Below are 60948 nucleotides of genomic sequence, written 5' to 3'. Positions count from 1 at the left end.
ACGCAATAACAAGTAAAATTCCTTATTGATAATCACGACAATTATATTTTCTCAACTTTGTTAATAAAGGAAGTGATGTGAAGAGTAGGAAAGAGAAGAGAAGGGATGGGAATTAAAGTAGAAAAAAAGATTTTTGGAAAGACAATATTTGATAAATTAGAGCCCGTTGATAAATAATAAATAAATAATGTGTATAGTATGCAAAATGTCCATGATTACTGTGCACAAACATAAAACTAAGAAGGAGAAATAGAGAGTTATAAAATGAAACAAAAAACAAACAAACCAATAAGCTCACTGCCATCAAGTCAATACCTACATGTATTGACCCTGTAGGACAGAGTAGAATTGTCCGTGTGCTTCTGAGGTTACCACTCTTGATGGGAATAGCAAGTCCTGTTTTTCCCCCAAGGAGCTTTCGAAATGCTGATCTTATGTTTAGCAGGCCAATGTCACCAGGACTTCTATAGATTGACATGTTTCCCCAAAACATTTTTTTATAAATCCTAGCTTCTTTGTTAGTGGTTTTAATCTCATTTGGGAATGGATTGTCTTTGTTATGTAAATCGATCAGGATTAGTGTAGGAGTACTGTAAATTAATCTCTTTTGAGATATATGAGATTAAATAAGATTAAACAAATTAACCAAGCAGAGATGGGAGAAGAGAGAAACTAACCATATAAAGATCATCCAGGAACAGAAGCTGAAAGAAACATGTACCTTTTACCCAGAGCCAAGAGAAGACAATGTCTCCCTACAGAGCCCACTCCCTGATCTAGATTTTCATTTTTACCCCCTTAAATAATGAGTCAATAAATTTATTTGTGGAAGCCATCCACTTGGGTGTTTTTGTTAGAGTAGCCAATCAGGTGTGGTGTGTGGCTTACGGTTTCAAGTAAAGCACTAAGATGGTCTCAGAGAAGGTGTCTCTGAGGTGACCCTTACACACACTACTTATAAAGTGCAGGGAGGTCGGTGGAAAGCCATGTGGATATTTAAGGATTCTAGAGACAGCAATCAGCCAGCCAAATGGTAGGAAATAGCTAGCGTGTTCAAGATAAAGCAGAGAGGGTAGCAGCTGAAGGAGATTAAGAAAGGGCAAGTGAGTATTTATGAGGCAAGGTCAAAAGGAAGAAAGTTTTCTAGGGCCTTGTTGGTCATTTTAAGGACACAGGCTTTAACTCTGAGAGTGGAATCTACAGGGTTTCTGAACAGTAGCGACATGATGTCCTTTCTCTTTTAACATCAATCTGACCACTGAGGAAAGGCTAGGTAGAGGCAGGAGCAAAGACAGGAGACACTTGAAGATCAGTTAGAAGCGTATTTCAATGTAGGCCTAAAACCTACAATGGTAGGATGATCAAAGTCCCGAAAATTTGCCAGAATCAGAATTTATTTTGCCAGTAGAGCAAACATCATTTGTTGGCCAATTAGAAATGGGGTGAAAAAGAAAAAGCATGAGATGACCCCAAAGGTTTGACATTCGGTAATTGAAAAAAAAAATGAAGTTTCCATTTGCTGACATGGGGAGATGCAGACGTGAGCATATCCATGAATCTCTAGGACACTCCAATATCCAAAGGGTGCAAAAGGAAATGTGAGCACAGTAGTAAACCAAACTATAAAGCCATCAGTTTCATAAATATTTTTCAATGCTACCAAATAGACATTATTTTCAGTGGTATGAGAGGGTGCCCAGGTTCTAGAAATAATAAATCAGATTAAATGGTAGGAACACAAGAAATTGGTAATCTCCGCAAACAAAATCCATGACAAAATTTTCTCTGGTCAAATTCTGACGTCAACGTTTTTTAATTGAATAGACATTCAATGCAATTCTTGCTAACCCATAAAGGTGAAATATTATTTAATTAATATAGAAAAAACATTAACTTGCATACTAATAGGAAAAGTAAATGAAAATTCATTCATTTTCAAAAGTGATCTTTTTGACTTACATGTGGGGGATCATTTCAAAAAGATTCTTGTTTTGCTCCCAATATCACAAAGAAGATGGCAAAGTTCTACTTATTAAGTTTTATTAAGGGAAATTTTATTTGGCGGTTCCTAAGACTTTTACTATCAAAATCTGGTAAAAACATATTTTTTCAAGTTAGAATCTATATCTTGTTCAAGAGCTATTAATGTGTTTCCTAAGGCATTTATTTATTAGTCATCTCTCCTCTTTACAAACTGAAGAGATACAGGAGTTGTTTCATATTGTATTTGAAGAATCTCTCTTATCTGTTTTCTAATTAATTCTAAATTAATAGATTCATATGAAGAATATTTATTTTAAAAATGTGTCTGCAGTCTATGAGGAATTCTCCTAAGAGATCTTTCTGTTGTTGTTATCTACACAATGTGTGTGTGCGTGTGTGTGTATGAACTTTCATCACATGTTCGAGGTATGGTTTCATTTTTCTTACCTGCATGGAAGTAATAGAAGCTGAATGTCCCTGAATCACTACAACTGGTGCACAAGTTCGAAGACACCACACGCTTAAAATCTTATCACAGCTCTCTGTGGTTATCAATGTATTTTCATAATTCACAGCCATGTTAGATAGTTCAGCAGAATGACCTCTAAGTGTAGCAAGGAGACGCCCATCATCTGTGGGCCAGATTTTGAGTAAACAGTCATCTGAACCCTGTAGTAACACAAAAGCACAGGTTTACAGTTAAGCAGAAATTGGCCAACACAGACACACATAAGATATGCCTCCCATCACCTCCAATAATCAAACAGAGTATTGTATTAAGTTCCTTGAAAGATTTTCAGTTGAAGTTTCTTCTCTGTATAATATGGATCGAGTCATAAAAATAAACAAACACTAGATGGTAGCACTAAAGGTACTATTCAAATTGGCAATGGCATTTATAAAGACTCCTCAAAAAATATCCATAGTCCAGATAACTCTAAACTGTTTTAACTCACTTTTAAGTCATTTGGCATTAATTTACTGATTTAAAGTAGATTTATTTTAACTGCTTGAATATTTTTCTCTACAAATACTTAAAAATGTAACTAAAAGTCTACATGCATTTCTTAACAAACCTGAAGCAGTTAAATAATGGCTGTTGAAAAATCTGAATTAAACTTCCTACTGAGAATCTCAAGAGTTTTTAAAATTGTAAAAAGCAATTCTCTTCTAATGTGATCGATGCTATTTAATAGTTATCTGTTAAGATAGAGGGCAATTATCATCCTCATTATGATCACAAACATGCAAATACTGATGTAACATCTTTAGAGTCCTAAAGTTGTCAGTGGATGAATTTGTAATGAACTTTAGAGCTATACTTTCTCCAAGTACAAATCACCTCCGATATTGTAGCAAACCATTGTAAAAAGAAAATTATGACGTGCATACTTCTGTGTTAATTTAGTACTTATGCAATGAGAGTAAGCCTCTTGGGAAATGTTAGTGTGCTACAATTCTGTATTCGAAAGCATACAATATTATCTGATTAATAAAAACTTTATTTAAAAGCTAACACATACTAAAATAAAAATACATTAAACAGCTATAAGCTTTATAAGTACATAGGTTCAGGTACTTCATAGGAATAATGTAGTTAATAATAATTAAGTTTGGCAGAACTAAGCTAAAAGGAATCTTTATTTTAATAAACATTTGCTAAAATGGGATAAAATTCAGAATCTAAACTTGTTTCACATAAAGTAACCACTTCTGGATTTTCAGTTGATTGTATATAGAATATAAATATGGAAAATTTAATTTTCTTATATTGCTTCCCCAAAGATAGTAGACATTGGATTATAGTTCACCAATTTACCCATACAATATTAGAAAAAGATTTTCAGTTTCCAATCATTTTTTTCTACATCCACATATCCAAAAAGGATAAATTCTCTGTAAAGCATAATGCAATGTCATGAAGTCTAGCACCCATTGCTACAAATTTCCAATATACTTCAGTGTCATTAATGTTAAACTCACTGTGAAAATTCTTCTCCCAATGCGGTCAAAGGCTACACAGTAGACAGATGATAAGTGACTCAGAATTCTCTTATGCATCTTAATGTGCTGGTAAGCAAATGAAGGGAAAATATGGCTGAAGCGACTATATCCAGTTAATTGTATGGCAGGAGTTATATTCATTGAAAAAAACAAAAGATTCACTTCTTTTTTTTTTTTTTAAGATTCACTTCTTAATAACTAAAATTTACTTTATAAAGTTAATGAATATTAAGATGAGACAAAACAGGGTACAAAACACAACACAGCAATTCTAATCCATGAAAAGTCTAAATTTCCTTCTTTTATAAAATAAGTCCACTATCCAAAAACATTAAGCACAGCGTTCTGTTAAATCCCAGGGGTTTGACCTATCTTTTTGTCCTATTATGGTTTCTTAAGTATAATCATCTTTCTTGATGCACGCTAGTAAAAAACACTGCCAGTTAAAATGCATAGGAAAATCTTACGGTACAATGAGAAGTTTTAAAATTAATACTATATCTGGTTCAAACTCATACAAGGATTTTTTAGTGAACATGGGCCCAAACCCTGCATGTTGGTTCACCACACGTACAGCTCTCCTTAAGCATTACAGACTAGTACAAGAGATCTACACCTTGACAAGAGAAGACAACCCTGATGTCATCACGGTTATGAGTTGGACTACTAACCACAAGGACAGCAGTTCAAAGCCACCAGCCACCGCAAAGGGAGAAAGACAATATTTTCTACTCTGCTAAAGAGTTACAGTCTCAGTAACTCACAGAAGCACTCCTACCCTGCGCTATAGGGTTGTTATGAGTCACAATTGACTTGATAGCAGTGATTTCTCTGGTTTTATGATGCTATTTAGGTTTTAAGTAGTGAACAATCCTTTCTGGGATTGCCCATGTGTGCTCCACTTTTGGGTTTTTGAATCTGTAGATATTCTTCACATAAAAAATGAACTTCAGAAGCATCAACTCCTATAAAGCCATCTTGGGTTCTGCCCCATTATTTTGTTTGCTTTGCCTTGTTCCTCATTTTCTTAAAAAGACACTGAAATAAAGCATAAGTCTGCACAACTCCCAAATACAGCCTGGATTCTCCACACTCTCCTGAAATGTAAAACTTCATCCCCATGTCAGGATTTACAACCACCTACTGGCACCATAAACTTTCTCCAGACTTCCCTTATACAATGAAAATATTTAACACCCAACATTTTGTATTTGAATCAAAATGTAAGATCCCCTACATTCAAAGTTACTTTGAACCAAGATCAAACTGCATAAATACAATACAAATGATAATAGCTTTATGTTTAAGCAACGCCAATTTAAGGCAACAGTTGAGTTCTAGCTAGATTAGTACAATTAGAACCATGTCTCAGTAAAAAATATGAAATCTTTCAATGTCTCACAATCCTAAGAGCAATGGAGTCTTTCTTTCAGACAAAGGTAGATCCACTGGCCAGTTTAAACTGACAAAATGAAACAATGAATGTTGAATAGCAAAATCAGCAACACCTTGGACGTAAATCACAAAACAAGTTAGAGATCTGAGTATTTATGTGATATTGAGAAACTGAGTAAGTAATGGTAGAATGTGCATAAGCATCAGTACTATTTAAGATTTTTCTTGGTAGTGGCTACTCAACTCAACCCCCAGAAAATTTGATAGGTCAAAGGTGAGATGAGCATGTATCTCACTTTGGAACTTCAGAAATTGTCCTCTCATCAAACATAACTAGCTTTTGATTTTCTTTTGTCAGTCTAAACTTTGCAGGTGGATGGAGGAAAAATATGTTATTGTAAGGCAGAGCTTCTCAATCTTGGACCTGTTGATATTTTCAGCTGGATTATTCTTTGTTTTAGGGACTATATGGCCATTGTAGGGTATTTAACCATATTTGTGGCCTATGCACTAAATGTCATTCTCAAGTCAGAACAACCAAAATTGTTTCCAGACATTGTCAAATATCCCCTTAGAAGAGTAAAACTACCCAGGGCTGAGAACCACTACTTGAAGGTATAAAATAAACCTAAGAACAACAATATCAACAGGAAAAAGAAGAAAACAACAAAAAAGAAAACTTTCAGGAAAAGAAAGGGCCACAGGAAGGAAGAAGGGAGAAAAGAGGTAAACAGTTACCAGTGAGGAAAGACTTTCCTTCCTTCCTTCCTTCCTTCTTTCCTTCCTTCCTTCCTCCCTCCCTTCCTTCCTTCCTTCCTTCCTTCCTTCCTTCCTTCCTTCCTTCCTTCCTTCATCCAAAAAATAGCTTGAGTTTCTCAAAGGAATATAACTTGGCATGCAAACACATAGCTTATAAACTTAGCATATAAACATGATAATTTTTACCTGTAATGATTAGGATCACAGACTTTCAAATAAGGAACAATTGTGCGGTATATTGTACTTCTTTATAGTGCATATAATTTAGCTTTACTTTAAAAACATTCCTTTACCAAAAACTAATAAATAATTGAAAAGAATATTGTGAAATATTTGATATAAATATAGCAAAATCTTAATATTTAAAATGCATACAAAACTTAGCAACTATCAGATGATTGGGTAAAAGAAATGAACAATAAAGCACAGTAGAGAAAATATATATAAAGACCAGAATCACAGATAATGTTCTATTTTCCCTGTCAAAGAAATCCAATTGAGAATAAGGTATAGTTTTGACGCCACTAAGTTAATATTGAAAAATACTCTAAAACCTAATGCTGGTAATGAAAATGGAAATGGCCCACATCTGCTCGTCAACTAGCACTGTGAACTAACGTGAGCCACTTGGAAAAAAATGGGCAACACATTTCAAGAATCATGAAAATGCAACATCCACTGTCTCATCCCTGGGAACCTATCCAAGAATTACATATACCAGATTATTGAAAAAAATGTATATACACTACATATTTACTGGTGTGTTTATTAAAATAACTCTGAGTTCAGTTAACAGGAATGGATAATTAAAGACTATGCAATGGACTAATATGTAAGCATTAATAGTGAAAATATACAAAACTTTAGCAATGTAGAAATATTTAAGAACTATAAATCAAGGTATATAACATAAAATCGGATGTGGACTATGGCTTAAATTATGTAAAGTGTAAATTATGTCATTGTGTAAATTATTTAAAAATGCCCTATGGCTTCAATTATGTAAAATTATGTGTACATAAATGGACAAAATCTAGAAAGAACAGAAAGTAATGAAATGATTCTCTTTGGGTTGAAAGTGTTTAAAATTTTTCATGAAGTATTTTTTTCATATGTTTAAAATAAATTTGTTTGTTACTAAAGTCTCCATGTCATGTCAGTTTTACTTTTCCTGAATTTTGTAGTTTGTTACACAGACTAATATTTAGGTAGAATAGGTAAGGAATCTGTAGGTGTTTTTTGAGGGAGGTCGTTAAAGAAGCAGTGTATATAGTTACTAAATACTTTCAGCCATACTGTTTATCTTACATGTATGTTTTCCATTAGAGTCTTCCCCTAGTCATCAATGCCAGTGCTCTGGTGGTGTAGTGGGTCAAACACTGGGCTGCTAACCACACAGCCTGCAGTTCTAAAGCACCAGCTCCTCCATAGGAGAAAGATGAAGCTGTCTGCTCTCCCACAGACTTACCGCCTCAGAAACCCAGAGCAGCACATCTATTTGGTCCCACACGGTTGCTGTAAGGCTCAACGGACATGTCAGAAATTGGTTTGGTTTTGATTTGAGTCATCACTGAGCCACCACAGCCACTGAGTGACTCCGTCTCACAGCAACCCCTTCTATATAACTTCCCCACGTGGTAGCTGGGGACTTTGAACCACCAAACTTTCAGTCAGCAGTTCAACACTTAACCCAACAGTGCCACTTGGGTTCCTTGCTACTCATAAAAATTATAAAATGTTCTAATGTTGCACATACAGCTTCAGAAATTTTCAAAAATTTATTTATCTATTCTGTGAGATGACAAAATCTATACATTTTTCTCAGTTCAGTCAAGAGGTAACATTAGCAAAACTTTGGCTCCACTCAGTTAGGAATTCCATAAACACTTATTTTTGCATGTTTTCACCATTTAGTCACTTTCACAGTACTATTTATTGTTTTATTCAGGTATTTAATAGAGTATTGTGCATTTTACAATTAATGCACCTAGTCAAGTAACATATGTGCATGCATATTAAGTGGCATCCAAATGGAATGCCATCATTTAATTCCATTTGTCCATAAAATTTCTGAAACCCCCTTGTACAAAGCACATTCCACATAGAAGAAACTAATGTTCAAGGAGGGCCTGGTAGATAGATACATAATCTCGTGTCAATTTGAGAGGATTATGAGAGAAGGGGTGGAGTCTGACCTGTGAATGAAGACATAACCAATGAGGCCTCTGTGTGGGCATGGCATTCTCCTGAGAGTTCTGGAAACTTCCTTTTTCCTTCTTGGAGGTGGGAGACACTTTGCTCTCACTCCCTTGGAGACTCTACTGACAAGGCTGACTTCCTGTGAGACATCCCTGAGGAGAAGCCACATGACTTACCCTGATGCAGCCCTGAGAACTAGAGGAGCCACATGGAGACCCCTGCCAGCGCTGAGAAAATTCTACCGCCCTGACTTTGCACCCACTGGCCTGTGATCTTCCTGCATTCAGCATCATGCATGTGTTTCATGAGTCTGAAGAGGACGTTATAGATGGTATCAGACATATGGGCTAATGTTGGAACTATGGGCTTGGACTGGACTGGGCTGGGATGCTTTCTTGATGTATAATTACCCTTTATATAAAACTCTCCCATATACATGAGTTTCTATCGATTTGTTTCTCTAGTCTACCCAGACTAATAAAGGGGGAGTTCGAGTGCTGATACATTATTTGCATAAAAATATGACAGGCAATTCCAGTGCATTACCAGGAATCTTTTCCCCAGTTGTTAATGACTGATAAATGAATAGAAAGAAACAAGGAAAGGGCTCATTTTGACCAATATCTGAATATTCTAATAAAGAGAAGTAGATCTCATCCTTCTCGCACACGGGTCAGCAAACAGCAGCTCTCAAGCCATATGCAGCTCTCGCAATGTGCACATGAGGCTCTGACGTGAAATTGAAAATGAAAATAAATCTAACAGTTTTATTTATAACATTTAAAAGAATATTACTAGATAATGGAGATTTCCTTTTTTAAATAAAATATGTTTTTGGCTATTGAATAATTTTTAAATTGGTGTGAAAGACAGGATTGGCTTTCCCATCTCAAAAGGTTGCCTACCAGCATAATTCTCCTTTCGCTCTTTTGTGGATTGGGAGTGTTCAAAGCCACTTTTCCTTTTCTCAAAAGGAACAGTAAAAGCACACACACTGCATTGCATAAGAAAGTCTCTATCAAATGCACTATTTGAGTGACTTGTTTCTAAACACCTATTACATTATAACATTGAAGTCACATACAGTGGTTCATAATAACAAATGGTGCTACTTTGTGATATGCATAAAAACATTATTATATTGACTGTATTATGTTTAGAATATTTCAATATAGCTGAAGATGTTTCTTTAATGTTTGTTATGCATACAAAGTTAACTCCTTGCCTCAATTCTGATTCATGACTCCTTCACTGACATCAAGTTGATTCTGACTCATAGAAATCCTAAAGGACAGGGCAGAACTGCCCCTTTGGGTTTCTGACACTGTAACTATTTAGGAGAGTAGACAGCCTCTTCTTTCTCTCAAGGAGCAACTGGTGATTTTGAACTGCTGACCTTACAGTTAGTACCCCGACACATAGCATACTTCAATGCCATCATAGTAACCTTATGTGATTTGAATAGGGGCTCCTTGATGGTCAGCAGTTCGAAACTACCAGCTGCTCCTTGTGAGAAAGATCAGCCTTTCTACTGCAGTAAAGAGTTATAGCCTCAGAAACTCAAAGGAGCAGTTCCCCTCTGCCTTATAGGTTTGCTATAATAGAAAGGAAGACAATATACTAAGACAACAAACCACAAGGAACTGTTCTGACTTAATGTACAAACTCAATTTCAAAAGACAGATTTAGGACAGTAACTTGTTCACAAATGAAGTACTTTCTGTACAAATAAATGGGAACATATTCATGCATCCTTACCGTCTACTTTTATTTCATTGTACCTTTTTATTCCTACTATTAAACCAATTCATATTCATTATAAGTATTTGTAGTTATGTAATAAGTTTAAAATTTATGTCATTAGTTTAAAAGTTTTCTTATACAAGGGGGTACCCCCCAAAAACGAAAATTCCCCTCTGCCGAAGCTATGTATTTAAATTTGTTTACAAAACCACCTTATCACCTTCAATGTATTCTCCATTACACTTAATGAATTTGCAAAATCTACTATTTCATACTTGGAAATATTTTTCAAACTCATCTGTTTGGATGAGTGACAGGACACCTCTCGTTTTTTCCTTCATCTCTTCATCGTCGTCAAATTGCTGTCCTTTCATGTTCCTCATCATTCATGGAAACAAAAAGAAGTTGTATGTAGTGAGGACAGGGAAGTACGGTGTGTGCAGTAGGAGAGGCAAAGCATTGAGATGGCTGCTTGAGCAGGTGCATTATCGTGGCAGCATAACCAGTGCTCCTCTGCCACAAATCAGGATTTTTATACTGTTATGTAATCTTTTCAGAACCTCAAAATAGAAAGCTTGATTAACAGTCTGACCTGGTGCAACAAATTCCAAATGCACTGAGTCAATATTTTCACATCTATTCGGGAAGTTGAGGGACCTCCAGAATGAGATTTGTCATCAACTGCCATTTCACCGTTTTTGAAACAAGGAACCCACTCATACACTTGAGTTTTTTTTTCCCATAGCACTGTCCTTGTAAGCTGTGTTCAACATCACAACAGTTTCTGCAGCATTTTTCCCAAGCAGGAAACAAAATTTCATAGCCACTTGAATTGGGTACTACAAAAAATGAGGTTTGAGCCAAAAAGCTTTTTCAAAAAATAAAAAATCACTGTGACCAGAGAGACCCTTCCCAGGCAATGTCACTGCATGCCCTAACTCAGAGGGATTTGCTTGATGGTAGCCTAGTGGGAAAAATTCATACTTGGAAAGCTCTGCTCCACCCAGCACAATTCCATTTTGGGGGGTTACCAACTCATATGTATGCCACACTGCTATTTCATATTTCCAACTTTGAAAAAGTTCTCAGGTAGATCCTCCAAATGGACCGGGTCCTGTGTGAGGATGCCCCCAGGCCTGGGGCACCATCCACAGGCTACCCCAAAATAAGCCAGGGGCCTCAGTGACAGCCTTACCACATGAGGGACAATAGACAACCAGTCACAGAATGCCCTCTCTAGTTCTTCCATGATGCCCTGGTCAGACTAAGAGGGTACAGGCCAATGGTGGGATTATAAGACCTCATTATGCAGACAGGAAGAGGGCAGGTGAGTGCCTAAAGGTGCCTGAGTGAGGCTGTGAGGGTGAAGCCAGGGTACAGAGAAGGTAAGTGAGTTTACTGCCCAGAACAATTGGCAGACAATATCTTACTATCACCACCACTTACAGCCTTTACAAATTACCCAGTAGTAGGAAGACATGGTGGAGAGGGAATGCCCACCGTGTCACACACACACACACACACACACACACACACACACACAGAGATGTAACTGGGTTGCATGACAGATTAGTGCGGGAACTGGGTAGGGCTTGGAGGTTACTGGGTAAGAATGTGGGTGGGTGTGCGCATGGGCACTAAAGATAAGGACAAACCCCAACTTGGGCATAATGCTGACTTTGTCCAACAACCTGGTCCTTGGGACCTAATGATGTCGATAAATGAGGAATGGGTGTATAATTAATCGTAGTTTAGCATCCATTAACACCCGCGGTATGTTATGTGAAATACGGCATTACATGTTTAAACACTGTGCAAACACCATATCTAACTAGATCTAGATCTACATGCAGTCCCTGGATTACAAATAATTTCCTTTCCTAAATGTGTGTTCAAACTGAACCTGTATTTAAGTTGGGACAGGTAGGAAACCATTGTATCTAACTTCAGTTAGGCATATGCTTGTCTTAGTCTGTAGAATGTAGGGTACCATTTGATGTACAACAAATATCAAAGGAACACGTCCAGAGACATAAAATATTTTAACTTAATAATACAGCAATAATGCCTTCATGTCCACACAGAGTAGTGCCATTTACTATTACAAACCATATACTTTGAATTTTTAATGTAATAGGCTTTATGGTGGTTGGGACCACGGATGTATAGTATATGTGTTCAGACACTGCCTGAATGGAGGTTATAATGCATATGGTTATAGTTAATCAGGTCAGAAGCATCATAAAGGGTGTTATTATTCTATCCTTTATTTAAGGAATGTAGTTTTACAGTCCTAAAGTCAAATGGCAAACCAATTCCAAAATTACTGGTTACAACAGGGTAACCAAGTACGCTAAGTTTTGTTGGGTTACAAAAAGTGTACTTCTCTGTCCACTAGTGTTCAGGATCAGGCAACTCTTTTTAAACAGTATACATTAAAGTTATGGCTTTCTAATCTGGGGTATGAGATGGTCCAAGTCATGTCCCAACCATCTTTATAGAATATATTCTTTGATGTGTTGATGTGACATAACTTTATCTTTTAACTTTTTGAGAACTTCCTCTTTGCCAGAAACTTGGTGTCAAAATATATATTTTTTGTACAAAACAATGTGGACAAGTTTAACTTAGAAAAGCTAATCAAGTACATGTACAAAACATTTTTAATTTAAATTAATCCATTTCAAATTTATCATGTCTCTTAAATCCTTCGTTATAATTTTGCAAGATGTGCTTCCAAATTGTTCACTTAAAAACAGAATGATTGTGAGGACGACACAGACTGTGCAGTTTCGTTCTCTTGTGTATGTGGCCGCTATGGCTCAGAGTCGACTCCATGGCACCTAACAGAAGCATGTAACCAGATCACCATTCACTTCTTCCTAAACCTTTCTAGGGGAAAGAAAATTGATATTTCTACAGAATGTTCAATTCTTCTGTTGAACTCTGCTAAGTTCTATGAGACTTGCTGTCATATGGATGGACGGCTATCCACAAAGTTGGCAGTTTAAACCCACCAGATCTCTGAGGGAGAATGCTGAAACTGTTCGCTTAATAAATATAAAGCTGCAGAAAAGTTATATAGGGTCTCCATGAGTCAAAATCCACCATATGGCAGCCAGTTTTTTTTCTTGCTAATCTCAAATTACAGACGCAAGGACTTAATGGTAGAAATGCTTGTCTTTTATGAAGGAGACCTGGCTCTATTCCTGTCCAATACACCGCATGCACAGTCACCACCGTTGCGTGGTATATGGCATGTTTCTATGACAATGAATAAGTTTCATTTAAATTCTTTACAATGGGCTTCCAGAAACAGAAGTGTTTGAGAAAACAAATGTAATGGGAAGTTCCAGGAAAAATCTGCCCTCCTGTTGTTGTGTAAGCATCCTGTAATTAAATGAATTACAGATTCGCCAATAATTTGGTACCCTTAACCAATCATGGAAACGGACATGGTATCCACTAATCTCTGCTAAACTCTAGCTCTTAGACTTTCAGTCTATTACAATTTTCTATCCTGGGCCCCTGATTCTATTATACTGGAAAGTATGATTCTTCATTATCCAATGGAATGGCTCTCCTTGCTCTGTGAATTTTAATGTCTTCCCAAATATGGAATATTACTGTACTTTCCAATAAATCTTTTCCTTTAGAATACTTTTAAAGCGAGTGTGTGTTCATTTTAGAATATTTATATCGAATAGTCATCAGGATTTCCAAGACATGTCATTGCTGAACGCATCAGTCATTGCATGTAATAATATTAAATTCAACAGGTATTTATGCTCCAGTCACCTCTCTGGCACTCAGAAGTACAAGGCGAGTCCTCTAGTAATACTGAGCTTCCATACTATTGTGTTTGAAGCCCTTGTCAAAGTTAAAATTGATCAATTTTTAGCCTTTTGTCTAAGATCAAGTGTAGTACCAAAGTACAGATTCACTGTCAAGTACATTTCCTTCTTTCACGTTCCCCTTTCAGCCTGTCTGGTCATCACTGTAAAGCCAAGTGAGGGTCCACTATAATGACTGACATCTAGTGGCCAATAATTGTCAAAGCAGCTAAATTTGTTGCACTTTTCTAATACTCAAAACTCACCGCCATCAGGTTACGGCCACTCACAGTGACGGTACAGGACAAGGTAGAACTGCCTCTGTGAGTTCCCAAGACTAACTCTTTAAGGGAATAGAAAGCCCCATCTTTCTCCCGTGGACAGCTAGTTTCAAACCACTGAGTTTTCGGTAGCAGCCTACCGTGTAACCACTACACCGTCAGAGTTTATTATGGGAAATACACAGGCTGTGTATGAAGAAACATCTTCCTTGGGAAGATGGGGAATGCTATGTTTGAAGATTAAGCTTGACCTCCCACGAGTGTACCAGTGACATACATATGTATCCACTAAGGGAACCATGACTTTCTCAGGCAGTCAACTTGACATGCAGTTATTAGTGATTCTTTAGAACCTTAATGGACAGAGTTGGGTGGATAGTTTTAATGTACAGAGGTAATTTTCTGCGCAGTCTATTAGAATGTGAAGGTCTCTAGTTAAAACCACCTCAGGTCTCACTGTAATTTGATTTTGCCCCAACACTGCCATCTACTGGCATAAAAATTGACTAAGAGAAAAGAAGTCATTTTTTTTCTGAGCAAATTGAACTTTTTTTATTTTAACGAGTGCCATCTATTGGCACTACGATTGTCAAAAAATTGCAACCTACTACAGTACGGGCGGCCGTATCTGGAGCGGTTGGGGCGGGAAAGCAGTCGCGATGCGGGAATGCATTTCAGTCCATGTGGGCGAAGCAGGAGTCCAGATTGGCAATGACTGCTGGGAGCTCTTCTGCCTGGAACAGGGCATCCAGACGGTTGGCACCAGCAAGGTCAACGATGCTGAGTCTTTCACCACTTTTCTCTGGGAGAAGAGCAATGGCAAAGACGTACCCCGGGCCGTCATGGTGGACTTGGAGCCGAGCGTTGTGGATGAGGTTAGGGCGGGAACTTACCGCCAGCTCTTCCATCCAGAGCAGAGGATCACAGGCAAGGAAGATGCAGCTAACAACTATGCCCGGGGCCATTACGTGGTGGGCAAAAGAGCATCGACATGGTTCTGGACCGCAGACGGAAGCTGACAGATACCTGGTCGGGCTTGCAGGGCTTCCTGATCTTCCACAGTTCGGGTGGGGGCACGGGCTCGGGCTCAGGCTTCACTTCTTTGCTGATGGAGACCCTTTCCATGGATTACAGCAAGAAGTCCAAGCTAGAGTTTGCCATCTACCCAGCGCCTCAGGTGTTCACTGTAGTGATGAAGTCCGACAACCCCATCCTGTCCAGCCAACCTACCCTGGAGCATTCCGATTGTGGGGTCATGGTGATCAACAAAGCCATCTATGACATCTGCCGCCGGAACCTTGACGTGGAGCGCCCGACCTACACCCACGTCAACCGCCTCATCAGCCAGATCGTGTCCTCCATCACTGCCTCTCTCCTCTTCGATGGGGCCCTCAAAGTGGACCTCACCAAGTTCCACACAAACGTGGTTCCCTAACCCTGCATCCACTTTCCCCTGCTCACCTATGCCCCCATCGGCTCTGCTGAGAAAGCCAATCACGAACAGCTCTCTGTGGCCAAGATCCCCAGTTCCTGCCTCGAACCCAACAGTCAGATGGTGAAGTGTGACCCGAGACATGGGAAACACATAGCCTGCTGTCTGCTCTACCGGGGGATTTGGAGCCCAAGAACGTGAATGCCTGTTCTAACAACAGTGTCTCTAACCTAACTAAAATCCATAAAAGAAATATCTTCTCTGTTGTCAGACAGATGAAAGATATCATGATCTATGCTCAACAGTTCTTTCTTCCATGGTAAAACAGATGTGGAATGTAATAGTCTATGTCAGAAAGCTCTCAATATATAGCATTATCAATCAATCTTTTCAGGGGACCCTAGAATCAATGCAGGGGACCCTAAAAAGTGATATGCTTGAGAAAATAATTTTTAAAATAGTTTTCCAGAAACCATACATTGGTCTTGTCCTGTGACTATCCTGCAATTAACTCAATAGCACGTACTTGCAGCTATGTGTGCGTAACCACTTGTATAGTCATACATATTTGTCCACCAATCCCTGTTTAACCCCCTCTTCTGACTCTCCCATCTTTGCCTCAATGATTGTCATTCTACAAATTGTGATTCGGGGCTTGAATTCCTGTTTCAGCTGAAGTAGAATGCTTGCTGCTTTACTGTCCATCAGAATAGCCACCTTCAGTCTCTGAATGTGGTCAACCTCCTAGTCCACACTATCTCTAGATTTTCAATAAATGTCTTCATTTTAACTTTATAGAATGTGTGCTTTCTCTCTAGGACAAAATCTACTCAGAGGAGCTTTGGCAGAAAGACCTGGGGATCTACTTCTGAAGAATCCACTCTTGGCACCCCCAGGGAGCACAGATCTACTCTGACACACACGAGGTGCATGAATCATATTCAGTAACTGGTCTAATATTTGATCCTTAAACCTTCTCTCAACATGTGACTCTACAGACATAATTTCCTGGCACCTCTCTGTCCTACCACTCTCTAACAAAAAATACCCCTTTACCAAATCACTGCTGTAGTTATTGTCTTCTGAAAATTCTTTAGTGCATCAAGCACTGAGTCTCTTAAAATTACAATAACAACTGAACAAAATGTTCCCTTGGTATGAACAGCCCCGAAAATAGTAAATTATCTCCTTTGATCGGGAAACTATACTCCCATGAACACAGCTCAAGATTTTAGACATTGCATTAGGTTTCTTAAAATAGCTGCCTTATAGCATTCAATTATAAAGAGGAAATAAATTTAGTTTGACATTATCCTAAGGATGTTAACTTCATTAAATTTGACAGCCTTCAGAGACGATAGTTTTGTGAACTTACCTTTGTTGTTGTTGACTGCTAACGAGTGAGGTTTTGATTTAGGAACCTCCACGTAAAAGAGTAGAACTGTCTCATAGGATTTTCTGGGCTGTAATCTTTTTAGAAGCAGATTGCCAATTCTTTCGCCAGCAAAGCTGCTGCGTGGCTTTGAATTGTCAGCCTTTTTATTAGCAGTCAAATATTTAACTATTGCACCACGTGAATCATTTGAATTTACCTTTAACCCAGACCAAAATTTCAATGTTTAGAAAATGATGATAGCAACATATGTAGATAGCCAAAAATACTTGATACAATTGATGTCTTGATTGTTATAAGAGTTGTAAGAGGCCCCAATAAAATGATTTTCTAAAAGAAATTTTAAACAGCCCTATTTAAGAGGGAGTTTGTGTGCTCAGTCAAAACTCCAAATATAACTTTTAACTCCCTCAAAACTTAACGACTAAGAGACTCTCACTGAAAAAAACCGTAGGAAGCATGTAAACAATTAACACATTTTGTATATTATATAAATTAAAACTACTGCAACTACATAAAAGCTGCATTTTCAATATGAAATACAATTTTTTTCATTAAAAACAGAAAGGTTTTAATGCCTGCCGTCTTAAAATTCTCTTTATGTCATTTAAACGGTTTACACTAGATTCAGTTATTTTGACATGGCAGGCAACCGGCCGATGCCGATCTCAGTAGATCAATTTAAATTTACTTACAATGTCATGGGTTTTATCTACTTCTTGGGAACATTTCCAGTATTAGTGTAGTGCCCTTTTGCACCAATTAGGGAGTTAGAGGTCCTTCATCCTTTCCAGGAAGCCTTGGCCACAAGATGCTTCATTCAATTTCCCTAGGTTGGCAAACTTAGCTGCGCCAAGGATTATGTGGTGCACTATTCCACCATAACCCCCTACCGGGGGCACTTAAACTTTCCCGATTCATAGACCATGAAACCTTCATGGCTGTCTCCTGGATCTGCTCCACTCCTGGTGCTGCTTTCCTGCAACTACTACTCATCATGTGTCCAGCATTACAGCTCTTCCTCCTCGCTAGTGGTGGTTTCCAGTAAAGATTCTGGGCCAAATGATGCGCCCCACCCCTAGTTCTTCTTCCTTGATGGTTGTGTGATCCCCTTTCTGCTTCTTGGATGGCTCATTTGAAAGCTGGAAAAGTGGTAAGACTGACAAATCCACAAATCAGGGTCCATAAACCCTATGTGTGTTGTTCCACCCCAACAAGAATGGCAGGTACCTTGGTTTACATTATTAGCAAGCTATCTTATGTCTGAAGGTCCACAAGCACATCACATTTGGTGGGAGTTATAAAACTATAGGCAGAAGAGTCATATTAAGTAAACCACTACACTGTACCATTCCATAATTTTAAAACCTGCTAAAATTCTACTGATAGAAAAATTACAAGTACTAAAGAGCTTTGTCCAGTGTGGCAAAAGATGTACTATTCATATCTTGACTTAGGAGCCTAGTTCTAGACCCTCAAATAAGGTACCTCTAAATAATCATAAAAAGATAGATACCTTCCATGAGATGGAATACTGCAATAGCTAACCCCAAACATAGCAACAATTCTGAAGATGGCACATCATCAGGCAATGTTCATTTGATAGCAACTAACAAGAAGGAAGGACTTAGCCTACGAGCTACCACGGTTTCCCTTTCTAACTTTTATACTAGTATCCATTATAGAATTGTGCTAACAGTTGAGGGGGCTTTGAAGAGTAATTTTTATCCTAATGCCCAATGTTACACATAATAAAAATAAATTCATAGTGTTGAAAGAAGTATTTCAAAGTCATAGAGCTAACAAGTTACTTAGAATGGGTTTGAACTTGCGTCCAATGTTCTTTTATCCCATCATCTGCCTCTCAATACTCCATGTTTAAGTACACTGGCGATGTTTACCTCCAACCAAATAAAAGAACCTGATTACATCTAAAGTAGTCAGCCCTCTTCCTTGTGTTTCCAGGTGACACATATCTATCCATTATCCGAATGTCACATGCACACAAGCATTTCCATATGTGGGTGGAGGGTCAGTAAGGGAGGGAACTTAAGAGGTAAAACACAGTGATCATCTGGGGAATTAAAGGGCCGGGCAAGTAGCCCCATAGGTAGAGCGCTAGCACAGCTGTCTCTAGCTTTACTTTGGGAGAAGGATATTGTGGAAACATAACAATAGCTCAGAGAAAAGGATAAGTGACCTCAGGGTTCATAAATATAAAAGAGGGATAATAGCACTTATCTTGAGAATTAGGTGAAATGAATTTTGTAGAAAAGGTTTGCATAGTGGGTACTCATTGAGAACAGCTTATTAACTGCTTCTCTTTCCTTGCATTTCCTCTGTGGTCTCAGTCCTCTAACCCTCGAGCATGGAAAGGGATATAAGGAGGAGGGACAAGGGAGGGAAGGAGCTCTAGTAGGAAACTAGTGATCTTAATGGATAGTAATTCTTACACTAAAGGAAAAAATTAAACATTTTATCTATAGCCTGCTGAACAGAAGTTTGTTTTTTTTTTTACCAGAGTTTTATAAACCCTTATTTATATCATCTGGTAACATTTTATTTATTACTTATGTGTATCAGGTACTGTTCTAAGCAATTTACATAGTTAACATATTAAAGGAGTTAAAGGAGTCTCAGTAGTGTAGTACGGGAGGTCTAGTGGTATACTGGTTACTACGCAATGGGCTACGATCCGCAAGGTCTGCAGTTTGAAACCAACAGTTGCCCCGCTTGAGTAAGGTCTTTCTACTCGTGAACAGTCACAGCTTCAGAAACTCACAGAGGCAGCACTCATCGCCTCAATGGCAGTGGGTCTGGCTTTCAGTACAGTGTTTAAGTGCTCTGCTGCGAACCAAACTATAGGAGGCTCGAACCCACCAGCCACTCCATGGGAGAAAGATGTGATCGTCTGCTCCCATGGAATGTTACAACCTTAGAAACCACATGGGGCTATGTCATAGCGCTGTGATTTGGGATCGACTCAACATTTCTGTAAACCCTATTTAGTGGGTACATTATACCCCCTTGTTATAGATGCAGACATTGAGCCATGGAGGGGCTACATAACTTGTCGCAAAGCAAGTAAGTGGCACAGGGAGCATCTAAACAGCTCACCTGGCATCAAAGGGTGATTTCTTATACATATTCTTATACTAGATTCTCTAAAAAGGAGAGAAACATGAAAGTTTACCATTTGACCCAACAGTAAAACTGTGCCCCAATGGCATCAACAGAACTTATCCCAAACCTTAAGTTCTCAACCAGAGCAAAGTTTGCCAAATCACCCAATTTAATATATATTGTAGTTTTTAAAAAAGGAAAACAGAATATGCTTTCAAAGGAAGTTTGAATGCCCTAGAAGTGATGAGTGAGTTCAATAATGTTACAGAAAACATAATCAACACACTAACACCAAATGTGTTTCTATACACATGGCAGAAACTAAAATTAAATCACAACACCATTTGTATTTGCTCCAAAGAAAATTAAATAATTAAGTAAAGACTTGACAAAACTTATGGAAAATCCATATGTAGAAAATTACAGAATAATAAAAACAAAGACTTTAATGGATTGGAGTGACATATCAAAATCATGTATTAAAAACTTGATATAAAAACATTTGAAAGTGCCCAAAATTAATTTACGTAGTGAATGCACCTATCAAAATCACAGCAAGATTTTTCCAGATATGGAAAAGCTTACCCTAATGTTTAAAGGAAAAGGCATAGGCTCACAACAACTTTGAGAGAGATTAAGTTATAGGAATTACTCTCCCCTATGTTTAGGCTTACTAGAAAGCTAGAGGACTTAGACAGTATGGTACTGATGAGAATATATCTAAAAGTAACAATGGACCAGAAAAAGATCTACTAAGAAATAGATCTAGACAAATATTCTCAAAAATAAGTCAAATTCATAGGAGGAAGGATAGCCTTAAAAAAAAGTGCTGAAACAATTAGACATCCGTAGGCCAAAATCAGAGAGTAATCATGAACCTTGTCCTTAGCTTAAAAACTTAACTTAAACTTATCCTTAGAATTAAATGTAAGACATAAAGCTATCACACTTAGGGGGAGTGAGGCGGGGAGGATGAAAGAATCTCCAAAACCAGAGACTAAGGAAAAAATTCTTACATTTGACAATAATCCACAAAAGTAAAAAAAAATCACTAAAATGGACCTCTTCAAAACCAAAATCTTTTGCTTTGAAAGCCTATGTATAGGGGATGAAAAGAGAAGTTATAGATTAAGAGAAAATATTTGCAAACCACATATTCAACAACGGACCAGTATCTAGGATATATAAAGAATTCTTAAAACTCAATAATAAAACAAAAAGTAAACAGTCCAATTAGAAAGTGGATAAAAATATATGAACAGACATGTCCATAGAGAATATACAGATGGAAAGTATACAGATGAAAAGATGTTGAACATCAGTAGCTACTAAGGAAATGCAAACTAAAATCACGAGATACCACACCACACACCTACGAGAACAGCTAGAAATAAAAATTAGTGAAACAACATTGGTGAGGATGTGGAGAAATTGATTACTTGTACATTGCTGGTAGAAATGTAATGCTCTGCAAAACATTTTGGAGGTGTCTTAAAAAACTAATATGCAATTACCATACGATCCACAGTCGCACTCTGGGGCATTTAAGCTAGAGAAATGAAAACTTATGTTCACAAAAATATCTGTACAGGAATATTAATAGAAGCTTTATTTTAATAGTCAAAATTAGAATCAGCCGTGCATAAACACTTCACCAAAATGGGTATACGAATGGCCATTAAGCTCATGAAAGATCCTCCAGGTAAATAATAGATATTAGGTCATTGCCATCAAGTTGATTCCCACTCATAGCAACCCAATACGACAGAGTAAACTGCCCCACAAGGGTTTCCAAGGATACAGACATTCAGGAAAGCAGACTACCGTATCTTTCTCCTGAGCCTCAAACTGTGGGTTTCCATTGCCAATCTCTTGATTGTGTGCTTAATCACTTCATGACGCTCTAAAATAATGGTTCCTTATTAGGCATTCTGTACGCAAATCGGTGGCCCTATGACAAATTCTGATTCACAGCACCCTTATAGGGCAGAGTAGAATTGAACCATAGTCTCCAAGGCTATAAATCTATACAGAACCATACAGCCACATATTTTCCTTAGGAGTGACTGGTCATTCGAACTACTACCGATGTTTTGGTTAGCAACTGAGTGCTTAACCACTGTGCCACCCGAGCTCATTTCATTAAACCAAACCAAAAGCCAAACTCACTGCCATCAAGTCCTTGCCGCTGCAGACTCATAGCAACCCGGCAGGACAGGGTAGAACCGCCCCTGTGAGTTTCTGAGACTGTTACTCTTCTCAGGAGTAGAAAGCCTGCTCTTTCTTCCACAGAACGGCAGAGTACTGATGGTGTTGATTGATGATCACGGCCCAATGCGCAACACCTGGCCACCAGGGCTCCTTCCTTTATTAAAGAAATCATTCAAATTAAACCAAACCGCTGTCATCAAATTGATTCCAATTGAGAGCAATTCTGCACGGGTTTATAACAATGTACACTTTACGGGAAAGGACAGCTTCCAAGGCTGCCCCTGCTTCTGAGAGTAGGAAGCCCCCATCGTTCCACCAGGGAGTGGGTGGGGGCTTAGAACTGTGGATCTTGCGGACTGTAGCCACATGCGTATCCACGACCACATCAGGCTCCCTAGATCAAGAACTGGCTGAGATTAGTCCTTTGGAGGCAAAAGGTAGTCAAGCATTTATTTAGTATGTTCCCAGGCTTCACAAAATATCAAGTTATAATTCCTATTCCTCCTAGGCATAAGTTCTCCATTTAAAAAAATCACACATGCTTCCCACCCTGTCCTATACAGGTATTCTCTGCCCTAGTCTAGCCTACAAGTTACAAGAAGCCATTAAAATAATTGTCTTGAAGGTCATTTATTCCTTAAAGCCTTTCCTTGTTTCTATGACCAATTTCATTTCGCCCTCCTCATGATTATACTCTACATTTCCTTAAACCAATATCTATGTCCTGCACTATAATATTTGAGCATCTGTCTCAACATCCCGAATTCAACAATGAATTCCTTGACAGCAAAGACTGCCCCTACCACTCAGGAACATGCTTTGCATACATTTTATATTCATTCCATATTTGTGGAATTAAATAAAAGTATTTTAAAAGGGTAAGTAATTTGATTCTCATTTTGAACTTTTCATGATCACTAAGAATTACACAGTCTGTGGAATAATTAAATTGTATAGGGTCGTTGATCAAATCCTAGTTTTCTTATGCCATAAAATATTATTCCACATTTTCCTAGTACATCTCTAAACCTTGCTTCTCTGCTTCTTTACTATTTCTTCTACATGGATTTACTCAGGTTGAAATGCTAAAGGCTCCTTCAAATTCTATCCTGAACTTTCTTCTCCCTATTCTTGTGCTCTTGAGTCATTTTGTACATAACCACATACTAATTTCTTTCTCATCTTTCATCTCTAAATCTACCTGTATCCTCAGTGTTATAGTTTTTATTTTCTAATTCACACCCATTCTCCCTACTGGATGTACCGCAGATGGAGATTTCTCCAGACAAGTTCATTATCCTTGCACTACAAGCTTTTTCCTTAACTTTGTACTAACTAAAGACCATTTCACTTTCTTCTTTTATGATCATATCCAACCAAACTCAATTAATCTCATCTCTGTAATCGCACATGAATCAATCCAGTCATCTCTAATATTATTGTTAGGACTTTTACACACCTCATCTCCTGTTTATGTGTACAGTAGCCTCCCCTCTGAGTTCTCTGCGTTCCTTTCCCTTCCCTCGCCCTACCTTTCTTTTCTCCAATTTAACCCAGTCTGACATGAGTCATCTTTTCGAGTTAAAAATCTAAAAAAATGCCTGGAACCCATATGGGGCAAAAAATCTTTGAGAGATGGAAAACTCAAATATTTTTCACTAAAGTGAAGAAACATTTGAAATGCTGTACTCTGTCAAAGGTAAAAGTTTTAATACCCCGATAAATAAGGCAGTACCATGGGTCTAGCAGGTTTGAGTTCAATTACTCTTTTCAAGAACACCCAGTGAGTGCATAAGCAAATGTGGTGAAGAAAGCTGGCGGTGCCTGGCTATCGAAAGATACAGTGTCTCTGGGGTCTTAAAGGATAGACGATAAACAAGCGGCCATTTAGCTCAGAAGCAGCTGAGCCCACATGGAAGAAGTACACCAGCCTGTGTGATCATGAGGTGTTGATGAGATCAGGTATCAAGCATCAAAGACCCAGAACAAAATCATACCCAATGTGAGTAGAGGGTGGAGGCATGGAGTGGAGACCCAATGCCCATGTGTACACAATTGGACATTCCCTCACAAAGGGGTCACAGGGAAGAAATGAGCCAGTCAAGGTTCAGCATGTTACCGATGAAATGCACAACTTTCCTTTAGTTATTTGGTGCTTCCTTCTCCCCACTATCATGACCTCAATTCAGCCTTACAAATCGGATTAGACCAGAGCATACACACTGCTACAGATAAGAGCCCACAATACAGGGAATTGAGGATAGGTAAACCCCTCAGGGCCAACAATGAGAGTACAGCTACCAGGGAGATAAGCCGAAAGTTGGGGGACACAGGGAGGATCAATCATAAGAATCAACTATAATTCCCTCCCAGGGGAATGAATAACAGAAAAGTAAATGAAGGGTGACGGAAGACAATGTAAGATATGAAAATAATAATCGATAACTTGTCACGAGTACGTGGGGGGGGGAGGGAGAGAGAGCAGGGGATGGGGGGAAGAAATAGGGAGCTGATATCAGGTGCTCAAGTGGGAAGAGAATGCTTTGAAAATGATGATGGCGGCATATGTGCAAATGTCCTGAACGAATACATGGATTGTGATAAGAGATGAAAGAGCAACTAATGAGAGCCGCAAATGAATGTATTTTTAAAAAAGCAACAAAAAGACACCCAATGTGTCCCTTGTGCCTACAGAGTAAAGCCAAAACGTCTTACTATAGCCAAGGTTGTCAACTATTATTTGGGGACAAAATTCAGCCTACTGTCTCTTTGAGAAAATTCTGTTATTGAAAAAACAGACAAGTTCATTCATTTACATAATGTCTATGGTTACTTTCATGGGAGGTCCAGAATAAAGGGCTTCAACAGACCTTTCCTGTATCTTCTCCTACTACAAACTCTAGGTTCTCATCATATCATGTGTCAACAATCAGGCCCTTCATGTTTTAGTAAAAGTGCTATATATGATGGAGATCAGAATATAGGGAATAATATGACTGTTGCTTTTACCTGCTGTCAAGTCAGTTCCTTCTCATACCAATTCATAACCTATTCTACCATGCTTTATTTAAAATGCATACAACAATGTGAAACTATGACTCTAACGCAGAGGCTAGAAATTACTTAGGAATATTGTAAGTATTTGAGTATTAAAAATAACTCAGAACATTTGAAATGGTTGATAAGAGATTATATTATGGCAACAAAGGAATGTCTACTACTGACTATTTTGAAGCAAGTTGGTGGAAAATATACAGAATTTAGAGTCAAAAAACATAGGTATGAGACTAAATTTGGAATATGAAAGTAGAGTTCCACTATAGTTACATAAGGTGGAGAATATTTTTATGAAGATAACTGAAACACTGTAATTTGTGAGCCATTATCATTACAACCATAAGTTTTCTTCCTCTATGATCTAATTTAATTACAAATCAGATTCTTATAACACACATCTCATTTGAGTTTACAATAATCCTCTGAGATTTGCTTCACTTTGTAAAAGAATGAGATGGAGTCAATTAATAAGCATTTGTAGACAGAATCTCTTATTCAATATATTATAAATTCTAGCTTCTATGCCAGTGGTTAGAAACCAATTTTGGTGGGATTTTTCTATTACAGAATTAAGGTGGGATGTATGAGTTCCACTTTAGTAGATAGAAGCCGTGAGATAGTTAAGCTTTATTGTGCCAACCTGGCCAATGAACACATGTGGAATGAATTGAAGGGTGGAAAGATAAATGGCTTGGTGAGACTTGCCTTTCTAGTTCTCGGGTCTCTTACTTTCTGATGGTCGGACCAGGGTCCTGCTGCCTTAGCCAGTTCCTGCTTCAGTTGGCAAGGTTCACTTCCTGCAAGACATCCCTGAGGAGAAGCCACATGTACCTACCCTGATGCAGCCCTGGGTGCTAAAGCAGGCCTGTGGCGACCCCTGCCAATGCTGGGATGCTAACATGTTTTGCTCACTGATTCGGCTCTCCCCCTGCAGTCAGCATTATAGCGTGTGTTTTGTAGAACAGAGGAGGACTTTGTGGATAGGTGTCGGTCATATGGGTTAATGTTGGACTTGTGGACTATGGCAGGACTGGATTGGGATGTTTTCTTGATGTGCACTTAACCTTTATATAAAACTCTCTCTTATACATGCCTTTCTGTGAATTTGTTTCTCTAAAGTACTCAGCCTAACACAGTACCTTTAATAATTACTATTTTCATACCAATGATGTCCCCAGACCCACTTTGCTAATCTCATTTATTATTGTAGATACCCAATTCCTAAATAGTCCTTTTCTGAAAACAGTACCCAATCCCTGATTTTTCCCAGCTTCTTCCAAACAGCCTCAGAAACAACTACCAATCCAGAATGAATCTTGGCTTCCCTACTCTGAATTACTCAGTGGAAAACCCAGACTTTCAAAGGAAACTTCTCTCACTCCTCTGCTCTGGAAACCTTACATGATTCCTCTGGGGTACACTCCCTTATACAAGTCAATAAAGCTGATTTTGTCAAATTAGAGGCTTCCACCAGGTGGTCTTTGGCTGATTACTAAATTATAAGGTAAATTCTTTTGACTTATCCTACAAATTCAGGAATTTGGTGTTGACATAAAACTGACAGATAATATGGAGACTAAACCAGAATATCTCCAACCACAAGAGACTTTCACTGCCAACACAGAATAACGCATTGAATTACATTGTTTATATTACAATATTCTGATCAATCATGTTAAGAAATACTATATTTAAGCAAGTCCAGGTAAATACAATATCTGCTGGGTGAAAGAGTTTATCCCTAATTTTTCAGATAAAACTAAAAGTATATAAATGGGTGTCTGATTTTCAATACAAAAGAGTCAATTTTATGTATCAACTAAAAGCCATAACCAATAATAATAAGGTATTAGACATTATTCTTTACATCCTATAATATTCTAACTTTTAATTTTAAAATTTTATGTACATGTATAGTAAAATGCCTCCAATTATTCTGTAATGATAACGAAAGACAAAGAAATCTTATTCTCACTGATTACAATTAGAATTGTTTACCCACAAATCAAGTTACTCTAACAGAAGTCACGTTTCACTTAGTATACAAAAGAATAATAATGTTTTATAAAGGATGACAGAAACAACCCCCCAGACACATACAAATGTTACTTTATTTATAAAGCTTGCGCAGGTCATTTTTAATAATCCCAACTCAACTTTGATAGACGGATCTTATAACGAGGAATGACTAACAAAAAAGTATCAAGATTATGTTCAATTATGATTTTAGAAAGTCAGTAAGTAACTTCAAATTAATCAAGCAGCATTTTATCTTTTAACAAATAGTACCTGCAAGCCCATCTTGAAATACAAACCTCAGGAATGTGGGGAATGAGATAGCAAATAAAGCAGGGGAAAGCAAAATGATAAAAAATTAATCAAAAACAGTACCAAGCTCGGCAAATAACTGCTAATAAATTAACAACCCCCAGGCTGTACACATACAGAGGGCAGCAAGAACTACTCCTCACAGGTCAGATTTCTTGCATCCCACCCATCACCATGTTTGTTCTCATCTTTCTATATAAATTATTTTTTAGGAAACAAGTTATATGTAAACAAAGCTGAAATAATCTTGAGTTAATATTTTCTCAATAAAAGTCACATAGCCAAAGCTATAATTTTTTGGTTTTTTGTTTTAAATTTAAATAAGAAAATAGAATGGCATATATGCAACCTTCACATTGGTTAAAATGCAGTAAACAGAATTATCTTTCTAGTGGAGAGGATAATTGTAATCCAAGAGGACAATAATAATCCAAGAGCACCATTATAATCCAAGAAATGTAAAATGCTATAGGCACTCTGGAAAACATTTTGGAGGTGTCTTACAAAACTAAACAAGCTCGTAGACTTTCAGTCAATTACAATTTTTTGCCTGGGTCCCTGCTTCAACTACACTGGAAAGTATGATTCTTCATTATCTAATGGAATGACCATCCTTGCTCTGTGAATTTTAATATCTTCCCAATATGGAACATTGCTATACTTTCCAATAAATCTTTTTCTTAAGAATACTTTTAAAGACAGTGTGTATTCATTTTAGAACATTTATATCGAACAGTCATCAGGAGTTCCAAGACATGTCATTGCTGAACGCATCAGTCATTGCATGTAATAATATTAAATCCAGCAGTTCTTTATGATCCAGTTACCTCTCTGGCACTCAGAAGTACAGGGTGAGTCCTCTAGTAATACTGAGCTTCCATACTATTGTGTTTGAGGCCCTTTTCAAAGTTAAAATTGATCACTTTTTAGCCTTTTGGCTAAGATCAAGTGTAGTGTCAAAGTACAAATTCATTGTTAAGTCCATCTCCTTTTTTCATGTTCCCTTTTCAGTCTGTCTGCTCATCACTGTAAAGCCAAGTGAGGTTCGACTGTACTGACTGACATCTAGTGGCCAATTATTGTCAATGCAGCTCAAGTTTTTGCACGTTTCCAATACTCAAAACTAGCTGCCAAGGCTAACAGACTGGCTCAGGAAATGTAACCCATAGATTTGCTGCCCCCAGGAGACTCATCTCAAGCTTATTAAAAAAACATAGGCTAAGAATTAAAGGCTGGAGAAAAATATACCAAGCAAATGGTAATGCAAAAAAAGCAGGGTAGCGACCTTAATATCTGACCAAATTGACCTCAAGATACAGGCCATAACAAGAGACAAGGAGGGGCACTATATAATGCTCAAGGGAACAATAGACCAAGAACCAGTGAGCATAATAACCATATATGCACCTAACAAGAGACCTGCGAAATTCGTAAATCAAACACTCCAAAAGATGAAAAAAGAGATCACAGGCTTAACAATTGTAGTTTGTGACTTTAATACACCACTCTCTGATAAAGACAGATCATTAGGAAAGAAACTCAACAGGAGGCTACAGATCTAAATAGCACAATGGGAAAACTTGACTTGATCGATATTTTCAGAGCTTTGCACCCACATGCCAAAAATTCAGATTCTTTTCAAGTTTGCATGGCACATATTCAAAAATAGACCACATGCTGGGACATAAATTGAACTTGAGTAAATTCAAGCACATGGAGATTATACAGACATCTCTCCCCGATCATTGTGCCATAAAGCTGGAAATTAACAGAAGGACAGTGAAAAAAACAAGGTTAAAAAATTGGAGGATGAACAATTTCCTATTGCAAAAGGAGTGGGTATTGATCCAGATCAGAGATGAAATCAGGAAGTTTCTAGAAACCAATGAGAATGAAAATACAACATACCAAAACCTGTGGGATACAGCAAAGACATTTATCAGAGGAAGGCTGATAGCAATAAATGCACACATCAAAAAAGAAGACAGACTCATGAATGATATGCTGACACAAAACTTACACCAACTAGAGCAGAGTCAACAGAACAACCTTACTAATAGCAAGAGGATAGATATAATAAAAATTGGAGCCGAGATACAGGAGAGGTAAAATAAGAAAACTATGAAAAAAATAATGCCGCTAAAAGTTGGTTCTTTGAAAGAATTAACAGATTTGATAGACCTCTGGCAAACCTAACCAAAGAAAGGAAGGAACAAATGACATTAGCAAGGATGAGGGATGAAAGAGGGGACATTACAACAGACCCCAATGAAATCAAAATGATAATTACACAGTACTATGAAGGTCTATATTCTAACGAATTCAACAATTTGGAAGACATGGACAAATATTTGGAAACACAATCCCTCCCTAGACTGTCCGAAATGAATGCCAACAACCTCAACAGATCCGTAGCAAAGGAAGAAATAGACAAGATAATCAACGGATTACCAATAAAAAAATCCCCTGGGCCAGATGGCTTCACAGGAGAATTCTACCAAGCATTCATGGAAGAACTGACACCAATCCTATACAAACTCTTCCAGAACATAGAAAAAGATGGAAAACACCCAAACTCTTTCTATGAAGCTAGTATAACTTTGCTACCTAAAGCGGGCAAAGATGCCACAAGAATCAAGAACTAGAGACCAATATCCCTATTGAATATTGATGCAAAAATTCTTAACAAAATACTGACCAATAGAATACAAAAGCATATTAAAAAATAATTTACCATGACCAAGTGGGATTCATACCAGGGATGCAGGGATGGTTCAACATACGAAAGACTAACAGCATTATTCACCACATTGGCAGGAAAAATGATAAGAACCACATGATAATATCAAGACACATAAAAAGCATTCGACAACATCCAACACGCCTTCCTGTTTAAGACACTTACGAAGATAGGAATAGAAGGAAAATTCCTCAATATTATACAAGCCATATATGAAAAACCAACAGCTAATGTGGTAGTTAATGGAGAAAAGACAGAAACAATTCCACTGAAAAGGGGGACTAGACAAGGATGCCCCTTGTCCCCACTTCTATTTAACATTGTACTGGAGGTCCTAGCTCACAAAATAAGACAAAGGAAAGATATTAAAGGTATTCAGCTTGGGAAGGAAGAGGCAAAATTATCATTATTCGCAGATGATATGATTCTACATATTGAAGATCCCTTAAACTCCACAAGCGGAATGTTGGAAGCAACAGAGGAATATGGCAGAGTGGCAGGATACAAAATCAACAAACAGAAGTCTATTGGACTGCTCTACACATCAGACAAGACCACAGAAGAGACGATTAAAAAGGTAGTACCCTTTGGAATTGCCAAGCACAAGCAGAAATACCTAGGGATATACCTGACTAAATAAATAAAAGATTTGTATGAAGAAAATTATAAAACACTACTGTAAGAAATCAAGAGTGACCTCAACAAATGGAAGAATATCCCATGCTCGTGGATTGGCAGAATGAATATAGTAAAGATGTCAGTTCTGCCCAAGGCACTATAGAAGTTCAATGCTATCCCAATACAAATACCATCATCCTTCTTCAAAGAATTGGAAAAACAGACTACCAACTTCATATGGAGAGGGAAGAAACCCAGAATTAGCAGAGAACTCCTCAAGAAGAAGGACAAAGTGGGAGGGCTTGCTCTACCTGATTTCAGTTCATACTAGACGGCCACAGTAGTCAAAACATCATGGTACTGGTATAATGACAGATATTCAGACCAATGGAAAAGAGCTGAAGACCCAGAAATAAAAACATCAGCATACAGGCAACTGATTTTTATAAGGCCCCAAAAATATTAAATGGGAAGCAGATGCTATCTTCAATAGATGGTACTGGAAAAATGGATATCTACCTGCAGAAAAATGAAATAAGACCCTTCCCTCACTCCATGCACAAGAATAAACTCAAGGTGGATCTCAGACCTTGAGATAAAACCCCAAACAATTAGGGCCATCAATGAGGGAACTGGGACAAATCTGAGAACCTTGGCACAGGGATTACATAGGCTACAAGAAATAGGGAAGGATACAAATACAGAGGAGACACAAATGGACAAGTAGGATATACTGAAGATAAGACACCTGTGTACATCGAAGGAATTCACCGAGAGTAATAAGAGAGTCCACCAACTGGGAAAACATCTTTAGCAATGACACATCAGACAAAGGCCTTATTACTAAAATCTACAATACTTTGTAAGCTTTCAGTAAGAGAAAAACTAATTGCCCACTGAGGACCTGAACAGAAGTTTCACAGGGGAAGAAATGCAAATAGCCAATAAACATATGAGAAAATGTTCCTGATCATTAGCCATAAGGGAAATGCAAATAAAAAAAACTATGAGATATCAACTAACACTCTCAAAGACAGCCCAATTCAAAAAATCAGAAAGCAACAAGTGTTGGAGGGGCTGTTGTGAAATAGGAACTCTCTTCCACTGCTGGTGGACCTGTAGGTATGAACAGCCACTATGCAAATCGATTTGGCGATTTTCCAAACAGATGGAAATTGAGTTACCATATGACCCAGCAATCCCTCTACTGGGCACATACCCAGAAGGGGCAAGAAACAAACCACGGCCGGACATCTGTGCTCCAATGTTCATTGTGGCGCAGTTCACAATTGCAAGGAGTTGGAAACAACCCAAATTTCCATCAACAGACAAATGGATTAAAAAACTGTGGTACATACATACAATGGAGTACTATGCATCGCTAAAAAGCAATGATGAACGCATGAAGCATATCGACGCATGGGAAGAACTGGAGGAAATTATGCTAAGTGAAGTAAGCCAAGCACAAAAGGACAGGTAAGTTTATATATATATATATATATATATATATATATATATATATATATATATATATATATGAACAGAAAGGTAAGTGCAAAGGGGGACAGGGAAAAAGCTACTGTACACAACACTCCAGGGGTGAGGTCCAGAAAGTATGGCAGGGGCCAGACCAAATCCAGGGGTACATACGGTAGGCAACTAAAACAGGGGTGGAGGGAGGAAAGGGGAAAGAAAGGAAAAAAGATGTGTGATGGGGGAATAGGGCACTGATCCACCCAAGGAGAGGGTATTGTTTGATTGTTTGTGTCTCCACAGGCAAAGAGGAACCAGATATAAAGGCAGTGCCAGATGAATGCAGTGTGCCGGCATGGAGTGGGGAGCCAGTGGAGGGGCCTGAGGGCTCGGCTCCCCAACCAGCTATGTGGACAACTGCCCCTCAGCCCAGAAGAATTTACTTGAGAGGACGGCACTGAAGCTGCAACTAGGGAAGAGGGGCATGTCAGATCAGCACAAATGGGAGCAAAAGAAGGGAGAAGAATAGAGTGTGGAGAACACCTGGCCCATCAAGCCTGAAGGACGATATGCCCACTCTGAACATCCAATGGACAGAGTGGACAATATGGCTGATCCCACTAGGAGACACACCGTCCCTTCATGGCCCAGGACCCTAAGGGGGACAACACTAGAGACTCAGGGCTGGGACTGGCCCAGACTGACCCTGCGGAACTGAGGCAAACCACTAAAAGCGTGCGACACAGCAACCGTGGGAGCTGAGTAGGGGGCCCCCGAGGGAGTACAAAGGACAGACTCTGGGGCCAGAGCATGGTACCCAATTGGACCCGACTGAAGGACATGACTAGAGATCAAAAATCAGACCTTTATCTGTATGCAGGTTATTCTTGTTTTCAAATTTTTTCTTTTAATTAATTTATTCTTCTATGGGTAATTGGTTTCCCTTTTTATTGTCATAGCTGTGATCTCTCTCATTGCCTATCTTACATTAACTTGATTTTTGGTACATATTATTATCTCTACAGATCTAGATAAGATAGACTGCATGAATAATCTGGAGGAGAAAACAACGGGACCAATGGTTCCGGGGTGGGGGGCACGGGCGAGGGGGTGGAGGGGGCAAGGAGGAGATGCTGATGAACCCAAGGACAGGGGAGCAACAAGTGATCCAAAATCAGTAGCAAGGAGGGTGTGAGAGGCCTGGTAGGGATTCACTAAGGTCAAGGTAACCGAGAGAAATTACTGAAACCCAAATGAAGCCTGAGCATGATAGTGGGACAAGCGGAAAGTAAAAAGAAATAGAGGAAAGAACTAGGTGACAAAGAGTATTCATAGAGGTCCAAAGACTGGAATGTACATATGTAAATATGTATATATGGGGAAACATATCTATGTGCATATATTTATAGGTTTAGTATTAAGGCAGCAGATGGACATTGGGGCTCCACTCAAGCACTTACTCAATGCAAGAACACTTTGCTCTAATAAATTGGCATTCCAGGATGCACACCTTCCCTACATGATTGCTGAAGAGAAATGTGTGCATAAGCAAATGTGGTGAAGAAAGGTGACAGTGCCTGGCTATCAAAAGATACAGCATCGGGGGTCTTAAAGGCTTGAATATAAACGAGAGGTCATCTAGCTGAGAAGCATCAAAGCCCACATGGAAGAAGCAAACCTGCCTGTCTGACCACAAGGTGCAGAAGAGACCAGTAATCAGACATCAAAGAGCTAAAAACCATATCAGTGGGTGCCCACTTTCCTGATACGATCGATGAAGACAAAGGTGTACATAAACAAATGTGGTGAAGAATGCTGATGGTGCCCAGCTATCAAAAGATATAGTGTCTCTGGGGTCTTAAAGGCTCAAAGATAAACAAGTGGATATCTAGCTCAGAAGAAACAAAATCCACATGGAAGAAACACACCAGGCTTTGTGACCACAAGCTGTCGAAGGCATCAGGTATCAAGCACAAGGAAAAAAATTCATATCATTGAAAATGTGGGTGGGTGCAGAGTGGAGACTCATAGCCCAATGGTAGTCATGCGGACACCACTTACTGAATGATTGTGGGGAGGAGATGAATCAGGCAGGGTGCAGGGTAGCAACGATGAAACATATAACTTTCCTCTAGTTCTTAAATACTTCCTCTCTCCACTATCATCAACCAAATTCTACCTTATAAATCTGGCTAGACTAGATGATGCACATAGACGCAGATAGCAACTGGAAACACAGGGAATCCAGGACATATGACTCTTCCAGGACAAGTGGTGAGGGTGGTGATGCCTGGAGGGTGGAGAGAATTTAGGGTATACAGGGGGAACTGATTACAAGTATCTACGTGTATCTTCCTCCATGAGGGAGGGATAGCAGAGAAAAGGCGGGGGTAGACATCAGAGATTGTAATATATGACAAAATAATAATAATATATGAATGATGAAGGGTTCATGAGGTAGGGGGGAGTGGGGAGGGAGGGGGGAAATGAGCAGCAGATATGAAGGGCTCAAGTAGAAGGCAGATGTTTGAGAATGATGGTAACAAATGTACATATGTTTTTGAAACAATGGATGTACGTATGGATTGTGATAAGAATTGTATGAGCCCCCAATAAAGTGAATAAAAAATAATAAAGTTTATGGCCTTAAAAAAAACAACTCACTGGCATCGGGTTAAGGCCACTCATAGTGACTGTACAGGACAAGGAAGAACTGCCTCTGTGAGCGCCCAAGACTAACTCTTTAAGGGAATAGAAAGCCCCGTCTTTCTCCCATGGACAGCTAGTTTCAAACCACTGAGATTATGGGGAGCAGCCTACCGTGTAACCACTACACCGTCAGAGCTACTTATGGGAAATGCACAGGCTGTGTATTAAGGAACATCTTCCTTTGGAAGATGGGGAATGCTATGTTTGAAGATTAAGCTTGACCTCCCACAAGTACACCTGTGGCATACATATGTATCCACTAAGGGAACCATGACTTTCTCAGGCAGTCAACTTGACATGCAGTTATTAGTGATTCTTTAGAACCTTAATGGAGAGAGTTGGGTGGATAGTTTTAATGTACACAGGTAATATTCTGCGCAGTCTATGAAAATTTGAAGGCCTCCAGTTTAAACCACCTCAGGTGTCACTATAATTTGATTTTGTACCAACATTGCCATCTACTGGCATAAAAATTGACTAAGAAAAAACAAGTCATTTTTTGTGAGCAAATTGAACTCTTTTTTATTTCACGAGTGCCATCTATTGGCACTACGATTGTCAAAAAATTACAACCTACTACAGCACGGGTGGCCGTATCTGGAGCGGTTGGGCAGGAAAGCAGTCGCGATGCGGGAATGCATTTCAGTCCATGTGGGCGAAGCAGGAGACCAGGTTGGCAATGGCTGCTGGGAGCTCTTCTGTCTGGAACAGGGCATCCAGGTGGATGGCACCAGCAAGGTCAACGATGCTGAGTCTTTCACCACTTTTCTCTGGGAGAGGAGCAATGGCAAAGACGGACCCTGGGTCTTCACGGTGGACTTGGAGCTGAGCGTTGTGGATGAGGTTCGGGCGGGAACCTACCGCCAGCTCTTCCATCCAGAGCAGCGGAACACAGGCAAGGAAGATGCAGCTAACAACTATGCCCGGGGCCATTACGAGGTGGGCAAAAGAGCATCGACATGGTTCTGGACCGCAGACGAAAGCTGACAGATACCTGGTCGGGCTTGCAGGGCTTCCTGATCTTCCACAGTTCGGGTGGGTGCAAGGGCTCGGGCTTCACTTCTTTACTGATGGAGACCCTTTCCCTAGATTACAGCAAGATGCCCAAGCTAGAGTTTGCCATCTACCCAGCCCCTCAGGTGTTCACTGCGGTGATGAAGCCCGACAACCCCATCCTGACCAGCCACACCTCGCTGGAGTATTCCGATTGTGGGGTCATGGTGATCAACAAAGCCATCTATGACATCTGCCACCGGAACCTTGACGTCAAGCGCCCGACCTACACCCACGTCAACCACCTCGTCAGCCAGATCTTGTCCTCCATCACTGCCTCTCTCCTCTTCGACGGGGCCCTCAATGTGGACTTCACCGAGTTCCACACCAACGTGGTTCCCTACCCCCGCATCTGCATTCCCCTGGTCACCTATGCCCCGATCAATACTGCCCAGAAAGCCTATCATGAACAGCTCTCTGTGGCCGAGATCCCCAGCCTCTGCTTTGAGCCCAACAGTCAGATGGTACAGTCTGACCCGAGACATGGGAAGCACATAGCCTTCTGTCTGCTCTACCTGGGGGATGTGGAGCCCAAGGATGTGAATGCCTGTTCTAACAACACTGTCTCTATCCTAACTAAAAACCATAAAAGAAATATCTTCTCTGTGGCCAGGCAGATGAAAGATACCATGATTAATCCTCAACAGTTCTTTAAACAGATGTCGAATATAATAGCCTATGCCCAAAAGCTCTCAATATATAGCATTAGCAATCAATCTTTGCAGGGGACCCTAGAATTTATATACTTGAGAAAATAATTTTAAAAGTAGATTTCCAGAAACCATGTACTGTTCTTGTCCTGTGAGTATCCTACAATTAACTAAAGAGCAGGTACATGCAGGTCTGTGTACTTAACCAATTGTATAATCATACATATTTGTCCACCAATCCCTGTTAACCCCCCTTTTCTGACTATCCAGTCTTTGCGTAATGGCTGTCATTTAAGGAATCGTGATTCTGGTGCTTGAATTCCTGTTTCAGCTGAAGTAGAATGCTTGCTGCTTCACTGTCCTTCAGAATAGCCACCTTCAGTCTCTGAATGTGGTCAACCTCCTAGTCCACACTATCTCTAGATTTTCAATAAATGTCTTCATTTTAACTTTATAGAATGTGTGCTTTCTCTCTAGGACAAAATCTACTCAGAGGAGCTTTGGCAGAAAGACCTGGGGATCTACATCTGAAGAATCCACTCTTGGCACCCCCCAGGGAGCACAGATCTACCCTGACACACATGAGGTTGCATGAAACATACTCTGTAACTGGTCTATTATTTGATTCTTACACCTTCTCTCAATATGTGGTTCAGCGCAGACATAATATCCTGGCACCTCTCTGTCCTACCACTCTCTAACGAAAAATACCCCTTTACCAACTCACTGCTGTAGTTATTGTCTTCTGAAAATTCTCTAGTTCATCAAGCACCGAGTCTCTTACAATTATAATAACAACTGAACAAAATGCTCCCTTGGTATGAACAGCCCAGAAACTATACTCCCATGAACACAGCTCAAGATTTTAGATATTGCATTAGGTTTCTTAAAATAGCTGCCTCATAACATTCGATTATAAAGAGGAAATAAATTTAGTTTGACATGATCTTAAGGATGTTAACTTCATTAAAGTTGACAGCCTTCAGAGACTACAGTTTTGTTAACTTACCTTTGTTGTTTTTGACCCCGACCGAGTGAGGTTTTGATTGAGGGACATCCAAGTAAAAGAGTAGAACATTCTCATAGGATATTCAGGGCTGTAATCTTTTAAGAAGCAGATTGCCAATACTTTCACCAGCAAAGCTGTTGAGTGGCTTTGAATTCTCTGCCTTTTGATTAGCAGTCAAGTACCGAACTATTGCACCTTATAGATCTTTTCAATTTACCTTTAACCCAGACCAAAATTGCAATGTTTAGGAAATGATGATAGCAACATATGTATAAATATACTTGATAAAATTGATGTTTAGATTGTTATAAGAGCTGTAAGAGCAATTACCATATGATCCACAGTCGCACTCTGGGGCATTTATCCTAGAGAAATGAAAACCTATGTTCACAAAAATATCTGTATATGAATATTAATAGAGGCTTTATTTTAATAGTCAAAATTAGAATCAGCCATGCATAAACATTTCACCAAAAAGGTTATACAAATGGCTATTAAGCCCATGAAAGGTCCTCCAGGTAAATATTACATATTAAGCCATTGTCATGAAGTTGGTTCCTACTCATAGCAACCCAATACGACAGAGTAAACTGTTTCACAAGGGTTTCCAAGGACAGAGACATTCAGGAAAGCAGACTACTGTATCTTTCTCCTGAGGCTCAACCTGTGTGTTTCCATTGCCAATCTCTTGATTGTGTGCTTAATCACTTCATGACGCTCTACAACAATGGCTCCTTATTAGGCGTTCTGTACCCAAATCGGTGGCCCTATGACAAATTCTGATTCACAGCAACCTTAAAGGACAGAGTAGAATTGAACCATAGTCTCCAAGGCTATAAATCTTTACAGAACCATACCGCCACATGTTTTTCCTAGGAGTGACTGGTCATTCGAACTACTAGCGAAAGTACCATGGTCTGCCACAAAAAAATAAAAACACAAAACATACACCAATTTGTCTTGGAAGAAATAGAGCCAGAATGCTCTTTAGAAGCAAGTATCTGAGAGAGAAGCAGAAATCCATGTACTCTAGACATATTATCAGGGACACAAGTGTCTGGAGAAGGATCTCATGCTTGACAAAGTAGAGGGGAAGGGGAAAGGGGAAACCCGAGGTGAGATGGATTGACATAATGGACTCAAATACAGGAACAATGGTGAGGGTGGCACAGGACGGGCAGGGTTTTGTTCGGTCATCCATAGGGTCACTATGGGTTGGCACTGGCCCGACGGTACCTCACAACACTGGGATTTTCTTTGGAAGCTTGATTAGGCGGTTCATTCTAAAAGCTCTAGTACCCGAATTAATACAGACAAATATCATAAAACTTCCACAAATAAATTCATATAAACCTGACAACTGCAATAAAAAGACAAAACCACAGAATAATTCCTTTTAGTGTTTTTGTTACTATGAATGAAATTATAGGTCTAAAATTAATCACATGTAGCAAAAGCCATATAGCTTCAATGTTCATGCTAATCCCATGTCATAATGGCAATCTATAGTAACACTTAAATAACACTAGTAAATCTTACAGGGTAGTGAAATTCATGGTTATTGAATATAGTAGTGCTAGGATAAAGGATTACCAGTGTTTGCCAGGATAATAGTGATTGAAATATGGTAAAGAAACATTATTTCCAATTCCATTTGTACTTTCTACAAAGTTTACCGAATAGAAGAAGAGTTATCCCAAATCTTTATTTTTCTATCCCTTTCCCAACCTAGCTTGGTGTGGTTATTGCACAGAGAGCATTTTAGACTGCCTTTTCCTCCAGCTGAATCCATGTGACATTGCAGGACTTTCCTTTTGGGAATACACAGTTCCATTTATACTGGGTATGGAGTTAAAGGCATAGCAAAAGCACCAAGATTCTTTTACAATGCATTGATGTATGTTGATAGAAAAGAATGAGGAAATGAAAAAGAAGTTCACAACAGGTCTAAACAGAAAGGCATATTACATTATATCTTATGTTAGTAAAGCCTTGGATAAAAAGTGGGTTCCTGTTTCTTTACATCTTAATCAGAATTCATAGAAGACTTGCAACAGCTGCATAAGGTTCTTATTCAGCCTTACTTTAGTGCAAGCAGTGCAGTCTTGCGAGTGCAGTGTATTAAATGTTGGACTATTAGTTGTAAGTCCTAACAGCTACTCCAGGGGGAGAAAGATGAGATATTTTGGATTAATATTTTCCCCACTATAGAAGTCAAAGAAGTAACATTATTAGTTTTCATTTTAATGGGAAAATAGAATGGCATATGTACAACCTTCTGATTGATTAAAATGCTGTAACCAGATTAATTCTTATAAATAGACAGGGTAATGATGGCCTAAGATACTACAGTAACAAAAACACTGCTCTGGTGGCACTGTGGTTAGGCATTCATCTCCTAACAAAAAGGTCAGTAGTTTCAACCCAGCACTCAGCTGCCTCGTGGAAAAAGATGCAGGAATCTGCGTGAATACAGATTTGCAACCTTGGTAACGATGCCATCATTCTACTTACTCTGTCCCGTATGGTCACTATTTGTCAGAATCCATTCAATAGCCATGGGTTTGTCCTTCCATTTGAACGTCCCTGGGTGTCACAAAGGAGTTATGGTGCAGTAGTGGATTACAAGTTGGGCTGCTAACTGAAAGGCCAGAATTTCAAACCCACAGCCACTCCACTTTTGATTCTGTAAAGATTTCCACCCTTAGAAGCAAAATAGGGCAGTTCTACTTTGTCATATAAGATTGCTATGAGTCAGAAACAATGACAGTAGCTTAATTTGGGGTGTGACAAACACTTGATTAGGAGCAAAATGATTGGCAGATCAAACCCACCCAAAGGTACCTTGGAAGACAGGCCTGGCAATGGAGTCGATTCCCACTCATAGAGATCCTATAGGACAAGACAGAACTGACCCTGTGGAGTTCCTAGGGGAATAGAAGGCCTCATCTAGCTCTGAAGGAACAACTGGTGGGTTTTGAACTGCTGACCTCACAGTTTGCAGCCCAACACATAACTACTATGGCACCAGAGCTCACAGCCAAGAAAGCACAAGAAGTGCAGTTATATTCTACAAAACAAGGGGTCATTATCATGAGTCAGAATCCACTTTAGGGCAACTGATGTTTTCACATTTAGGAAGAGATAATGGCTTCCCAACAAAGAGAGCTAATCAGTGCTAACTTGATGTTTATAGAAATATATACACATTCATTTAGTTTAAAATAAATGCAGCCTCGTGAGAGGCATGTCTTATAAATTACAGGCCTACTATGGAAATTACAGGACTAAAGGTTAAAGGGGAGAAAAAGTCTTCTGGCATCACGGCCATGACTCAACTCAGAAGAGTAAGGCTGTTCCAGTGCTCCTTGGGTTGTGACTTGGGTATGTCAGTCTGAAAGTAGAACAAATAACTTTTTGATAATACTAAGGGAAATTTTGTAAAAATTATTTAGAATATCATCATTGGGAAAATTTATGGAATTATTACTGTGCTGAATAATACTAGTTCTTACAAAATTATTTGAAATAGACTCAAAGAACCCTTTTTAAAAAATTACTCCTGATCTTGGAGGTCCGGGTTGAAGTCTGATCCTTTTTCCCCTGTGGTGATAGCAGGGAACCAATAGAGAGGTGGACAGCCCCTCCTTCCCCCAGAAGAATTTACTTCAGAGGACAGCACTGAAACTACAGTTCAGGGAGAAGGACATGTCTGATCAGAGTGCACAGGAGCAAATGAAGGGGGAGGAAGAGAGAGTGGAGCACAGCCTGGCCCACCAAGCCTTGAGGATGATATCCCTGCTCACAGCAGCCAATGCACAGAGAGGACCACATGGCCAGCCCACTAGAGACAACATCACTCACTGACCCATAACCCTATGGGGAAAAACGCTGGAGACACAGTGTTGGAATTGTGCCAGATCTGACCCCACCACACGGAGGCAAAACACTAAGGGTATGCAACAGAACAGCAAGGGGAACAGAGCAATGAAGTCCAGAGGGAATACCAAGAATAGACTTTGAGGCCAGGGTGTGGCACCCCATCAGATTCAACTGGAAAACACTCCTAAAAGTCAACAAAACAGACCTTGAACTATTTACAGGCTTGACTTTTTTGTGTGTCATTGCTTGTTGTTGTTGCTGTTTTAGTTGTTTTCTTCTGTTGCTTCTTTTGCTCTGTCTTGTTTTTATCCATACTATTATCTCTCCAGGTATATCTAGATAAGAGAGGCAGGACAAACAATCTGGAGGAGAAAACAAGGGGACGGAGAGTTCCAAGGGGTCATGGGAGAGGGGGCGATGGGGGAAAGGAGGTGGGTGTTAAAAACCCAGGGACAAGGGAATGATGAGTGATCCAAAATCAATGGGAAGGAGGAGGCAGGAGGCCTGGTAGGGCTTGATCAAGGGCATTGCAACCGAGAGGATTTACTGAGACTGAAATGAAGTCTGAACATGATAGTGGGACACGAGGAAAGTAACAGAAAATAGATTAAGGAACCAAGAGGCAAAGGACATTTATAGAGGTCTAAATACAGGCATGTATATATGTAAGTGTATTTATATCAGACAATGGGGAAATAGATGCATGTGCATATATTTATAGGTTTAGTATTAAGGTAGCAGATGGACAATGGGCCTCTATTCAAGTACTCCCTCAATGCAAGAACACTTTTTTTCTATTAAACTGGCATTCCATGATGCTCACCTTCTCTAAACGATTGCTGAAGAAAATGCAGGTACATAAGCAAATGTGGTGAAGAAAGCTGATGGTGCCCAGTTATTAAAAGATGTAGCATCTGGGGTCTTAAAAGTGTGAAAATAAATAAGCGTCCATCTAGTTGAGAAACAACAAAGCCCACATGGAAGAAGCACACCAGTCTGTGTGATCACGAGATGTCGATGGGAGCAGGTATCAGGCATCAAAGAACAAAAAATCCTATCATTGTGAATAAGGAGGAGTTCAGAGTGGAGAAACTAAATCCAACTGTAGGCAACTAAACATCCCCTTACAGAAGGATCACAGAGCCGGTCAGGGTGCAGTATGGCACCATTGAAATATACAATTTTCTCTAGTTGTTTAATGCTTCCCCCCACCTCTATCATGACCCCAATTCTACCTTACAAATCCGGCTAGACCAGAGAATGTACACTGGTACAGATAGGAACTGGAAACACAGGGAATTCAGGACAGATAAACCCTGTCAGGCCCATTAATAAGAGCAGTGACACCAGGAGGGGAAGGCGAAGGTGGGCTAGAAAGGGTGAACCAATCACAAGGGTCTATGTTTAGCATGCCCTCTCTGGTGGATGGAAAACAGAAAAGTGGGTTAAGGGAGATGTCGGATAGTGGAAGGCATGAAAACAATAAGGATTTATAAATTATCAGGGTTTTTTGAGCGAGGAGGGCTAGGGAGGGAGGGAAACAATGAGGAGCTGATACCAAGGGCTCAAGTAGAAAGCAAATGTTTTGACAATGATGAAGGCAACAAATGTACAAATGTGCTTCACACAAAGGATGTATGTATGGATTGTGATAAGAGTTGCATGAGCCCCAATAAAATGATTTTAAAAAGAGAAAAATTGCTCCTGAAATGACAAAGGAGCCAAGCAGAAAAGTTGTTGTTCAATTTCAAATTCTAGTATAATTACCACAGAATTTTCCATACAGATCCGAATTTTCAAAGGATCACAAAATAATAACCCTTAATGAAGACAGTGCAAGATCTAAGCAATTGTACACATATTAACTGTATGTGCCCCAATACTTCACTGAGTTATGATTTAGTTTTATATTTCTTTGAATTTGGTAGAATTTTCTTATTAATTAGAATTTTCTAATTTATTTGGTCACATGTAACACACGTTTGCTACTTAACAGTTAATGAAATGACATGACTGGACCCTAGAGATCTAATGATGAAGCATTTTCACTCTTGTCTTAGGGGACTCACAGTAGATAAACTTGAGTACACATAAATTTTATGTGTTTCAATAGTGTGGTGAGATGAATCTGCATATTAAATCCCAAATAACTCCTTAATGATACTTCATCTTCATTTCATTAAATTACTAACTAGCATAGTTGTTTAATTGCCCACAGAATAGTAAAGAATTGCATACACTATTATCTTTAAAGTAAATTACTAACCTCAAAATAAGAAAAGCTAAAGGTAGTTTCTTAACATAGATAACATTCAAAGTTTTATGAGTCATTAGTCAACACATTACCAAATTATGCACATATTTAGAAAATAGCTTATCAGTGTATTGTTCCAGAACTATGCTGCCAATACAATATAAACTACTCAAGTGTTGTTGGTGATTTATATATAACTTAAAATTAAATGCAATTCAAAACTGAGTTCCTCGTTAAAATAGACACGTGGGTAATAGCTGTTTTAAAAATCAAAAATTGAACACCTCTATCACCACAGAAAGTCCTATTGGATAGCACTGCTTTACATAAATACCAATTGAAATGAGCCCCAAGATATCACTGTGTAATTCTAAATATACCGGACAAATTAAAAAGTAATACGGACAGAGCCACTTGCAGTAAAAATTCTATACAAGAAGAAATAGAAGGAAACGTCCTTAAGCTGGGATCTAGCGCTTATGGTTGTATTGAAAGATGAAAGACTGCCTAGTTTACACAGTATTAAGATTTGCTAAGAGAAAAGAAATGCCAGTACCACAGCTTCTACTCATCATTATGCTAGAAGTACTGCTAGTTCATTAATAGAGGTAAAAGAAATATAAAGCTAACCAGATTGGAAAGGAAAGTAAATCTGCTTTATTTGCAGAAAGTTTTATATACAGAAAACCATAATCTCAAAAAAAGCTAATATAAAGGTGCTTTGCAAATGTCATGGAAAAATGGAATGGAAAGATAATGGAAAATTTCCCATGACATTTTTGAATGCACCTAGTAGGTCTAGCAAGTAAATGTTTTCTTCTTAGGAGTCATGGAGTCAGTTCACACTCTTATGATCCCTATGTACAAAGAACAAAGCCTGCCTGGTCAAGCACCACCCTCACCATCTAAACATTTCAAACTTCAAAATCCTAATTGTGTTTCAATATAGTAGGAAAGAGCAGTTAAATTAAGTTAGCTAAGTTTGAATTCAAATTCAAAAAAATTCATCATAAAATAGTCTAAAGAACATGAAATCCTTAATGAAAATTTTCATAATAGATGCTCAAGACTGGTACAATGAACATTACAAAAACACTATTGTGAGAAAAAAAGATCTAAATAAGTGGAAAGATATACTCTGTTCCTGGATTGGTGGGCTCAATTTTAAGAAGCCAGTTTTCCTCAAATTGGTCTGCAGAATCAATGCAATCCAAAATAAAAGCCAATAGATTTTCTTTGAGAAGTTGATTCAGGTATTTATATAGAAATGACAAATACCTAGAAAAGTCTAAACAACTTTGAAACAGTAAGAGTAAAGCTGGAGAAACTACATTGCTGAGAATCCAGAAAGAGAATTACACATATGGGCAACGGTCTCAGCAAATGTGACCTGGGAATTCAGTTGGTAAAGGTGAGCCTTTTCAAAAAATGGTACTAGAATAACTAACTATCCACATGCAAAAATGTGAACTAAACCTTATACTACACTTCATAAAAAAAGTAACTCAAAACAGATCTAAAAACAAAACATAAAAATTCTAAAACTTCTAGAAGAAAATCCAGTAGAAATTCTTTGTGATTTTAAAATAAGAAAAGATCTCTTTTATGGAACCAAAAAGTATAAACTTTTGGGAAAATGTATATATTGAACATAATTAAGATGCATAAACTTCTTTTCCTCAAAGTATAATGTAAGGAAGTGCAAAGGCAAACCTGCAGATTGGGAGAGAAGATTTGCAAACATGTATCAGATAAAGTACCTGCATCCAAAAAGTATGAAGACTTCTTAGCAGTCAAAAATAAAGAAAAAGCAGCCAATCAGAGCCAATCATGTAGACCACACTTGCTAGTAACATTTAGAAGACAGAAGAGTATTATCAGGGATATACTTCAAAGTGCCCTATTTCCCTTAAGAACCTTGGTGTGTTTTAAATCAATGATCCTCGCTAAATATCTTTTTAAAATATAGCCTCAATTTATATAATATTGGGAAAAAATCTGTATATTGTGAAAATAAATAAGCTTAGAAAAAGAAAAGTTCTTTTTTCATTTGAAACATATCCCATTCAAAACTTAAAGTACACTCTCTAGGCCCTTTATAAAATTATATAATTTTAGAGTGAAAAACAGGATGCAGAATGGCAATTATTTATCCATCATTTTGGGTTTTCACATACCTTGTGCAAACTAACTTCAGTATAAAATATATTTTTTAATGTCTTAGAAATAGTCTGGTCAGTGTAATCCCAAGAAAAATATGACTACGAAGGGACTGTTAGGTCTTAAGACATATAAGATATATAAATAACATCATCATAAGTTTAGCAACAGGCATAAGGAAAATATATTTTTGTTTACATCTGAAAGTTATCTTTGCCTATTTTTACATAGTTTCCTATAAAATCCCTGGAAGGTTAAACACAGAGATATGTAAATACCCTGCCGTATGGCTAAAAACACCTGTTCAACATAAAAAAGTAAATATGTCTGCTAAAAAAATTAAGGTTTTGAAAAATGAAAAAATTAAAATATCCAAATCACATAAAATCATGACTTTTAAGTAAAAATGCTTTCTAAATCAGGACTAACAATGAAAGTCTTGAATAATATAATCAACTTGGATTTTGGTACCTATTTTTGGCTTTCTAGTGAATTTTGGAAGGAATGAACCAAGAAAATGTTTACAACTCACATAAATATTACTTAACCACATTCAGAGGTTTGACATAATTCACAGGTAGTTCTGGAGGCCGGCCTCTATGTGAACTGAAAAAGCAGAGCCATTCCATAGTGTACTCTTACAGTCTATGCAAAAATTTCACCAGTTAGTAAAAGAATACAGCAATGTTTTGTTTAACTGTGCTTCAAAAGCAAAGGGCTGACTCAAAGTGCATTTGTTGAACATATTTTTAACTATTGGATCCATGATAAAAATAGCATGCATATTATTGAGAACAATAAAAATAACATGCATATGCGATAAACTAAATTATGACTAGTATCTGCCAACATCTCAACATTTCATGGATTAATAAGATTTCTAGTTTGAATTGGGAGTTCCTCGATTGAAGGAGTTAGTTTATTGTGCAAACCTAGCCGATAAACACAGGTGGGATTTATTGAAGGGATAAATGGCTCAGTGAGCCTCTCATTGCAATTTCTCCAGTCTCTTGCTTTAGCTGGTAAGGCTCACTTCCTGCAAGACATTCCTGAGGAGAAGCCACATGGACCTACACTGATGCAGCCCTGGGTGCTGGAGCACCCATGTGGAGACCCCTGCCAGTGATGAGATGCTTTCACATTCAGTGACTCGGCATTACTCCTGCAGTCGCCGTCATTGTGTCTGTTTTGTGAGAGGAGGACTTTGTGGATTGGTGTTGGACATATGGGTTGATGGGTTAATGTTGGACTTGTGGGCTTGGGCAGCACTGGGTTGGGTCGTTTTCTTGATGCACACTTAACCTTTATATAAAACTCTCTCTTATCCATGAGTTTCTGTGGATCTGTTTCTCCAAAGTACCTAGACTTTTAGGCTTCCATATATAACATTGTATAAGCAAGTACACTACTATCACACAAATTTGCTAGCAAAATTCTGACCCAATTATACTTGGTGCCTGTCCATGTCAGGAAGTTTCTCATAGTTGTGCCATTATTGATAAGACGACTGCATATCAGATGATAACAAACCAAACCCATTGCCCACAAGCCAATTCTGATTCAAAGCCATCATGTAGGACAGGTGAGAACTGCCCCATTGGGTTTTCAAGGTTGTAAATGTTCTTTATAACAGATTGCCACATCTGTTCCAATCAAGCAACCAATAGGATCATACTTTTCAATTAACAACTAAGCACTTTGACCACTGACTTCCAGGACTCCCTATCACCGGGTCCCTCACTATAAATAGTTGTGAGTGCTTTTTCTCTGACTTTTAGGCTTAAGTCAAGAGAAGTAAGTATTCTTAGGCAGTTTTGAAACAAAACATTCTATTATAATTCATTTCAATCTTTCTACATTATTTGAATTAATTTTTTTCATAAATTACAAGATGAGATGCTTAAAAACTTATATCATTCATGGAACACTTTCACTTTGTAATTCAGCATTTAACATAAAACACAATGCTAATAAAGTAAGACATCGAATGTAACTGGTTGTTAGACATATTTATCACTCCAAAATGCATCATTAACCCCTAATTTCATAGTTTCTTGTTTATAAAATAACACTTTATATATCTCACTAATTAACATTCCATATATGCTTCTGGTAAAAAAAAATCTGTAAGTTGAAAAACACTGTTGTAACGAAATTGTTGTGAAACAGTTCCTAATGGGTTAGTATTTTTGTTTAAATATTTTTCAATTTAAAAAGAAAACAATTTTCATTTGTGTGAGGTAAAATGATAAATATGGTTAGAGTGCTATTATCTGGACTCACAAAGCATAAGAGCATTATAACAGAATAAGAATGTTGAAAGCATTTACACTGCACTGATCAGCGTGACAAGGAGCCCTGGGGGTGCTGTATGGTAAGTGTTGGACTGCTAACCACGAGGTCATTAGTTCAAATCTGGGAGAAATTGGTCCATGGAAGAAAGCTGAGGCCAGCTGCTCCTGTGCAGACTGAAGAGTCTCAGAAACACTAAATAGGGTGTGTGAGTCAGAAGTTACTTGATGGTAGTGTGATCTGCAATCTCTACTCCGCCGAATCAAAGGGAATTTACCTTATCTCTCCCATATTCTGCTTTTTGGCTTTTGTTTGTTTGTTTTTTAAAAGGCCCCTAATGATCCTTAAAAATATACCCATGCATTAAAAATGAACAAAAATAAGCATTAGCAAGAGATACCAGATTAAAATGAATAGACAGACATGAAAATATTTCCTTAATAAAACAATATCTTCATTTTCACTATTTTATTTGATAACCTATGATTTTAACAAGTGAAAATCTTACCAGTAGCATCTCGTAACAAAGACTGCTGGCCTACACCTAGTAATGTCTGCACCCCAGGAACGCTCTGAGGGATCTCCTTATCTAGTAAAGGACCAATTCGCTCACAAAGTTTAAGGAGGTAGTCTGGAGGAATGTGTGCATTGGCTGCCACCTAAAAAGCATAAAATAAAAGTACAGAATCAAGAAGATAAAAATGTTAATGTTTCATAATTTAACATTTCACCATATCAGCTTTGTTACTCCACTGCTCAATGGTCACTTGTTTGACTACAAGCCTTTAAGGCCACAGACACTACATGTTTTAATAGTCGGGCACCATCAGATTTTTTCACCACATTTGCTTAAGCACCCATTTTGTCTTCAGTGATCAGGTTTGGAAAATGAGTATCATGCAGTGCTACATTATTAGAACAAACTGTTCTTGTACTTAGGTGAGATTTTCGTAGAGGCGCAAAGTCCATCTGATTCCTTATTGTATTTATATATATGTACATTTATAGACAAATATACCTATACTTATACAATTACATATTTACATAGTTATGCATGTATACTTATATCTCTCTTTATAAATGTTTTGCTTTCTTCTTTCCTCCTGCCCCACTATAATGCTTACCCATCATTCACCACTCAGTAATTCTTCTCAGACACTTTCCAAATGATCAGAACCGACCAGGAATGCTACACCCTAATCAACATCAATTTATAACCATTTCTACAGCCATGTCCCTGTCACTATTGCCTCACCACTTACCTCTCCCTGACCCCTCCCCTTCCATGCCCCTGCCCCACCACCAGTTGGGATTGATTATCCTGCTTATCTTATATAGAGACACCCCCCCAACCGAAGAGAGGTAGAGAGAGAGAGAAGAACCCTAAAATTAGTTCCAAGTTTAACTGCTTTCGGAACCCATAGTAGATGAACAGCTCTCTGTTAAAAAGCAGGCAGGCCCTGTTATAATCCCTCAGCCTGATCCCCTTTTCTTTCTGGGTGCCATATCCCGGGACCCACACACCTACCAGCACTTTTAGGCCTCAGACTTTGTGTCTGAAAGGTGCGCATCCTACAGGCCCCTATCGCTCTAGAAGACAGATCTTGAACTGTTCTTTGTGATAATAAACATACCATCATTCCTCTTCAATTTGACATTTCCAGCATGGTTAGCTGACCATAAGAATGTCTGATTCTAAATGACCAATAGCAGTCCATTCCAGCTCATTAATACCTGATATTAATCTGTATGTACTGATTCATTTTAAATATTTCAAAATTTCCTATATTCATACTTCATATACAGCTCATGCTGTAAACATTACTAGATGCTTGCAACCATTTCATTTGAGTTGTAATACATAAGCAAATGAAGGTTCCAAAATGTTCATGCATTTGCATCTTTAAGGTCAACTCCAAGGAAGCAGCTATTCCCCAGTCCTGTTTTGAAGTCCTTCCAAGCTGAGGGTCTCATCTTCGGACACTCTAGCTGACAACGTTGGATCGCTTTTCAGAAGCTTTTCAGTGGCCAATTTTTTCCGAAGCAGATCATCCGGTCTTTCTTCCTAGTCTATTTTAGTCAAGAACTCTGCTGAAACCAGTTCAACGTGGGTCACGCTGTGGTTTTGAAATACCTGGGGCAGAGCGCCCAGCACCAGAGCAACATGCAAGTTTCCACAGCTTAACATACGAAACATGAGTGGCAGATTTCTGGCTACAGTACCAATTTTTTCTCAAGCTACAATAAAATATAAATATGTGTTACCATCAAATCTCTCTCATTGTCATTGAGTCTATTCCAATTCAGAGTAATGATACAGGCTGGAGCAGATCTGCCCCTGTGAGTTGCTAATACTGTAACTCTTTACATGAATAGAAAGTCTCCTCTTCCTCCTGCAGAGGAGCTGGATTCAAACTACTGATCTTGCAGTTAACTGTCCAGCTGTTAACCCACTATGACGGTAAGCTTCATATTATTTAGAAATTACCCTTCAAACCAAACCAAACCAAGTTCACTGTCATTAGTTGATTCTGATTCACAGTGACCCTATAGAACAGGGTAGAAATGCCCCCAGGAGTTTCAAAGACTGTAACTCTTAGCAGCAGAGAGTCTTGCCTTTCTCCCAAGATATTGTGCCCAAGAAAAAAATAATACAAGACAAAAGAAAAAGTTTATAAATCAGCCCTACAGAACACCATAAGATTTTGTATGCTCTGTCCGCCGCAGAATGTGGAGCACCCAGAGAGTGCCTGGCATGAAGTAGGCAAGTCAAGTATTTGTAGAGTGATTCATTGAATGACTACAAATCAAAGTGAAACTTAAGTACAAACAATGTTTATTTACAGAGCAAATTCTTAAGATTCAGAGCAAAGATCCTCTGTTTTCTTAGAGAATACAGGTTTAGGAAGTTCCAGCTATGTGGAGTCAACATTCAAGAAAAAGTGATTCTACTGAGAGATTTTTAAAACCTAAAAATCACCAACATTGATTTGATTCCAACTCATAGGTGTCCCATAGGGTAGGGTTGAAACGCCCTTGTGAGAACTTCTGAGAAGGGAATTCTTTATGGGAAAGAAGGCTTTGTCTTAATTGCACAGCGTGGCTAGTGGTTTCAAACTGAGATCTTTGTGGTTAACTGCCCAACGTGTAACCACTGCGCCACCAGGGTTCCTCTTATTTTGGGTATTGTCGAAAAATTGTGTCGCACAAATTTCCTACAAAGACAACAATTGGGGCTGCGACAACTGATACAATTCGAGGAAGAATGGTAATTTAGACTGTTTACCTTAGATTTCTATCTACGAAGTTTAGTTTCTAGTTTGGAACAAAAAAATCAAATAAATTCTAATTACTGCTCACACATATAGTTTTGTTTCTGATGCAAGTAAGTACATAAAATTATCTTTTAGCAAAATGCATAGTGAATACTAAAGTCAAAGCAGATTACGATTTTATCTTAAAACATTTTAAATTTTATTTATAAATATCATTTTATTGGGGGCTCTTACAGCTCTTTTAATAATCCATACATCACTTGCATCAGGACATTTGTATATATGTTGCCATCATCATTGTCTAAACATTTTCTTTCTGTTTGAGCCGCTGGTATTAGCTCGATCATTGCTGATATATCAATGCAGTTATTAAATTTAGAAAGCAATATTAAATTCAGGAAGAATAGTAATAAGCACAGTAATATTTAATGCATATATTGAATACCAATTTAGAGTTTAAAGAGAAAAACCTTACAAGAACTCCATATTAACAACTAGGCTGTTTTGTTGTGACCATTGTCCTATATACACGTCTACATCCAGTATTTTGCATCAAGTAAATGCTATATAAGGGCGTTAGGTAGGGTGGTAGTTGATGTGTTTCACGAGAAATTTTCTTTTCTTCATTGCTTGAGCAGGGAGCCCTGGTGGTGTAGTGGTTATGCCTTGGGCTGCTAACTGCAAGGTCAGCAGTTCAAAACCACCAGCTGACCCTTAAGAAAGGACTAGGCTATCTACTCCCATAGAGAGTTACAGTTTCAGAAACTTACAGCAGCAGCACTACCATATCCTACTGGGTCAGAGTGAGTCGGCACCAACTTGATGACAGGGTTTGACCAACAGCAATCATTCACTTGCTGCCAAGAGCTAACCCAATACAGTAGATTTGCTTCAGCCTCCTGGTTAGTAGAAGATAGAGTGGAACTCCCCCCATAGGGTGTCTCGGGTTGCAAATCCATATGGAAGCAGAATCCCACATCTTTGAACCACCAATCTTTCAGTTAGCACTTAAGCATTGTACCACCAGGGGTCCTACAAGAAAACTACCCTAGAAATAGTAATGTGTCTAGTAAGCTGTCTCTTTAGAATTTTTAGAATTACCATATTCAGAAACCATGTGGAAAGTATATCAAACTGACATCTTAAGACTGCTGGTTCCTTCAGTTTATATATCTGTGATGTTTAATTTTCAGCTAAATATATAAAATCTTGGCAACTTCCTATATTAATTGTAAATCATTAATGGTTATAAACCACTGTATATACGGTGTTCAGCAACTGAAACAATGCTTTTGTACTCCTAAGATTCCCCCTGGAAGAGTTCTGTAATAAATGAATAGCAAAATCTGACAAGTGTGTATTTCCACCCTATAGAGAAACACTTCATTTCTAAGCAGTCCCATTAAAAAGTCTATTTCTCTAAAATCAATAAAAACGTTGACTATAACAGAATAGTAAAAAAAACATAAGTTCTATCAACATCATGGCGTGTGAGAATGCCAGTTTATCTTTTAAATATTAATAGGTTCCAAAGGTATATTTGGGTCATCTTTACAATTACAGTTGTACATCAAATTCAGAACTTATAACTTATGCTTCATTTTCCCTTAATTTAATGTTTACTTTTGATTAAAGATAGATAAAAGGACGGCTTTATACTCCTGTAAAGAGTTACAATCTTGGGAAACTCACAAGGGCAGTTCTACCCTGTCTTATAGGGTTGTTAAGAGTCAACATAAACTTCATGTCAGTGACTTTATTATTTTTCATTTTTTTATTCAGGATGTTCTTTTGCAACAAAATTTCAGTACCTACTATTTTAAGTATTTAAAAATCATTTTCACTAAAATTACATATAAATATAATACATATTAAATAAAAGCAAATATTCTAAAATTCTCCACTAAATTCATAGTTTAATCTCATAAACAACTCTTTTCCATAAAAGTGTATCATTATAAGTTTAATTCTTCTAACTTAGTATATTATGTTTGGCAAGGAATAGTCACTCAATCACACATTTCTCACTATGTAACACAATGTACCAAGTAACACTTAACACGTTTTTTGAGATCTGTAAAAGAAAAGCATTTTCTAAATACAAAGTTAAAAACAGGAGATCTATAAATCTTTGTACACTGAAATAAAGTAAATTACCGTATGTGATTCTAATTCTTTAACTTTCTCAGGGATCTCAGAGTGCAAATAATATATTTGAATCACATGATCAGTGCTCCCTGTTGTGATAAACATAGCATCGAGAAGATTAAAAGAAGAATAAAAAGAGTAGAAGCAATTTTTTTTTAAACCTGTGGGTTAGTAGTAGGGTTAGGGTTAGGCTTAGGAGGAAAAAAAACGACATAAAAATGCCTTGTGATTTTTTCATTATTTGTATGATATCTTATATTAATCAAAGGGTTTTCTAGAAATACAAGGTTCTATTCTAACTATTAAATAATTACTAATTTTAAAAGAAAAATTACAGAAATGCATTCAAATAACATTTATATCATTCATCAAAAAAAAAAAAATCTACTACCAGTACACCAAATACAAGGTATTGGATCTTAAATACTGAAGATCGTAGGCTTAGATATTCTATGCAGAAACCACTTGTCATTGTTTAGTGTCATGAGTCAAATGATCTCTATGTACAATTCCCTTTCTGATGGCTACTGCAGTTGAATTTTAAAAACTCAATCACAATTATATATTCATTAAAGTCTCAAATGTTTTTCCTTTAAATGGTACAGTTTTGGCATGTTTCTATGATCACTTATACATATATTTTTTCACCAAACAGTCAAGAAATATATCATTTACATCTGGATCATTTAGTGTTTAAGATACTCAAAACATATTCAACTTTTATACACACCAGAACTGAAAGATGAACAAGACATCTGAACTCCAGGTCAGGAGCTATCCGCAAATTTCACTGCATGATTTCAAAAGAGAAAGGGAAGGCGGTTACATTTTCCATCTTGCTCATTTAATAAATAATAATCTGAGCACAAAGCTGGCTATTAGCAAATTTACTGTCAATATTACAGAAAACACAAAGGTGAAGTGGACCCTAACTACTATTCCCATCACTCAAGTAAAAAGTGCATTTAACCTTAAAAACCCTACGTCAGTATTAGCAAGAAAGAAATTGTCATATTCCTCACTACCATCCTGAGAAGGTCAGGCTTTTCCCAAAACAACAAATGAAAATGCTACTCCTTAGAATATTTGTGTGCATAAATTACTCCATAACAGTGATTAATGAAAATTTCATTTTAAAAACACTAATATCTAACTCAAGAATGATTTGAGGGTAAAAAATATATTTCTAGAAAATCATAGAAACATTTCCTAAAACAAAAACATCAAAATATGCAGCAATTGTTTCATAACATACTCTTCTTCTAGATCTATGTGCTTTTGAAGACAATACTTATTTACATCTCTTGAAGCCTTCCCTGGAGATTTCTGTGCTCTTCTCTATCTGCCATTTAGACACACACACCATCACAAATTGGCAGTTTTGACATCCTTAAGGGCTACAAATTGTGTTCCTTTTAAATTTTGAGGTCAGGGAACAAAAAGAAACTCCGAAGGGTAAGGTCAGTGTTGTAGGGTAAATGGGGTAAGGTTGCTCAACAAAGTTCTCACAGGATAAGCCTTGCGGGCTTGAAAGAGTGAGTAGGTGTATTGTGATTAGGAAAAAAACTACCTTGGTATAAATTTCCTGTCCTTATTCTCACCAATGTAGCTTTCCATCTTCCTATAAATTCATAAGCTTCTTTATCACCTTGTGTCTCCCAAGAAAATCTCTCAAGATGATGCCTCTGGAATCCCAAAGACAACTGCAAAACCTGAGCTGATCTCTGTGCTTTGAATTTAGCTGGCCTAGCCAATCTCAGCCTGGTCCTTTTTAGTTTGTTTGTTTCTGAAGCTAACTGAACAAACTAAAAGAACTGTCAGCAGCTACTCACTACTCAGGAGACATGGTAACACATTAATCTTGGAATTAACCAGTACATATGAACTAGAATCCTGTTAGCATTAATTTTTAACTTCTCTGTGTCTATATACAGATACATACAAATATATTTCTATTTATATATATAAGTACAGTACTAATAAATTCCCAAGGTACTAAGGGAAAAGGAAAATGTTTAATATTTTCGCAAAATTGAAACTTTCAGATTTACCTAAACTTCATTGTTTTCACATGCCTTTGACAGAAGCAGATTGTTCCATCAGCACCAGTAGTGATGAGGTATCTGATGGTGCCTTTAGTTGATGGACAAAACTAAAATAAAAAAAATTTAATTTAAGGAGTTTACAAACTTATATTTCAAACAGCATGCTTTACTCTAACTCCTGCCATAGTGACCTTATAGGGCAGGGTAATGCTGTCCCCTGTGGGCTTACAAGAATATAAAAAAAATTTAAAAAATCATTTTACTGGGGGCTCATACAATGCTTATCTCAATCCATACATGCATCCATGTGTCAAGCAAACGTTTACATTTGTTGACATCATTATTCTAAATATATTTGCTTTCTACTTGAGCACTTGGTATCACCTTCTAATTTCCTCCTCCCTCCCCACAATCCCCTCCCTCATGAACGCTTGATAATTTATAAATTATTCTTATTTGGTAATATCTTACATTCTCTGACATCTCCTTTCTCGAACTTTTCTGTTGTCCATCCCCCAGGGAGGAGGTTATATGTAGATCCTTGTAATTGGTTCCCCCTTTCTACCCCACCTTTGCTCTATCCTCCTCAAATTGCCACTCTTACCACTTGTCCTGAAGGGTTCATCTTTCCTGGATTCCCTGTGTTTCCAGTCCCTATCTGTACCAGTGGACATCCTCTGGTCTAGCCAGATTTATACAGTAAAATTTGGATCATGATAGTGAGTGGTAGGAAGCATTTAAGAACTACAGGAAAGTTGTATGTCTCATCTTTGCTACCCTGCACCCTGACTGGTTTGTCTCCTCCCCGCGACCCTTCTGTAAGGGGATGTCCTGTTGCCCAATCTGCACTCCCCCTCATTCAAAATGATATGATTTTTTTCATTGATGCCTGCTATCTGATCCTTTGACATCTTGCGATCACACAGGCTAGTGTGCTTCTTCTATTTGGGCTTTGTTGCTTCTGAGCTAGAAGGCTGCTTGTTTACTTTCAATCCTTTAAGACCCCAGACACTATATCATTTGATAGCTGGACACCATCAGCTTTCTCCACCACATTTGCCTATGCACCCATCTGTCTTCAGCGATCATATCAGGAAGGTGAGCACACATTGATATCATTTTTTGTTCTCTGATACCTGATCCCTTCAACAACTCATGATCATACAGCCTGGTGTGCTTCTTCCAAGTGGGCTTTGTTGCTACTGAGCTAGATGGCGCTTGTTTACCGGCAAGCATTTACAACTCCAGATGCTATGCTATATCTTTTGATAGCCGGGCACCATCAGATCAGCTTTCTTCACCACAGTAGCCCATGCACACATCTGTCCTGAGTGATCAAATCTGGAAGTTGAGTACACAATGATACGATTTTTTTTTCTTCTTTGAAGCCTGAAACCTGATCCCTTAGATACCTTGAGATCACACAGGCTGGTGTTCTATAACTCTTTTTGGAAGTAGAAAGCCTCATCTTTCTCCCATGGAACTGCCGGCAGTTTGAAAGTGATAATCTTGTGGTTAGCAACCCAGTGCTAACCTAGTAATAGTCACATAATAATTTCACAAGTGATATCAGAGACCACATAATAAATATACTTTAAAATAAATTCCTTAAAGAATTTATTTCAAGAGATCTTAATCTAAATTCTACTGAGTAATAAACACCTTTCAAAGCAAACCAACATAATCCACTCAGAAATTTTCAAAAATTTATTAATGTATTCCCTGAGATGACAAAATCTGTACCTTTTTCTCAGTCTAGTCAACAAGTAACTTTAGCAAGCCTTTGATTCCACTCAGTTAGGAATTCCATAAACACTTACTTTTGCATTTTTTCTTCATTTTGTCAGTTTCCCAGTACTATTTGTTGTTTATTTCAGATATCGAATAGAGTATTGTGCATTTCACAATTAATGCACTTAGTTAAATTACATATGTACATATGTATTAAGGGGCATCCAAGTGGAATGACATCATTTAATTCAATTTTTCCATAAACTTTCTGAAACCCCCTTGTATATAGCACATACCATATAGAAGAAAGTAATGTGCAAAGAGGGCGTGGTAGATACATACTCTGTTGTCAATTTGAGAGGATTATGAGAGAAGGGGCGGAGGATGGCCTGTCAATCAAGACATAACCATGAGGCCTCTGTGTAGGCATGGCATTCTCCTGAGAATTCTGTGAGCTCCATTATCCTTCTTATAGATGGGAGACACTTTCCGCTCACTCCCTTGGAGACTCTACTGACAAGGCTGACTTCCTGTGAGACATCCCTGAGAGAAGCTCCATGACTTTCCCTGATGCAGGCCTAAGACCTGAGAAGCCACATGGAGACCCCTGCCAGCTCTGAGATGCTTCTTCCGCCATGATTTTGCACCCATTTGCCTGTGATCTTCCTGTATTCAGCATCATGCATGTGTTTCATGAGTGTGAGGAGGACTTTATAAATTGGTATCAGACATATGGGCTAATGTTGGAACTATGGACTTGGACTGGACTGGGCTGGGATGCTTTCTTGATGTACAATTGCCCTTTTTATAAAAATCTCCCATATACATGAGTTTCTATGGATTTGTTTCTCTAGTCTACCCAGATTAACAAAGGGGGTTCGAGTTCTGATTCATTATTTGCATAAAAATATGGCAGGCAATTCCAGTGCATTACCAGGAATCTTTTCCCCAGTTGTGAATGGCTGATAAATGAATAGAAAGAAACAACGAAAGGGCTCATTTTGACCAATATCTGAATATTCTAATAAAGAGAAGTAGATCTCATCCTTCTGGCACACGGGTCAGCAAACAGCAGCTCGCAAGCCATATGCAGCTCTCGCAATGTGCACATGTGGCTCTGAAGTGAAATTGAAAATAAAAATAAATCTAACATAGTTTTATGTATAACATTTAAAAGGATACTATCAGATAATGGTGATTTCATTCGTTTTTAAATATATATCTTTGTCTCTTGAATAATTTTTAAATTGGTGTGAAAGACTGGATTGGCTCTCCCGTCTCAAAAGGTTGCCTACCAGCAGAATTCTCCTGTCGCTCTTTTGTGGATTGGGAGTGTTCAAATCACTTTTCCTTTTCTCAAAAGGAACAATAAAAGCACATACAGGACATTGCGTAAGAAAGTCTCCATCAAATGCATTATGTGTGTTACTTGTTTCCTCTTACTTTTACTGTAACCATAATTCAGATGGAGATATACAATTTATCTTCCAACATGTAGCAAAGTTGAATACAGTATTCAAATACGACAATTACGTGTAGGCCCAAACTACTAATGTCCAACTCACATAGCTACAAACAACCCTCCTAAAAACTTATCACATTAAAAAATTGAAGTCACATACAATGGTTCATAAAAACACATGGTGCTACTTTGTGATATGCATAAAAACATTATTACATTGACTATTATGTTTAGAATGTTTCAATATAGCTGAAGATGGTTCTTTAATGCTTGTTATGCATACAAAGTTACCTATTTGCCTCAATTCTGAATCATGACTCACTCACTGTCATCAAGCTGATTCTGACTCATAGAAATCCTAAAGGACAGGGCAGAACTGCCCCTTTGGGTTTCTGACCCTGTAACTATTTAAGAGAGTAGACAGCCTCTTCTTTATCTCAAGGAGCAACTGGTAATTTTGAACTGTTGACCTTACAGTTAGTAGTCTAACACATAGAATACTACAACGCCATCATAGTAACCTTATGTGATTTGAAGAGGGGCCCCTTGGAGGTCTAGAGTTCAAACCACCAGCTGCTCCTTGTGAGAAAGATCAGTAAAGAGTTATAGCCCCAGAAACCCAAAGGAGCAGTTCCCCTCTGCCTTATAGGGTTGCTATGAGAGAAAGGAAGACAATATACTAAGACAACAAAGCACAAGGAAATGTTCTGACTTAATGTACAAACTCATTTTCAAAAGACAGATTTAGGACAGTAACTTGTTCATAACTGAAGTAATATCTGTACAAATAAATGAGAACACATCCGTGCATCCTTCTGATCTACTTTTATTTCATTGTACTTCTTATTCTTTCTATTAAACCAATTCATATTCATTATAATTCTTTGTAGTTATGTAATAAGTTTAAAATTTATGTCATTAGTTTCAAAGTTTTCTTATACAAGGGGGTACCCCCCAAAATCAGAATCCCCTCTGCTGAAGCTATGTATAATTTTTTTTATAAAACAACCTTATCACCTTCAATGTACTCTCCATTGCATTTAATGCATTTGTAAAATCTCCTATTTAATTCTTGGAAATATTTTTCAAACTCAGCTGTTTGAATGACTGATAGGACACCCTCTCATTTTTCCTTCATCTCTTCTACGTCGTCACATTGCTGTCCTTTCATGTTCCTCCTCATCACTCATGGAAACAAGAAGGAGTTGCACGTAGTGAGGTCAGGGGCGTACAGTGTATGCAGTATGAGAGGCATAGCATTGAGATGGCTACTTGAGCAAGTGCATTGCCATGGTGGAAGAACCAGTCCCCCATCTGCCACAAATCAGGCTTTTTTGTCATACACTGTTATGCAATCTTTTCAGAACCTCAAAATTGAAAGCTTGATTAACAGTCAGATCTAGTGCAATAAACTCCAAATGCACTATGAGTCAATATTATCATCTATTCGGGAAGTTGACGGACCTTCAGAAAGAGATTTGTCATCAACTGCCATTTCACCTTTTTTGAACCAAGAAACCAACTCATTGACTTGAGTTGCCTTTTTTTCCCATAGCACTGTCCTTATAGTTTGTGTTCAACATCACAAGAGTTTCTGCAGCATTTTTCCCAAGCAGGAAACGAAATTTCATAGCCACTTAAATCGGCTATTACAAAAAATGAGTTTTGAGCGAAACTGCTTTTACAAGAAAAAAAATTCACTGTGA

The 60948-nt window shown here is 38.1% G+C and overlaps 3 pseudogenes; 2 read left to right on the top strand and 1 right to left on the bottom strand.

Moving 5' to 3' along the window:
* Positions 1-215: 215 nt before the first annotated feature.
* LOC142433494 (bromodomain and WD repeat-containing protein 3-like) lies at positions 216-50778 on the bottom strand (annotated as a pseudogene).
* Positions 14842-15952, top strand: LOC142434707 (tubulin alpha-8 chain pseudogene; annotated as a pseudogene).
* On the top strand, positions 35909-37092 carry LOC142434706 (tubulin alpha-8 chain pseudogene; annotated as a pseudogene).
* Positions 50779-60948: the final 10170 nt, after the last annotated feature.

The sequence above is a fragment of the Tenrec ecaudatus genome, chromosome X, assembly GCF_050624435.1.
Source record: "Tenrec ecaudatus isolate mTenEca1 chromosome X, mTenEca1.hap1, whole genome shotgun sequence".
NCBI lineage: Eukaryota > Metazoa > Chordata > Mammalia > Afrosoricida > Tenrecidae > Tenrec > Tenrec ecaudatus.
Note: the sequence above shows the minus strand (reverse complement) of the source record. Positions and strands in the feature narration are given on the sequence as shown.